The sequence below is a fragment of the Dermacentor variabilis genome, chromosome 2, assembly GCF_050947875.1.
Source record: "Dermacentor variabilis isolate Ectoservices chromosome 2, ASM5094787v1, whole genome shotgun sequence".
NCBI classification, from domain to species: Eukaryota; Metazoa; Arthropoda; class Arachnida; order Ixodida; family Ixodidae; genus Dermacentor; species Dermacentor variabilis.
Window position 1 is genome coordinate 107,093,304 of NC_134569.1, and position 72,089 is coordinate 107,165,392.

General features: G+C 44.7%; 2 protein-coding genes across 4 annotated transcripts; both read right to left on the reverse strand.

Moving 5' to 3' along the window:
- Positions 1-4,619: 4,619 nt before the first annotated feature.
- On the reverse strand, positions 4,620-27,798 carry LOC142570926 (uncharacterized). Of its 2 annotated transcripts, XM_075679225.1 has the most exons (10): positions 27,626-27,798; positions 25,935-26,008; positions 25,329-25,407; positions 24,879-24,935; positions 16,975-17,046; positions 15,642-15,707; positions 13,661-13,741; positions 12,020-12,159; positions 10,057-10,206; positions 4,620-4,707 (listed from the first exon to the last, which is right to left on the reverse strand). In XM_075679225.1, exons 1-10 carry the CDS (start codon positions 27,746-27,748, stop codon positions 4,620-4,622), a joined length of 930 nt encoding a protein of 309 aa, XP_075535340.1. In that variant the 5' UTR covers positions 27,749-27,798. The 2 variants fall into 2 exon arrangements, with proteins under 2 accessions (XP_075535340.1, XP_075535341.1); XM_075679226.1 differs by lacking the exon at positions 24,879-24,935.
- A 1,784-nt stretch (positions 27,799-29,582) lies between these two features.
- LOC142570927 (uncharacterized) lies at positions 29,583-49,903 on the reverse strand. Of its 2 annotated transcripts, none has more exons than XM_075679227.1 (11): positions 49,795-49,903; positions 47,674-47,831; positions 44,190-44,395; positions 39,721-39,841; positions 37,349-37,432; positions 36,818-36,840; positions 33,791-33,838; positions 31,392-31,458; positions 30,605-30,681; positions 30,373-30,455; positions 29,583-29,757 (listed from the first exon to the last, which is right to left on the reverse strand). In XM_075679227.1, exons 2-11 carry the CDS (start codon positions 47,813-47,815, stop codon positions 29,601-29,603), a joined length of 1,008 nt encoding a protein of 335 aa, XP_075535342.1. In that variant the 5' UTR covers positions 47,816-47,831; positions 49,795-49,903; the 3' UTR covers positions 29,583-29,600. The 2 variants fall into 2 exon arrangements, with proteins under 2 accessions (XP_075535342.1, XP_075535343.1); XM_075679228.1 differs by lacking the exon at positions 49,795-49,903 and adding an exon at positions 38,642-38,705 and having other exon boundaries at positions 47,674-47,743.
- Positions 49,904-72,089: the final 22,186 nt, after the last annotated feature.

Genomic DNA, 72,089 nt, shown 5'->3' on the forward strand with positions numbered 1-72,089 from the left:
CGTGAACATTATGAGACCAGGATAAATTGCTGGCGAAAACAGCGCCTACATACTTAAAGTTAGGTACCCTGCCTAAACGGGGACTATTGAAGGAACCGAAGAAGTTGTGTTGTTAGTAAATTACAATAAAACGCTTTGGATAAATTAATATTCATGTGCCCCATTTGAAACAAGGCGCAAGACATGACGAATGACTTGTGGCGAATGACGAATGACCTGAGAACCAGAAGGCTGGAAATTTTGACAAATAACCCGCGAAAGAGAGCCTCTTTGTCCGCCATATACTTGGAAACTAACATTAAAACAGTACAAATCACTTCGCAGTGATGCCATAAAATTTTACGAGATGCCATACATTCAGAAGTTAAAACATAGAATGCGCCAGGTATTACAGCACGAAACGGCCAAAACTTGACTTGGGATATGACTGCCAAGTGGAAGTCTTATTAGCGCTAAAAACAGTCATGAGCAGGGAAGGTCCAGAGAGCATGTCGTTTGCAAATGCTTGACGCAGATGAATGTTCGCACATCAGTCGCGTGTGATGGCACTGTAGGAGCAGATGGCAAAGTCATTGAGTGAAGTGATCATTAGTCATACATAAGGTGGAAAGTTAGCAAACTGACTATTCCCCCTTTGGCACTCGCAAGTCACCCAATTAGTTGAATCTAAATTCTGTTCAGCTTGGGTTGGGTGGTGTGCATAAAGCAACCTCTACTCGTCTGCTGAGGCTTTTTCAAAAAATTTAATTTTTTTCAGAACATTTCCAAAGCTGAGTGCGATATAAATGCACAAAGCTACACTTTCCGTCACGCTGTTTATCAATATTTTCCGAAAAGTAGTTAACTTTTGGAGCACCATACCACTATTGTGACAAGGCATGACAATTTGTTGGTATAAGAATGTTGATGCGCTTAGAAAAATAATCAAATGTGCAGAAATACCATTACCTCTGGCGCAGGATCTTCCGGTATGCTGCATTGAAAATAGAGAGAGAGAGAGAAAAACATTAAGACAATTGCACGTCCTGTACAAAGGTTGGCGCTCAAGTTTGAGCATACATATTCTAACGGATGCCCAAAAGCATTACCTGACAAACTTCCATGCTTTGTTATGGAATCTGCGATCACCCGTTTGTGGGCTAGTTGGTAAATGCGGGACGATGAAGATCGTTTTCTTGTCTACTCGTTTCTACCTAGGTTATTGTGGTAAAAATCACAGCTCATTTATCCTCTTTGCTATGTAAGCACACAGTTTCACGAGTTTTCCTTTTTTTTTTTTAATCCGCCACGTTGGCTTAGCGGCTATGGTGTTGCGCTGCTAAGCACGAGGTCGCGGGATGAAACCCCGGCCGCGGCGGCCGCCTTTCGATGGTGCCGTAATGCAAAGACTTCGTTTCCCGTGCATTAAGTATAAGTTAAATATCCCCTTATGGTAAAAATTAATCCGGAGTCCTCCACTACGGCGTGCCTCATAATCAAATCGTGGTTTTCGCACGTAAAACCCCAGAAGTCATTCATTCAGTTTTTTAGAGCACCTTGCATGTATCGGAATTACGAAGAGCCGGACGTAGTTTTATCCTATACTTCTTGCCTTACCGTGTTGATTCACTGTTCCTATTCCGTGGGAGAAGACTTTCTTAAGGTTATGACGGTGTTCCACCTATGACGTTTGATGTATTGATGGATGGATTGACGGATTGATTGCTGGACGCACGAGCGGGTTGATTGAATGGTTGGTTGATTGATTGTTGGACGCACGAGCGGGTTGATTGAATAGTTGGTTTATTGATTGTTGAGTTGATGGATGGATTTTGTAGGCAACCGCTATTAAGCGGGTGATACCACCAAACCATATTGCTGCGTCTATTGTCGGTACTCTACGTTTATTGCCTGTGCAAACCAACCATAAAATCTTGAAACATATTACTGCATCAAGAAAATTCTGTTCTTTTCATTTTGTTTTCCCAGTCTTAACAGCACTGATCTTCAAGGTGTTTTTTGCTATTCTACACTGCATATATATAAAAGATTCTGGGCTATCGTTAACACCCAAGGCCTCGGTCAATATTACTACGCTCTTCTCTCAACCTTGGATGAATGCGGCGATAGGGCGTAAACAAAATATACTCAAAATTTCTGCCCTATTCCCGCACGCTACGCATGAAAATTAATCAGATAATTTTCCCCCTTATCTCCAATTTATAGGACGTTCTTATCTGGCTTTGAACAATGGGGTACTGCTCCATTCAGTTATCACAATATGTTTCCTTTACCTGATTAAAGCGTCATTATAGCAGGCTCCCCGCAGCTGCAGAAGATGCTGGCAAAAGGGCAGCATGGTGTACTCTGTCTTTGATGTAATCTCTCTAGGCTCTCTGTAATCTCCAGGCTCACTGTACTTGGAGTTTGAACTTTGAGTTTATTCGTGCTCAAAACCTAAATACATAAATCTCTTATACATACGAGGGTACCAAAGTATTAATACCGAAAACGGGAGTATCTAACAATACGCCTTCTGTTCCAACAATACGCAGAGGCGACATGTTGGCACGACGCAGTACAAACGACGTAAATCGCTGCTGCGCAGCAGGAAACAGCCCCCTGGAAGAGTACCTCAACGAAATCCTAGGGTACTATACGTGCCGAAACCACGATGAGGCAGTCGTCAAGCTACCGCGCGGTGGGTGCCGTGGCAGATCATAACGTTGGCACTGTAATGAATACCGGCAGCGGCGTTGCAGGTGTCGCGCCTCGATGGTGCAGGAGATGAGATCGACGGAACGCGATCGGCATTTGCCAACGATCAATTAAATGTTTAGATAGCCCTAGATGGACGGTTGCAGTTCGTTACGCACATATCGATGTGCGCACCACGGCGTGGTACATGAACATAGCTGACGAACGGGAACAGTGAATTCCGCGCGCGCTATTAACGCCCGTGCCAGCAGCGGAAGGCAGACCGCTGTCCTGTCTCGTAGCCGCGCATGCGCCGTCGATGCCGTGACAGCACGACGGCGAAAACGCTCCTCGGACGTCTGTATAATTGCTATCGTAATAACAAGTTCCGTGAAAGCCACATGCAGTGCTGGGGCGTTAATAATCCACGACACGCTCCACCTTAGAAATGCTGAGCCCCCTTTTGCCTGCAGCAACCATTCAAATATTTAGCTTAATAAGTTTTAAGCGGGAACGAAGATGGGACTACACCAAAGGCAGACAAGCGCTTATTTGCAACTGAGTTGGAAACCTCGGCTTTGCGCATTAAACTCAAGTTGGAAGTAAACGCTTGGTCTGTGTTTATTTTCGTCCCGTCTTCGTTCGCGCTGTTAACTTATTAGACTATGCAATGCCAACTAGTCCGAACCGTCACCCTTCGAATATTTGGTTTGCAGCTCGAATGACCGGTTTAAGGACTCCAAAGGTCCGAAGGTCTGCGAATTTGACAGATTTGTACGGCAAATCTAGTAAACATGCAGCTTTGAAATTTCTTCAGCGTGTTTTTTGTCTGACGCATACTTTTCTCCTACAGTAAGCTTCCACCGGATGCGCTGAGTATTTCGCCACCAGCAAACTTTGGTCAATAAGAAAGACAGCAACGTGAATTTGACGGCACTTTCGATGAAGCCATCGGTTTATTCGTGCTTCACAGCTCATTGAGATAGACGGTAAGCGTTCTCTCTTAAACCAAAGATTAATCTTACTGCAATCGCAAAAAAAAGAACACTTTATGGAGGAAGCTTGCGCTACAAAAGATTCGTGTATTCAATCTTTTAGCACCTACAACCAGCAGAGCTAAGCAAATAGTGGGGGCACATACCTCGGAAATATTGTTCCAAAGGTTCTTACTGAAACTTTCGCGTCGTCTTATGTTTCACTAATTTCTCAACTCCTGAATGTTTAGAGGCCGCGAAATCAGAAAGGCTTGACAGTAACCATAAAAAAAATTAGGTGTTGAATCCCATGTACTTACTCTCCGAGTTCCAACCTCTGTAGTGTAGACCCTTGAAGAGCTCTGCAAATGGGACCAGGCGTAACCACGACGTTATCTTGCGCGCACGATCAGTAAAACTGTACAAAATTGTGAGCTTACCCAACTTGGCTTTTCCTGACGCCGCGTCGACAAACAAACAAACAAACAAACAAACAAACAAACAAACAAACAAACAAACAAACAAACAAACAAACAAACAAGGAATAAGAAGTTGTAAACAAGTTATAAGAAGGCATTTGTGAATTGTGCTCATGACAACAGAGAAACTTGATGAGAGCTTGTATTGTCACGTTAGTTTAACATTCACCTAACAACTTATTGCTCAAAACAGCAAAGATGCATGCAACTTCCGCTACTAAGACGAGCGTGCGGGCATGCATTTACTCCTTTCGGCTGACATACGTCTAATTATGGACTTTTTCAAAGATTCAAGCACGGCATACTTCTCTTCGTCGGAGCATTTTACTTTAAAACATTTAACAACCCGTTATATTTCGCACTGTTCTTAACAACTGCTTACCTTCTTCCTCTCCTAAAAAATAGAAAAAAAGAATTGCGAATGAGTATAACTATATAGTAGACACTACGTGACCTACACGACGTGACCTACACGACGTGACCATCCTTCTTACCGCCATTTGGGTCCCTTCTCAACCCTCTCAGCCTTCTCAGCCTTGTCAGACTTCTCAGACTTACGGCTTTCTTCTGTGTCCTCACTGCAAAATAATTAAAAAAGCACACAATAATTTATCAAGCCACTCGTCAGGACGTCGTTACGATATAGCAAGGGCTACTTGTACGTCCGCTCTGACCCGCCAAATACTTCGACGGATAAACAACAGAAGAAAGTCACATGCTCGAAATTCTGCGGCAGTGGGTACATCGATCCAGTATTCTCGTACAATATGCATAGTTGGCTGCAGACATTATACTTAAGATGAAGCTTTAGCTCAAGACAATGTCTGCAGAAAATTTCTCATGCCATAAATATGTAGGAATCAATATTACCGCTTAGCTTTCTTGTCAAACTCATATCAACTACTTGAAGGACAACTCCAATCCGTTACTTGTGTATTTACGTAGAATTTTTCACGAGGCACCTTCCTCACTTAAACTCTTTCTCCTTAAAAACATTTGCTCAAAGCTCGAGTACGCCGATTCCGTATTGCAGATTGGGTTTGACAGTTTTGTAAATATTTTGGGATCCGTCCAGAATCTCGGTGCCCGCTCAATTTATTCTAACTATGCACAAATATCTAGTGTGTCATATACTAAAACAATGCTGGGCCTCCAAACATCATCTTCTCGTTGGAAACTGTCCCGTAGATGTCTATTTAACAAGATATCTCATAACGCACAATTAAAACATTTATATCCATCCTATTTAACAAACAGAATTGATCCCCAGCAAAAAATGCACGCAAGTATACCATTCTCTCGTGTAAACTTAATCCGTGACTGTTTTGCTAGCTCAATATTTATTTATATTCTTAGCAGCCGCATTATTTAGTTTTTGTAGTGTTTATCTGTTACTCCTTGCCTTCTGTAACGCCTTAGAGCCTTGAAGGCTGTTCAAATAGATAAGCAAAAATAAATTTATAAATCTAAATATAGAGAAACAAAAAAATCCTTTCCTGCCCGGAATACACTGAACCAAAGTTCACGAGGTTTGTTGAATTTAAAGGTCTTGCGAATATTGGAAACAGATTAAATCTTCTAAAATTTCTGAATTGAGAAAAATAAATAAATAATATAAATAAATTATATAAATATAAATAAATAAATAAATAATAAAACCAAGTTTTCAACTCATTAACACAACAAATGAAAGCAGGCTACCATTACTCTGAAAACTGAACCAATTGGAACATCTCATACGGGAAAAAAATTGATGTGTTATACAAAGCTCTAAAGTATACCACTGTTTCGTGCGTATGGATTGCGCAAAACTCTCGTAAACACTAACGTATGCATGTAAGCTGTAAACTCTCAGATAAAATTTGTCCACTTTAGGCGCCCTAATGGATGCTCCTTTACTGAACTGCGATGTCTAGTTTGGCTGCAGGATTTGCAAACTTCGTGCCTCACTTTCTTTTATAGCTACCGATTTTAGGCAATCTTGGTAAAAAAAAAGTTCGGCGAAGCAATTTATGCGATAGCAACATGTTAGAATATTACACGAAGTAAGACTCGTAACTGTAGTGGCAGTATGAATTTGAAGTAAACGTAAGCTGACGAAGTAAAAACGAGCTGTTATGCTCGGGGTCCTGTGTTCGAATCATGCCATCGGACAATTTCGTCTATGTTCATTAATAAAAGCCAACATCTTTCTCAGCAAATTTATCACCTCCACATTTCCGTATAGGGTATGTTTCAAACCTCTTGTGTGGGCCGATCCCGGTGGTGGTGCGCAAGCGCGCCAATGAAATTACGTCATTTAAAGGCTTGAGCTCAGTTATTGTTGCGCACATTTAATATTGTAGTTTGAGAAGATTTAAGATGAAAGGCATGTGCTGCAGGTGCTTTATCTAATGACATTTGTTTGTGGGTTGCCATTCTCCTAATTCTGAGAAATAATGTAGTCAAGAACGTAAGACCTGGTGTGAGCAACTTCAGTGGTAGAATGGTGTGGTAATAAAAAACCGTATATGCCGCATGTAATATAGCAGGGCGTGGCATACAGCATACGTATACATAAATATACGCAGAACCTCACGGCGATGCCGACGATGAAGACGACGGCAAAAAATCGATAGGAGTGTCCATATAATTGCTATCGCAATAAAATAATCCACGCCAGTTGATTTGATCATAGGGCTGGCAAAATATATACCACCAATTTCTTTTTCTTCTATACGAACAATTAAAGAAAACGCATGGTGCATACAGCGTAATTTGGTCGGTTCAGGTAGGTGACCTTAAGAGGCGGACACACAATTAAATGAGATTCATTAAACAACTTTTTACATCATTCTCTTAAGGACACATGTTATATAGTTAGGAAGTTGAAACCAAGCTGTGCAGTGAAGCCATGTCGGTCCAGTGGAAATGCTAAAGCTTGCGCCACTCTCCAGATATCTGTCCTCAAAATCCGCTAAAATATGCAGTTGCCTTCCAGGTAAGATACTCCCGAACTGCTTGACGCGTGCCTTTGGGAGACTGGAATGGAACGCCAGTGTATTTCCCAGCGCCACTTCTCGCATATCGTATATCTCGGAATATCTGGGATATGTCCAAAAGATATCATAGTTCGGATACCTCGAATGTATGGCTAGTCTAACAACATTTTCCTTAATAAACACGACTTCACTAGTGCTGGGCTTCAGTTTCGCAATCGCAAAGGCAGCATTTGTTATAACGTGAATAACTACAAGGTTAATCACTGAATCTTTCTAATTAGCCAGCTTGACATTGTGATATCCGCATGCAGATAATTTGCGCTTCTTCGAAAAACGCACCTGAAAAGGCGTGTGACAGTGCTGTCTGTATGAGACCTGATAGAGGAAAATAAATATTGGGCATAAACCATCGACGACGATTGTCAATGTAAGGGAACAGCCGTACACTTCTGGAAAGCTATTCACTTCATTAAACAGATGAAGCACTCGAATGCGAATATTTGTTGCAGTGAGGATATTTATAAGTGTATCGTTTTGTTGGTTCATTGCGTGCGTTCATAGAGAACAAAGCCGTTTAATCAGCATATCTATAGCCTATCTATGTATAGCACATCTATAGATTAAAAAGCTTCTAAATCTTTAATGCCTCGAAGCTCCCTCGTGACAGCATGCGCGTCTCAAAAAGCTATGACACAGTTGGCGTTCGGCGACGCACACGCTCTGCAAATCAACAGGCGGTGTCGAAATCTACGTCTCGTAGGGTGGTGCCCTCTGAAATTAAATCGCGGATCTCAAAGGCTATGCTTCTGCAGGTTGAATGCGGCGGAAGCGATTTTGGGAGCCGGAAACACGACATAGACGTCGGGTTTCGGACACCACGTATTGGGCAAGACGACACGTTTGCATCGACGCCTTTGTATCGGTGGTTAAAGTCCGATTGTTGCCAACCACCACGACAACTGGCGAAAGAGAAAGGTAGTCTGTACATAATATAAGCCAACATGTAGTCTATGATATATACGAACCAGGACGTCTATGCATAATAAATACTTGCAGGGCAGCTTTTTTTTTTTTGTCAGACTATACAGAATTTTAAAAAAAAACACCTCCTCTGGCAGATAGCACCATTCTAGTCCTCGGGCTGGATTATCCGAAGAGGCGTACATTACTTGCAGGAGCAATCGAAATGCATCTTAGATTAATTAACGAACTTTTCCTAATTAGGTTTCATCTAATTAGTTTACAGTGCACATTGCAACTGAGGAATTTTAGCCGATGAGTGTGCAAGGCGTATCGACTGGAAACGAATTCTCGGGATGACATCAGTTTCTAGATATTCATTCCCGAAATGTGCGACAAAGTACCTTGGTGTTCGTCGCTCTTGTGCCTCAATGCAGAAAACGGCGCTTTATTTTAAAAAGAAAGGAAAGTTCAACATCAGCGAATTTTCACCGCTAGTTTGACGACGCATGTACGGAAACTGCTAGGATCGAGACGTCCTCATAATTCGTTCCGCGTGAATATACACACTGACAGTTCTGAAATTGGAATTTGTGACGTAATTATATTTAAAGCAGCATAATCAGTGAAATCTTGTTAACTATGTTCTTGAATGTTTCGATTTCTCGCGAGAAGTAACGTCCGCCTTTTGGAGAGAGAGAGAGAGAGATAAAACTTTATTATGTCCTTGATGGGTTTAAGGGGCGGCGGGGGTCGGGAGACTAACCCCCAATCCCCCCCTTCCTCAGACGGTGGCCAGTCCTTGCTTTCTGGCGGCGTCTTCGGCCATCCGGACGGCCCAGAGCTGCTCCTCTGGGTCCAAGCTGAGCAGAAATGTCTCCCACTGCTCGGCCGTACTAATGATGCGTGTGTTAGTGCGGGAGGTGTTGGTGGGTGAGGCTTTGGGGCATTGCCAGATAATGTGATCGAGGTCAGCGCGGGCCTTGCACGCTTTGCAGAGTGGGGAGTATGCATCGGGGTACATGCGGTTGTAAAGCACGGGGTTCGGAAAAGTTCGTGTCTGAAGGAGTCGCCAAGTGGTGGATTTTTGGAGCAATCCAGCTCGAGGACGTGAATGGTGCTACCAGCCACATGTGATTTCTATACGGTCTAAGAAGAAAAAAATCGAAGTCACCGCATCTCCCACATATGGTATCGGTTACTATAGCGACGCCTGCTTTGATGTTTACTGAAATGTATTCACTTCACTCCTTCTTCAATATATATGTAGCTGTACGCTCCTCGCTCCAACGCATGTTCTGGTTCTATATTTTGTTACATTCACTTCGTTCTACACGCTAGGCTGTTTTTGTTGCCCAGTTCTTCGCTTCTTTGCAGTCGACTTATTAAATTTTTTTGTCGTCGGCTTCCTTCGACTTCTTGCCTCTTGTTCTCCTTGCTGTATTCGGGCACCGCCTACCCAGGGGTACATATGCACATTCTGGGGGATTGGCGAATAATGTTCACGGACCCACGGGTGCGAGCCCAGTTGCACACATCGAATGACCCAAGTTGTTGTATACTCGGCATGACAGTAACCATGCAGCAGTCGCAAGGTGAGACAAGAATCAACAAAAGCCTCAGTAAAAAAAAAAGAAGAAAAAAAGACACCTGCTATATTGGAAGTGACATTGCGCTGTGCCCAAATACAAACGTGGGCCGTTCGGTCGTTCTGATTTCGTAGCTCATATAACTGCTGTCCGGACTGATAAAAAATTAAAAAAAAATACGTGAACTTTACAAGCGATGGGTGTCCGGTGCTGCACAATATATTGACGTCAATGCTTCGAAAGTTGGGCAGAATGTCGATTTTTTTTTCGTTTTTTTTTTTAAGTCGCACTAACGTGAGCCGGAGACCGATATGACTGCCTGGTTCGCGAGTTTCGTAAAACGAGTATTGCGGGACGAAAACAAAAATTAGGCTCATCAGCCGACTGATGCACATACGATGATGCGGACTTCCTTATGTCCGTGCCGGTCGTGTGCTCGTAGTCGGTTTTTTCACCACCTGCGGGGGCTTCTTGTTCGATTTTACAGCTTCTGTCGCTTTCCGGACCAACTTCGGGTGATTTATCAGGGCTCAGGCTTATTTCGGACCTGAAAAGTAGCAGTAGGCAAAACAAGTAATTTTTTTTTTGTCCTCGGGAGAGTCATTTTTGAACGAGGAAATAGAAAGCAAAATAAATATGAAATAACAATCTTAAGCCGCTTTCTTTGCAAACAGCTGAGAACAACAGTAGCAACCAATAAAGAGCCATGACATCTCCCACGGGAACTAATAACCTTGCCTAGCCTAACGTAACTTTGGCTAAACTAAACTAACATCGAACGAATTATCTTAATTAAAACAACTTTCTTGCATCCCTACCGAGAAGTACTGAGTGGTTGAGAACATAAGACTAAAAAGGAAAAAAAAAAAGAGAAACAAACTTTTTAAGTGGGGTTCGACGTCTTTTGGTTTTGTGTGCACAATGATCAAGGCGTAAATTTTTTCTTTGTTATTCCCACTTTGAAATTCAGCGTTGTTCGGTGAACATATACTGCCAAGATTATTTTGACCGGCTTTTGCTAGTGGATAATTCACTCCAAGCTATTTTCTTTTCGGTGCATATTTGGTTCACTAATTTCGTTGACGCATAAACGTTCTTTATAATTGCAGATCCTGCTCTACAACACAAATTGTAGTGAATACATTTAATACAAGAAATATGTTGCAACAGAACTGCTTGTTGGCCCAGTTGGTGCTTGCTAAGAGACATGTTTTTTGCCGCAAGTTAAAACACACACAAAAGGAAGACACATAAAGACAACACGGGCGGCCCATGTTATCTTTGTGTGTATCCCTTTTGTGTGTGTTTTAACTTGCGGCAAAAACATGTCTTTTAAGAGGAAGCTTTAGCTCGGGTGCTCCTATCTAAATACATGTAAAAGGAGAACTCGTTTTTCTCGGGAACCACCGTACCAAATTTGACAAGGTTTGTTGCATTTAAAAGGAACACTTGAACTCTAGTGACGGTTGGTTTCGAATTTTCGAGTTAGGTTGTCAACTTTTTGTTAAAAATTGGCAAAAATCGAAAATTGTCAGAAAGCGAAACTATCAAGTTTTCAACTCTGTAACTTAACAAGGAGAAATAATAATACTATTATCTGAATTGCATCTAATAGTACATCTAAAGCGGACAAAATTGATATGTTACATATGAATATAAAGAAATTTAGTAATAAAGAAATACCGCTTTTGCAGAACCCTTATAACCAACGTAACAAATTCACGTAAGATGTAAAATGACATATCGAATTTGTCCACTTTGAATGATCAACGGATGCCGTTTACAGAACCGCGATCTCTGTTCTTGCTACAGAGCTATGAATTTCTAAACTTCGTGCTTCTATTTGTTTCAGGAGGTCAAATATTTGGAATTTTTTTCAACAAAATTCAAGCACTAAATCGAAATTCCGCTTCCAACAGTCCCTAGAATTTAACTTTCTCTCTCAAATGCAACAAATTTCATTAATATCGGTCCAGGGGTTATCTCAGAAAAACGTTTTTGCGTTTTACATGTATTTGAATAGGCCGCGTCGGAGTTGGGCCCGAGCTAAAGCTTCCTCTTAACACAATACAAGAGTTTTCGAGAAATAGCCTAGCAAGGGCATAGTGCCACAGGGCGACATATAACCAAGCTTGGCGTAACCATGCAGAAATTGAGAGTGAGTGCACGCGGCATTCGAACGCATATATATATATATATATATATATACTTCTACGATGGTCACCGTGCTGCGATAGGTACGATCTTCACTCTTGCTGTAACTGCATCGCCTCACCTAACGTCACTGTGCAGCAGAGCGGCTCTGCATAAAGAAAACTGAGAAGCCTCTAATAGGTGGCAACGCGAAACGATGAACTCACGTGCTTGTGAGTGACTCGACCTCGGAGCCATCATAGGTGTAATTGTCCATGCGCAGGAAATACTTGGATATAAAGTGAGACAGTGTGCCCAGCAGGGTGAACATGTAGAGGCAGAAGGCCAGGGAGGTCCAGAAGGAGTTCTGCTCGCGCGAGGACAATCGAGACAGTGCACTGAGGCGCAAGAAGGTGGCAATTATTGCCGCACTGTCAACGCTATTCACCGCCGCATGCAGTTGCGCTGCCAACTTTTTTCCTAGGAAGGTGCAGTTGTTCCTGAATCTATAAGAGTTGTTCCTGAAGACAGAAAGCATCGGTATCTGGTAATAGGAAGCAGTACTATATAGTGCAGCAAGGTGTAAGACCGGGCTAGTTGGCAATCAGTGCCGATCAATCAGTCAATGCCACAGCGGACAAAGCGGACAGAGCACAGTAAGGCAGGACGGAGACAAGCACTGACTTGCAACTATATTTTCCAACGCGCGCGCGCGCGCACGCCACACCACACCACACGGGCACGCACGCACTCTCTTCCCTCAGCCCAGCAGCCCGATGCTCCAACTTTTGAACAATGGACTACAAATAAATAAATAAATAAATAAATAAATAAATAAATAAATAAATAAATAAATAAATAAATAAAAAGGAGAACTTTATTATGTGATTAGGTCGACCCAGCTTGGCGGGAGAACGGTTAGATAGATAGATAGATAGATAGATAGATAGATAGATAGATAGATAGATAGATAGATAGATAGATAGATAGATAGATAGATAGATAGATAGATAGATAGATAGATAGATAGATAGATAGATAGACCCCTTAAAGCCCGTGAAGTACCCTAGGAATGCGAACGCATTAAGACCAAAAAGGAGAGGCAATGTAGGGCTAAAGTGTAGATCTCTATACAACCTGCGCATTCTCCAAATTGGTTCTCTTAAGTATAGCAGCTGGTGGGGAAGATGTATAGGTGCACCGATTTCTAAATTTTCATAGATTTTCGTGTACGCGGAAACTGTTATAGCTGTATGAACTCGGTGAAGATTGCCTATAGTTATTTTTTTTCGTGACGGTAGACACTTGGTATTCTTGGCCGAATTATTGGCACTTTAAGGCGCAAGAAGCACAGAAATGCGGCTATGGATACGGTATGAGAAAAGAAAACTGATTTTCTTGCTTTCTTTACTTAAACCCACTTGAATTTCTCGATTTGGAGACGCGGACTACGCAAAGGCGGTGTAACTGGTGTCTTATATATTTTTGTAAGTTTATCGGGAGGCTTCTCCAACAGTCTGAACGGTGTTTTGTTAATGTTGGATGTCTACGACAGTAGATTGAGCACAAAAAGGAGAGCACTGAAATAATTCTGGTAGCCCGAAATAAATGTTTCAAATTCACGCCGGTTCTCACGTCCACTTTACATGCATTTATTACCTGTTCATTGATCAGAAAAAGTAACGAATCGAAGAGCAGAAAGTGTTTACTTCTCAGGGTAGTAACATTACATTGTTACGGTATAGTAAGGTTACGTATGGTAACGCTACAAACGAGGTCAAATGAAGTGGTCGAATGATCTAGCGGTAGCCTAAAACATTGGTTGCACGCTTTCGCAAGTATAGACATAGCAACCCAAGCAAACCTACGACGTTGCGAATGATTCCTTCGCATATGAAGCCAATTCCTTGTTCGTATCCATCGTAGGCAAGAAGGCAGTCCGGGTTAAACTACAAGAGAATGAAAAGAAGACAGCTTGGTCGGATGGCTCCGATTCTTTTGCACACCTTACAAGCAAAAAGAAATTAAGAAGTAAATGTTCTATTTGTCAAAAGGCCGCTTGGAACTTCAGTGTGGTCGACGACATATGAAGTAAAGCTTTAGCAACTACAAACAGGTTCTGTCATAGTTACGCTAAAATCAATCGCCAAATCATCACCATCATCATCATCATCATCATCATCATCATCATCATCATCATCATCATCATCATCATCATCATCATCATCAGCCTGGTTACGCCCACTGCCATCATCACCATCATCATTACTGTCATATAAAATTACAAAATGAGCATTATACTAAGGCTGCATCATCATCATTATGAAAAAAAGTGAGAAAAGAAAAGTGACATATGAAATTGAGACAATGTACCATTGACAGCCATTGACCCCAATGGCTATCATTGTAGCCATTGGGGTCACAGCGCTGGAAGACACGGGAAAGAGCGAGACAACGGGAAGAGCGCTGACTTTCAATGAAGTGTTTGTTACCAGGAAAACACCGGACTTCTAGGCTCGCACACCGAAAAGGCCCAATCACCGCAGATGAGAACCAGCCGTCTCCAGGAACGCAAATGAACTCGTAGTCGGAGCAATTCACGGGGAACTGATGCAGTTATCAGCGGCTCTCTCTATCAAAGCAGCTTAAACAACTTCTCGCGTAACTTTATCCACATTTATACACGACACCGAGAACTTCGTTAAGGTTTTACACCCACAATCACCGCAATGCACAGACACATGACCATCCCGGTATCCGTTCAATCTTTGGTTATGTTCTTGTAGGCTATAATTCAGGCATATCCCAGACTGCTCAATGCAAACTTCCCGCATGATAACGGAAGACGATACACATCATTCTTCGCGCAGGACACAAGAGGGGACCAATGATTCTTTTTATAAGCTGCGCGTTTTTTGGCGAACGAATCTGTGGCATTGAATAAGCTGAGCGATTTCTGCCGAGCGGAAAATGCTACATCTACGCTAACCTTTCGTCCAAGTTCCTTTAGTGCGTGTCTTACGTTATGCAAACACGGCACAACCACTTATTTCATATTGTCAGAACTGCTCATGTGCGAGCCATTTTGTTTCTTTAACTTCCTTAACGCACTTTCTGCTACTGAAACAAGACATGGTCAGGGTAACCTGCGTAAGATAGACGCTCTTCTTGTATGTCAAAGCTTCTAGACATTTCATATGGACATGATTTCCGGAGCGCGTTTCGAGGCACAGGTTAGCGATCGCTCCTCTTTTCACTAGCTTAGAATGAGATGAATGATGCGGAAGTAGCATCTTATTGTCATGAGGATAATATTGCCAACGAATATGATTCTCAAACAGCAGCAGCAGCAACAACAACAACAACAACAACAACAACAACAGCAACAAGCCCCAGTCCTGTATCTAACCAAATATATATATATATATATATATATATATATATATATATATATATATATATATATATATATATATATATATATATATATATCCTAACGAACCATACTCGTAAACGAACGAACGAACGAACGAAGACTGCCTGCCAACCTTGAAAACGAGCGAAAGAGGCAAAGAAAGCTATTCACTTTAAGCTGTACTCCCATGAATCCTAGCTAGGTACATACAGCCTCGAATTCAGAGTTGCCGTCTACATCAGTTTGTGAGACCTGTACAATGATCCATCCAGATAAAAGCTGCGTAGTTTGACCGAGCAGCAAATCATATTATCGTTGAACCCGCGCCCCATAATTTTTTGGTCGCCTTTGTGCGGCCTAGCAGGCTCGTTCCGTTAACAAGCGCGTCCCTTTAGCTATTCAGACAGTAATGTGAACGTTTCAAGCACTCTTACCTTTGACAAATTCGTTCGCATATTCAAGGCCCCACGTGCGAGGGATTTTATGTAGCCTTCGACCATCTGCGAGTGAGAGAAACGAATTCCTTATGTTTCAACTTGCTTCCTTTCTTGACCTAACCGATAATGTACCAGTGTCTCTCGCGCGCTTTGAATGAAAATTGGAATGAATTGTTTTTCAAGCGAAGCTCTTTAAAGCGCAAAGCTTTCTTTGCAGACCCTCTCGGACTTTTCTGACCGTAGCTGCTGGGTGCTGCTGCTGTCTCGCCGAATAGATCACGCTTGAGCAAAAAAAGAAAAAAAAAAGAAATATGAAAAACTGAGCTACGTGCCTGATGGAGGGATGAAGCCAATAAACATGTTCTCTCTCTCACTCCGTACGCCAGCACAGCATCCTATATAGCTCTAACCATGGACCACAATCGCACGTACACTTGCAACGGGCAAACCAGCTCTTGTACGACCGTCGCGTGTATGACATTTCGTGGCACAGGTGTGCGAGAGCACATTTACGCGCGCCTGCAGTTTCCTTTACGCCAAAGACGCAGGAACGAAATGGGCAAATTCACAGCATTTTATCCATCGCTTCTCGCAAATGCTTTGCTTCGCATAGATTCCAAGATACGCTTGGATCTACATAATTTTTCTTGAGACATGCACATGCAAATTTCATACATAATAGTCGAGATACTTTCAGAGAAAGAAAGAAAAGAGGGAGGGCAGGAAAGAGGCAATGAAAGCTTCGTTAAAGAAAGAATAAAAGGAAAAGCGAAGAAACGGCAGCAGGAGATTAACTGAAGAAGAAATTATAGGAAACCTATAGAGCGGCGCGACAAGCGAGGAAACTACACTCGCCAGATCATACTTCGTTAAAAAAGTGTACATTTGGAAGTCACCATAGATGTCAATCAACCATATATACTAAAGACGTATCCGAGAGATCACTTATTATAGGAGGAAGTTCTGCAAAACGGCATGAAAGGAGGAGAAATGCGCGAAAACAACATTGTGCGAAAGCCAATTCCAGTCCTGTATGGTGCGCGGGAAAAAAAAGGAATGCTTCAAAGCTTTACTCGAGAGGCACATTCGCGAACTTTTAAATGGTAATCTGTGCATGGAGACACGTAACTAATTCTTTTTGTATAGTCTTCGGGGGGGGGGGGGGAAGTAAAGTTTAGTTTCTGAATGAAACAACTTCAAGATAGACGAAGGCGTAAATACTTTCGTTTCATTCGTTGCGTGCCAAGAAGAGACGAGTGCAAGGCGTCGTAGCACGGGTTTGTTTATGATTTTGGTTCTCGCGTATAATGGTGTTTATCAGACCACTTACGTCGCCGACCTTATTCCAAAGTTTGTTCTTCATGTCGTCGTAGAATGCTCCGACTTCAGGAGGACCGGGGGTCTGAAAACACAGCAGGAGAAAGCACGAGAGTCAAGCTTCTTGGCAGCATGTCTTGTTGATAATCCAACTGACGTGCAAACGTGCACTGCAAACACGTACATGTGCACAAGATTGGCAACAATTTAGACGACACGAAGAATGGGATATGCCTTTTAATGCTGTATGATATAGCAGGTGTCTTATAGCCACCAGACACGCACAGCGTTTTAGGCATAACGTAAAAAAAATTACGTTGCGGCCCCGACATCGAGGTGTTGTTCAAGCCTTCCACGTGTCTGGGCCAACACACGTGTGACTGCAAGAGAAATGAGCCAGAAGAAAAAGGGAACGCGAAGGGCTCCATTTTTTGTTAGTCACAAGCATACGAAGTAAACGATAATGGAGCAATAAAATTATCATCATCATCACCATCATAATCATCGCCATCAGCCTATTTTTTTATCTCCACTGCAGGACGAAGGCTTCTTCCTGCGATCTATCTTGCGCTAGCTGATTCCAACTTGCGCCTGCGAATTTGCCAATTTCATCACCCCACCTAGTTTTCTGCCGTCCTCGACTGAGCTTCCCTTCCCTTGGCAGCCATTCTGTGACTCTAATGTTCCACCGGTTATCTACCCTACGCATACATGGCCTGCGCAGCTCCATTCCCCCCCCCCCCTCCCCTTAACGTCAACTAGAATATCGGCTATCTCCGTTTGCCCCTTGATCCACACTGCTTCCTTCGTGTCTCAACGTTACGTCGAACATTTTTCGTTCCATCGGTCTTTGCATGTTGTTCAACTTGTTCTCAAGTTTCTTTGTTAACCTCCAAGTTTCTGGACCATAAGTTCCGCACCGGTATAATGCAATGATTGTACACTTTTCTTTTCAACGGCAGTGGTAAGCTCCCAGTCAGGATTTCGTAATGCCTGCCGTGTGCGCTCCAACCCATTTTTATTCTTCTGTTAATGTCTTTCTCATGATCTGGGCGCTCTGTGAGTAACTGACCTAAGTAAACGTGCTCCTGCACAGACTCTAGAGGCTGACTGGCAATCATGAGTTCTTGTTCCCTTGCCAGGCTATTGAACATTATGTTTGTCTTCTGCCCCTTAATCTTAAACCCAACTCTTACACTTTCTCGGTTAAGGTCCTCAATCTTTTGTTGTTATTCGTCGCCAGTGTTGCTGAACAGGACAATGTCATCTGCAAACCGAAGGCTGCTGCGATATTCGACGTTGATCATGACTCCTATATAAGCCTTCCCAGTCTAATTCCTTGAATATTTCTAAGCATGCAGTGAGTAGCACTGGAGAGATTGTGTCCTCTCGCCTGATCCCTTTCTTGATAGGTAACTTTCTACTGTTCTTGTGGAAAACTAAGGTAGCTGTGGAATCTTTGTAGATATTTGGCAAGATATTCACGTGTGCCTCCCGTACTCCTTGATCACGCAATCGATGCCTCTGTGGCTACTGGTATCTCAACTGAATCAAATGCCTTTTTAGAAGATATATATGTTTAATGGAAATAAAGTAATTGAAATAAAATAATTGAAATAATCAGACAAAGGGAAATGAAAGAAAATGAAAAGATCAGCTGCCGCAGGTGGCCATCGAACCTGCGCCCTCCGTATTACGATTGCGGGCCATTAACGATTAAATTACTGCGGCGCTATCCTCTCGTCCACTTTCTCAGGGTGCTTGTGTACGGTACAAGGTTAACCCAGCGCTGGTCCCAGTCAAGGCGGCGGATGCGGAACATACTTTTAACTGCAGGCGTCACGTGATGCGTGGGCTTAGGAGCAACTAACTGAACAGCCTCGTGTGCTACCTCGCGGCGTCATGACTGCCAAGGTAGAGGCCAAATTCGAGAATATTAAATTAGCGCATTTATTTCGAATGGCCACGTGTCCAGACCACTGCACAAACTTTAAATCGGAACGACAGAAATCTTAACCTGATGAAAACTCGCACCCTAAGTCATGTGCTTTACCATTGCATCGCGCCCCTTCCCGTTTCCCCTTTATTGTCAACAAGGCTAGCGAGTGGGGAAAACACATCAAGTTAAAAATAATAACAATTTCTTCACCAACGACAGGGTTGTTAACTTATTTTCTCCCATCTGACTAAATTTTCTTGCGCCGTATGGAAAGGCAGTTTTTTTAAGAGAACGAAAGAAAAGGAAATCAGCCGGCTAAATTTATTAGCGATCTGCTAGTAATGCGCACGCGATTAGCTTATTAAAATTATGGCTCGTTAGAGTGTACACGTGCCATAACAAGTACAAAGTAGAAGAATCGAAATTTGGTCCAGTTGGTACTGGTTGAACGCGTTGAAGGGGCAGCGCAAGACGACGAAGACAAAAGGCAGGAAACACCCGGGACAGCGCTGAACTCACAACTAACTTTATTAGAAGGCATACGCTAACTTATGTACTACAACCCATACCCACGTGCTCTCCCATCGATGACGTCATTATCAGTGCGCAGGCAAAAAAGGCAAACTGCTGTAATCCAATGCTACACTGCGGGGCGGTTTAGAAATTCAAATTCCCTGTCATACAAATCTAACGATGGCATGCTTACACAGCGCGATCATTTTTTCTTGATAAAGTAGGCCTCAATAATGTCCCTTGTAGTCTGATTGCTATGGGCGGAAAGTATTGTGGTGTCTTCATAGACTGGGAGTGCATCCATGCTCAGAGCAATGCCGCGCGACATGTGAGTAGGCATTACTCATTAGCGAGCGACTATGCTCTGACAATCTAATGCCCAGGCATCGACCTGTTTCGCCAATATAGACGTGACCACAGGAGAATGGAAGCTCGTAAACAACTCCCATTCTACAGTGTACAGGCGGGGACGTGCGCTTAACAGTGCAGCCTTTCCCAGCATGAGCGGAGGAAGCCTGGGCCAACTTCGTATCAATCTTACCGCAAATTTTGATCATGTTGTTAGGGGCAGAAGAAAGAACCTTTACATCAAACCTGCCTGATACATTCCTGAGGCTATGTAATAGTTTATGAACATATGAGAAGAAACGGAGTTAACCGAGGGGCCCGATTTTCGTTAGTCATGCGAAGGTTGTGGGATCGTTCCCCACTTGCGGCAAGTTGGTTCTTCATCCACTTTCATTTCCATTAATTTATCTATTCTTTATTTCAATCATTAAGCACAAGTAATTTCCCCTATGTTGTCCTTGGTGTCACTGTTTGTTGGCTTTTTATGTACGTATGGAATTACAACTACTTTTTTCTTCTTGTCGCCTGGCTCTGGAGTATTCATTCTTGTGGGCGGTCCTAATTTTACACGCTTAACAAGCTTCTGCGCGGTCATGAGGATAGCATCCTCCCGAAAACCTGCCGCTCTCTAACGCTCCAGTTGTTTAAAAGAACTCTCAGAAGTCTGGTGAAAACACGATTTCGAAAGTGCGGAAAATAGATTCAGAAAAAGCAATACCATTTTTACCACCTTCGAATGTGCAGAGTTAACATTTAAGATTGGTTTTTCTGACCTTGGGCAATACATCCAGCACACATGCTTATCAGTTAGTTTAAGCCTCATATCTAAAAATTGTAGCTCGTTTTCATCTGGCACTTCATGAGTGAAATCTAACCCTGAGCCACATTTGTGAAACACTTGAAGTACATCATGAACCATTAGTTGGAAATTATAATTCTTCACAAAGACAAGAAAATCATCGTGTTTTCGTGTTTTCGTGTTTTCACGAAAATCGTGTTTCACAAAATCGTGTTTTCACCAGACATCTGAGAGTTGTTTCAAACAACTGGAGCGTTTGAGAGTGACAGGTTTTCGGCAGGATGCTATCCGCATGACCGTACAGAAGCTTGCTAAGCGTGTTAAGCGTGTAAAATTAGGAGCGCCCACAAGAATGAATAATCCTGAGCCCGCTGACAAGAAGAAAGAAGTAGTTGTAATTCATTATATGTACATAAACTATCACACAGCCTCCGGAATGTAGCCGGCAGGTTTCATGTAAAGGTTCTTTCTTCTGCCCCTAACAAGATGATCAAAATTTGCGGTAAGATTGATAGGAAGTTGGCTCAAGCTGCTTCCACTCACGCTGGGAAAGGCTGCACTGGAAAGCACACGCACACGCCTGTGCACTGTGGAATGGGAGTTCTTTACGAGCTTCCATTTACCTTCGGTCACGTCTATTACGGCCAAACAGGTCGATGCCAGAACATTAGATTGTCAGACCATAGGCGCTCGCTAACGGGTAATGCCTACTCACATGTCGCGCGGCATTGCTCTGAGCATGGGTGCACTCAAATCAATGAAGACACCACAATACTTTTCGAGCATAGCAATCAGACTGCAAGGGACATTATTGAGGCCTACTATATCAGGAATAAAAGATCGCGCTGTGTAAGCATGCCATCGTTAAATTTGTGTGACAGTGAATTTGAATTTCTAAACCGCCTCGTAGTGTAGCATTATATTACATGATTTTGCGTTTTTTACCTGCGCACTGATAATGACGCCATTGATGGGAGAGCACGTGGGTATGGGTTGTAGTACATAAGTTTGTGTGCGCTTTCTAATAAAGTTAGTTGTGAGTTCAGCGCTGTCGTGTGTGTTTCCAGCTTTTCGTCTTCGTCGTCTTGCGCTGCCCCTTAAAGGTGTTCAACAAAAGTATAAAGAAAACTAGATAACACGAAGTTATCGCTTCGTCAGGTCATCGAACGGATCTGGGTTATTCAAGAGAAATTTCTGCGTCTGCTTCGTCTTGTTGGGCATGACTTGTGGATGGTGAACCGGAGCAGAAGCACGAAGGAAAAGAGACGTGACTTCATTCGGCATGTCTCCATTGAGTATGACTTCATCGGGTTACAAACTTTTGGCCATTTTAGAGCGTAAGCTGTTATGGTATCCATCCGTTTTGATTGGCGGTGTTATCCGTCGCCGACGCCGGTGTTCATCGCAGTTATCGCCAAGATTGAGTAAAGAATACTCAGTTTCCACCGTGATCGTACCCGGGCCCTCTGCGGGGGAGTTAGCTACTCTGCGCCATGCCATGCGCCATGCCATGCGCCATGCCACTGCGCCATGCCAGCGCTTGCTAGCTGCTGTGGAAACATGCCCTACACAGGCGTCCAAGCGCGCAAGGAGTCGCGTTATGTGTGATGCGCGTCGCGTAGCGTCGATACGTGCACACTTTGCATTGCAGTTGGATACTATTAAGGCCTTGGATACTATTAAGGCCCAAAGACTTGAAAAATTATAGACCGATCAGCTTACTGTCCGTTGCCTACAAAGTATTTACTAAGGTAACCGCAAATAGAATCAGGAACACCTTAGACTTCTGTCAACCAAAGGACCAGGCAGGATTCCGTAAAGGCTACTCAACAATAGACCATATTCACACTGTCAATCAAGTGATAGAGAAATGTGCAGAATATAACCAACCCTTATATATAGCTTTCATTGATTACGAGAAAGCGTTTGATTCAGTCGAAACCTCAGCAGTCATGGAGGCATTACGGAATCAGGGTGTAGATGAGCCATATTTAAAAATACTGGAAGATATCTATAGCGGCTCCACAGCCACCGTAGTCCTCCACAAAGAAAGCAACAAAATCCCTATAAAGAAAGGCGTCAGACAGGGAGATATGACATCTCCACTGCTATTCACAGCATGTTTACAAGAGGTATTCAGAGGCCTGGAGTGGGAAGAATTGGGGATAAAAGTTGATGGAGAATACCTTAGCAACTTGCGATTCGCTGATGATATTGCCTTGCTTAGTAACTCAGGAGACCAATTGCAATGCATGCTCACTGACCTGGAGAGGCAAAGCAGAAGGGTGGTCTGAAAATTAATCTGCAGAGAACTAAAGTATTGTTTAACAGTCTCGGAAGAGAACAGCAGTTTACGATAGGTAGCGAAGCACTGGAAGTGGTAAGGGAATACATCTACTTAGGGCAGGTAGCGACCACGGATCCGGATCATGAGACTGAAATAACCAGAAGAATAAGAATGGGCTGGGGTGCGTTTGGCAGGCATTCTCAAATCATGAACAGCAGGTTGCCACTATCCCTCAAAAGGAAAGTGTATAACAGCTGTGTGTTACCAGTACTCACATATGGGGCAGAAACCTGGAGGCTTACGAAAAGGGTTCTGCTGAAATTGAGGACGACGCAACGAGCTATGGAAAGAAGAATGATGGGTGTAACGTTAAGGGATAAGAAAAGAGCAGATTGGGTGAGGCAACAAACGCGGGTAAACGACATCTTAGTTGAAATCAAGAAAAAGAAATGGGCATGGGCAGGACATGTAATGAGGAGGGAAGATAACCGATGGTCATTAAGGGTTACGGACTGGATTCCAAAGGAAGGGAAGCGTAGCAGAGGGCGGCAGAAAGTTAGGTGGGCGGATGAAATTAAGACGTTTGCAGGGACAACATGGCCACAATTAGTACATGACCGGGGTAGTTGGAGAAGTATGGGAGAGGCCTTTGCCCTGCAGTGGGCGTAACTAGGATGATGATGATGATGATGATGATGATGATGATGATGATGATGATGACTATTAAGGCGAAAACCTTAGATGGCTCATGGCACGAAAAATCCGATGTCCGCCGTTATGCCGTCACGCGTTATTGTACCAAAATTCATGTCACTATAATTCTCAAGGAGTCGAACCTTTGGTCCACCAAAGGTTGAGGGTTCGACCCGATACTTGTCGTGCTAAGGCGAATTTAATTAAGACACGGCCTTTGGTGCGAGTCGACCCCTCGGCGTTCGGTTGGAACGAAATTTAATGGCGACAAAATTGATGGTGTCATCATTTATGGTCGAACCCACGGTCCTTGGTGTAAATAAGACGAAGTTAATTAAGGCATAGTTAATTATTATATAGTTAAACACTAAAATCCACGACCTTTGGAATCATCCTCATGACCTTTGGTGCTAATTAAGGCGAATTTAATTACGATAGATTAAATGGAGACACTCGAACCCACGACCTCTTGTGGGAGAAAACAAGTAATAGGAAGTAACAACGCCTTCGAACGAGAAGTCATGATTGTCTCGTGAGCGCGCAGGCTTTCGCCATCTTCCTCTTTAGCGTATGCTAATGTGACTGTCAACTTTCGCACCAGGTGGCACGCCATGTAGCGGTTGCATCACTTCGTGCCACTTGTCACGCGATGCGAGATGCGCGCCCGTAGCGTCGATACGTGCAAACTTTGCAGATCAGTTGCGTTGTATTCGACATTTATCAGTTACATCGTATCGGGTCAGGTGTCGAGGAATGTTACCTGTGTGCCGCGTAGTCTCGATGCCTGTGTTTATACCCCTCAGAACACGCGATGGCGCCTCCGAGCAAAGTACGGAATGGTGCCGAAGAAGCGAATCGTAGAGCGGCGCGCGCGGCTGCAAACAGGCAACGTCGGGCTCAGCAGACCGCTGTGCAAACAGCAGCACAAGCCGCAGCTCGCCATCGACGCTGGGCGGACAGTTCAGTTCGCACTCGTGAAAACGACGCAAAGAGACAGAGTCCAACACAGCCGCTCCTCCAGCTTACGCTGTGACTGTGCTGCGTGTGCTACGCAGGCCTGGGACTCTTAGGGGCGGTCCGCCGTTGAGCGCGTCGCGCAAGCCACCCCGGCACCTTAAAAATATGCTCCTTCATTTTTTTTCGTCTAGTAAGCAAGTGTAAAGTACAAGGCAAAGCGCTTTCATTTGTACGCACTACGATTCAGCGTTTATCTATACGCTACACAGCGGCATATAGTTTTGCGACATCGGGTATATGCTATATAGGGTGTACAGTTTTGCCGGGTATATTACACGCACCTCAAGAGCTGTCTCAGCTCAGATGGTTTACTTTACGTACCGGGAATATGAGGCGGGGATCGACGGTTATCGATATCATCAGGTGGTGCAGGTTATCCTGGTGAGAAAACGTGCAGATATAACCAGAGATGTAAACAATGAAAAAAAAAACGTCCGCGTAAATTGAATGTAACGCTTGTATATGCGCATACAAGTTCGTCGAATAAATAATTAGCAGGTGAAAGTATCCACTCGTCTTTGTCTATTTACTGTGGCCTCGTTTTCGTGCGCCAGCAGAGTTTTACCGGTATACCAACACATGTCTGCTACCAGCAATGCTGCGCTCACTAATCGAGACTGGGTACTGAGAATGAACACGCTTCGAAGGTCAGAAATTACGGTCACGATTGCGTATCATGCTTTCAGGTAATAACGGCAAGTTAATATGGGGTAAAAATCGTGGAATCTGGGGTAGGGTGAGGTTAGGAGGAGGTGCCGTTGGCTAACTCACCATGTATTCGCTGTACCCATCAACGGCCAGCTTATAGTCGCCCCCTATGACGTCGAAAACCCTGCCTGTCCTGCATTTCCTGCGAAGCGAGTGCAAAACTTAACTTTGCAGCGCAAAAAGAGAGCGCACCAACCTTATCACAGAGTTTTAGACTAAGAAATGCAAGAGGCCGGTGTTTCACTTGCGTACGCTGGCCGCTTGGATCCTTTGGTTCCAAGCTTCAGTCTGGATTCTTGGACTTTAGCTTCTTCTGCATGCGCGAGGTCACTTGCGTCTCCTAATCTAAAGCGCTTTATTGACAAGATTTGTTGCACATGACGCATTTGCGACTAGTTACTTTGATGACAACGTCTGCGAAAAACGTAACGACCAGCCGTGTATACTTTTCGACCAGACATAAGGACGAGTATAGCGTAATTTTGACAACCTGGAGTTCTTCAACGTGCGCCTAAACTTAAGTGCGCGAGTGCTTTTGCGTTTCGCCTCCATTGAAATGCGGCCGCCGCGGTCCGGATAAAATCCACGGCTTCGAGCTTATATACTCGCGCGACGCCGCAGCCACTAAAGCTTCTGCGCTGGTCGTTAAGGACTGTTTCGTGCACTCACTGTAAAGTCGTCCCTGCCAGAAAGCTGCCGAACCAGCGGCCCCTGGCTTTCCTTGGCCAGAACATGTCGAACGTCTGCAGAGGAACGAGTCATAAACGGGGGGTTCGGTCTAGAAAAATACAGGGAAGGACATGTCGTGCGTTTTTCCTACGAAACTAATATCGAAACTCCGTCGTTTTTTTGTTACGGTTACGAGCCTAAGGTCGCGTTCTCGCGATATGTAGGCTACGGGTACAGTAGACCGGGTGTTTCTACAAAGACTTTTAAGTATTATTTAAAAAAAGCCGTACTGAAGTAAAAGGGCGGTTCCTTCGGGGAAGTGCCGTCAGCGGTGGCGACCACGGGGTGATGGATGATACGTGGTAATTAGTCGCGAAACAGTGAAGATATAGCAATTAACTTTCGAACTTATAATTTCTGGGGCCCCATCGTAATTAGGAAATTGCGGCAAACTCTCTGCACAAGCCGTATCAACGGTTGGATCTAGAGAAACGAGATTATCCGCGGAACTGTGACCATGCAGCTGGCCGCCCGCGCCCTGCGGCTCAGCGTTGTCGCAGATCGTTGGCTGCCCGCCGATGGGTGACGTAGGCAGGTGACGTAGGCTTCGAGGGGCGCGGCTTTGCGCTCGCTGCAGCTTCCCGGTTTTGGTTTCGCGCGCTCTTGCAGCCGAAATTCGACGTGCCACAGTTCCGCGGGTAAATCGCATTTTTCCAGATCCAGAAGTTGATGTGGCTTTTATACGGAGAGTTTGCTTCACTTTGGCAAGTGTACGATGAACCAGCTCAAACTAAAAGAGTAAAAGTTATTTGATGAAGTTTTGTTAATTAGCGATTAATTACCGCGTATACATCACTCGTCACCCGTGGTCCGCGCCGCTGATGGCACGACTCCGAAGAAACCGTTCCTTGATTTCAAAAGTACCATTTTTAAACATCACCTAAAGTATTCGTAGAAACATCTGGTACTGTCTCTTTTCGTTGCGAACGTCCTATACGGCGGTCACCAAACCAGCCGCAGTAAATGCGATGGCTACTTCGGCATGGTGAAACAAGTTGTGGCGATAACAGGTCAATGTATCACAGGTCACAGAACCTGCAACGCGATTGGATGGTGCAACACCACTATTTATTAAAACGCAGAATTCATTAATCATCATTCATAATATTTCACAGGATCCAAAAGAGCACGAAATAAAGGTAGTTTGCGTAGAACAACGTCAATAAAGAGAACAAGACTTAAAAGTTAAATTCGACTACCTGAGGCTCTTTAGTGTGCAAATAAATCTGATAAAAACGAGCGTTCATTATTTCCGCTCTCCAGTTGCCGGCATCCGCGACCGGCAATCGAACCCTCGACCTCGCACTCAACAGCAGGACGCCATATAGCCTCGAAGCCACCACGGCGAATCGTTTGATGTTCCAAAAGGCGTCATTCTCACAAGGGGGCTTGAACGACACCCGAGACTCCCTCTTTACTGACCACATTTAAGTCATTGGCGAATAGTACCGTGAGTACATGTGCGTAAGGTGACGTCACACACCTCCGGCATCGCGTAAGTTTTGGCGGTTCGTTGACGAGTGCTTGCTCAGCAGCCTCGATCATGGCGGGGCAAACGGCCGCGCACGAATTAGGCGTGTTAGTGACATTCACATTTAAAAAAAAAACGTGTGTGGGGGCGATGGACTCACGTCGTCGAGCACCATGACGTCGACGATCCTGCCCGGCCAGGAGATGACGATGTTCTCGTACGGCCGGCAGGCGAAGTTCGTGATGCTGAGCGACACGAGCATGATGGTGTTGGTGACCAGCATGAGCGCCGCGCACACCGGGAATGAGAGAACGATGGCGCTGCAACGCCGACGCGCGCGCGCTCACCATTCGCTCGGTCGAGAGCACGGACGGAGCCGCTCGAGTCGGAGCCGTCGGGTACAGCCGGCACTGGCCACGCGGTGTAGGCGTTCACTTGCGTCCACTCATGGGGCCGCGATCTTGCAGTGATGCCGTTTTCCCGATGCCGTTACCTTCCCTCGCTTTTTCGCGTTTCGTCAATGGTCGGAGCGACTCTCCGGCCTCACCGCGCCCGCGCTATCGATGCGGCCGCGAGCGGTGGATGATAAGATCGGCGTAGAAGCAAGCGTAAAAGGCATTGCACACGCAAAATAATCGCGGCCCCAAGGCGAGATGACGTAACAAATTCTATCCCAGCGCTACGCTTTCTCGCTCTTTGTCAGACGGCGCTCCGATCCCGTTTATCAACGGGGATCGGCACGGCAGTCGACAGTGGAGGTCCAAGAAGTTTTCAGGAATAGGGAAGTTAGGTAGTCGTAATACGGGCGTTGGAGGTGCCGCGATTGGTTTAACTTACAAATGATACAACTCCTAAACGGTTGTTATCATTTTTATTTGCGTAAAACCCATAATAGAACCTTCCCTTATTATGTGAATCGTGCAGTGTTAACCAGGAGGTTGTTGAAATTAGGGATCTCTTTGTGCTTTTTGATAGTGCATTAAGCTTCCACGCCCGCTCTGAGCACGCAGCATCCCGAGGCCTATACGCACGCGTGATTCTGTCTGCAGACTTTGAAGAGAATTCCGTACCCCATTTTCCTTCCTGAAATGTCCACACCATTTCGCCTCCCTTTACTTGAACACGCCTCAGTAATGTGGAATGGCACAAGCGATTCAAATAGCGTAATAATTGAGCGTGAGCAGAACAGGTTCACGAGTTTACACATAGAAACATTTTTTTCAGTCCTTGCGCACCAACAACTTTTTAAGTTTCAATAAGACGTAGTCCTAGCGGCGTCCTCTTGTTATACAAAATCAGTCATTCAATTAATACAAGTTCGGATTCACTAGCTTCTATTTCATTGCGCGTTCCGCAGAAGACTACCAGCGAACGCAGACCCTTCCGCGTTCTTGACCCTTTCGGCAGACACTTGCCACTCCACAGAATGCAAACTCTATGCAACTGTAATTTTCTCCGTCTTAATGTCTTTCAAAAGTTGTTGTCTTCTTTCTGTCCCAAGCTTCGCACTGTCTCTTGAACCTTACTTCCAGCTGCACCCCACTCCGGTGTTCTCATATAGTTTCTCTGTCCTTCCGTATGTGTACTCCGTGTCTCAATTGTGTGTTAGTACCGTATTGTTGCCCATTTTGTAGCTGTGTGTCTCAATATTTTTCTTCTTTTCCTTTTAATTGTTTTATCCTATAGCGTTTGGTTGTAGTTGTCTTACATTTCTACCTTTTTTGTTTTTGTTTCTCTATGCACCACTACCTAGGCCTCAGTGTTGTTCTTGGGCCCGTAAAGAAATTAGTGCCACTATTGTTATTAATATTAATATTATTTTTATGGTTGTTGTTGTCGCAGCCGCTGCTGCTGCTGTGATATGCATTGAGCAACGTACGACACTGTTTACAGAACACTGCTGGAATACTGATGCCCTAATGCTGCAGAGAACGGGGGGGGGGGGGGGGGGGGTATTCTGTAAGAGTCCACCATAGTGGACTGTACATTTCCGCTGCTGCTGATTGGATGCAGCTGTAGGAGCGAGGAGGAGACGAGCGGCCCTAGCCAATCAGCAGCGGCCGAAATGAAGTTTTTCTTCTTTTTCTTTTTTTCTTACAGAATACCCTCCGCCACCCTCAGCTCGAGACAGGCACTCACAAGAGCATGGCGGTGCCGGCGTAGTTGGAAGCGTCTGTTCTCTTGGTGGGTGGAATGTCCTCGTTGTAGTGGAACATGCCCATGACGAATGAACCGGTGTAGAGCAAAAACAGGAACAAGAAGCTGCCCAGTACCAGGAAGATGTACCAGTGGCTGCGAATGATGCAGCACTTTTAGAGTCTGTATTCACCCGATCGAAAAGCGATCGCCTCGTTTGGAGCTGACGTGGCTCTTTAGGTAATATCCTTTAATGTGGTATTCAGTGTAATAGCGTGAAGCCATAACTTTGCGTATGGGTGAGGTTAGCTAGCCTATGCAAGCTGTCTCACCTGCGGCAGTGCAGTGAGATAAAAAAAATCTGTGCCCGAACATATTCGGGAGAGTGCAGCATGCAATTACTTATATTTATTTTGCAATTATCTTTCCAATTGCTTATTTTCCCCCCGATCACACGCGAGAAGCATGTGAACTGTGTTGTTCGCGGCACTCTGAAGCTTCTACATAAAATATCGTATTGCACACGTGTCAATTATCCAGCAATGTCGGATCGTGATACGAGATGAAATACAAAACATAAGTGCTCACTCGATATTCCAATCCAACAATCTCGCATGATGATACGAGAAGAAATATAAAGCGTACGGGTTCATACGGGATTATTAAATATGTGGCGTATGAAATCTCTTTCTTCTTTTTCTTCTTTTTATCTAGAGAACGTGGCAAGTTTTCCCATTCTTTTCGTCCATTTTAACGCCCCCTTTAACTGACCTCTTGTGTTGCAGTGTGGCGAGGACTCCTAGCTGGTCTGTCTTTACGAGTGAACCGGAAAGGTTGACGAATGAGCGTAGACTCTGTAAAAGAAAAAAAGAAGAAAAAAAAGGTGGGGGGTAATCAATAAAGAATATAGCCGACGAGGACGGTACGTCGACAAGGGAGGCAGAAAGTGCGAGATTGTCATCACAGCGATGATGATCAACGCACGTTGCTTTCTCTCTCCTACCTTCTCAGTGTCTGCGACGACGGCTTGACAGAACCTTGCTATGCGGTCCGAGCCATTCTTCGCAAGTAGGCGACATTCTGAAATCAATCAATCAATCAATCAATCAATCAATCAATCAATCAATCAATCAATCAATCAATCAATCAATCAATCAATCAATCAATCAATCAATCAATCAATCAATCGACGTGACCTGCTATGATCACCCAGCAAGTAGTATTCAGCGCAATCAGTATACGCAAATGCCATTTCAGTTACGGTACGTGTCCTGTCTCCATATGGAGCCGCAAGATGCCTTTGAATTTTCCGACTATAGCGACGAGAGAAAATCCTTGAACATGGCTCTGAATGTTAACGTAACCCCCTGGTAATCAAAAATAATGTTGTAAGTCGCTTTAGTTTGGAGTGTACTAATGCAAATTAGAGGTAATTTAAGAGGTGCGCTACCAGGTTAGACGAGAACTTCGACGAGTAGTTCTGTATCACTGGCAGTTACCTCATATTCATTCTCTCTTCAGAGGGCTCTGAACTCAACAATAACTGTCGAATCTGCTTGGAAACGAGTATCTCAAGTCTTTTCATGATCTAGCCCATCAATCATTTTTTTTTATGAGAGTGGCTTCAAATGAAATAAATATTGAATAAAAGTCCCAATTTGCTTCCGGAAAGATTTCGCCGCATTTCCAGCAAAAACATACTGTATAATTCTGGATGCTTGAAGAACACTCAATCATAATTTTGACTGAAGGAATAATAATACGACCGCGCGTGATCGAAGCTGCCTCACCGGTGAGCGAGTCGTTGTACGTCTTGGTCACGCTGGTGGCGATCAATTGAGCCATGGCATCCTGTGCCTGCATCGTGAAAAAAAAAAAATCCAAGTCCGTAACGATGCCAAGCGAGTCATTTACAACGACGGCACACTTACAGCGGATTCAAGTAAATAGGCCTGTTGCTCCCAAATGTGGGATTTTCGTAGAACTGGCCCGACATCTTTCAATAACACTTCAGTTTCAATTTCAATAAATGCTCGCCATCAGCGCCGCGGGCAGTACAGAAGCGAGTTGTTGGGAACTTCACTGCGGAAACTCGGAGCAAAACGCGACGTAACAGAGAGATGGAAGCTCTGCGTGGTCCGTACTCCTCCGGCTCAGTTCAACGCCGATTTTACAGCCGAAGGACCGACTTACGCTCAGCCCGCGTGGGCCTTCCGCACATCCTTCCGCACGCGTGCGGACGTGCGGAAGACGTGCGCATGTCGCACGCAGGTGCACGAATCTCGGTCTACACAGAGTCCGCACGAGCAGTGTAAAACCGAGCTTCGTACAAATGCGTGCACAACAGGTGCAGTTTAGCGCGCTTCCGCACGCGTGCGGAAGGCGTGCGGAAGGCCCACGCGGACTGAGTGTCGCAACCGTTCTCGCGCTGCGGCGGGCTTGCGGTCAAATGTCAATGAACAGCCATCAACGCCAACCCGCGTCGCAGTCCCGAAATACCTTGCTCCAAAACGCAGTGGAAAATTGCAAACAAGAGTTACGTCGCGTATACCTTACTCAGACAACTTCCTTACGCAGTTTTGTTCTTCTTTTTGTACTCAATAATTCATAATTTTCGTTTCGCACGTCATGTTTTACCGGTTCCGCGTTAAAGGTACGTCAGCTAGGAGTTTGTACGGCTCCGGCTGTCAAAGTTTGACGCCTTGATCGTTCGATGCTGCCTGCAGGCGTACGAGGCACCAGTATATCCTAGCGTGGGAATCCCGAGGACACCGCATGAACAGAGCGTCGCTGAGGAATCATCGCTACGAAGAGCCGGCAAGCAGACCACTGTATAACAATTCTGAAAGATGTTGTGCAAGGAGTGCATTGTCGGACGATCCCTTTCCGCGTTACTGCCGCTTTCACGTGACGTCTACAGTACACGGCGCGTTGTATTATTTGAGCAGCTTTGCTCAACCAGCCAATCAGCGCGCACAGAAAGTGCTAGCTCCCAAAGGGACCAGCCGACAATACGACGCCAGCTTCGCTGTCTGATATGTCAGTTGCTCAGATTGGCATACATTATTATTATTATTATTATTATTATTATTATTATTATTATTATTATTATTATTATTATTATTATTATTATTGTTGTTGTTGTTGTTGTTGTTGTTGTTATTGTTGTTCGTTTTAATTTATTCTAATTAAGCTGAACGAAAGATGCAGCGCAACGCGCATTGACAGAAACAGGGGAAGAGCCAGAGACGGACTTTTGCAACTCCTCGTCTGTCCATTTGGTAGCCCTTTCTATCTTCTTCAATCAAGAATTGACAGACCGCCAGTTTCTGCGTCAAACTCACAATTTTAGTCTTCCAAGGGGACGCAGACTGGGTTGAAAGCAAGTCAGAGCGGTATGATGATGCTACAGAAAATAAGCGGCGCGCTAACGTATACGCGGACAAAGATCACATACCGCAGGACGGCCGCCAACTTCCGCACGCGTTTAGAACAATCGCCTAAAGTTCGCGCCTTGTTATTGTTATTCTTTTTTTCCAGAACGTGCACTACGATCACGTGACTTGCCTGCGCGTTAAAAAAAGCGAATTCTTGTTCTGAATAAGCAGTGCTCGAGGTTGGCGCCCGTTCTCTCATATGCGCTCTTTCTCCTCGTCCGTTTATGCGCGGTTTATTATTATTTTTTTATTTCCAGAAGTATATGACACATCCAGGTTTTAGAATGATGTGGTGCTGCGTTTCTTTATATGAAAAAGAATTGAATCCTCGGTTCAAAGGAAAAATGTTACGAATTGGCGGCAAGCATTACGAGACGGGAAACAGTACCATTTTGTTAATTCTGACAGAACGATGCACATCGTACTTTCAAACCACACACACACACACACACACACACACACACACACACACACACACACACACACACACACACACACACACACTGTACCAGTTTGCGTCCATCCCTTTGAAATGGTCCTGTGCTATGTTGCCCTGCATCATTCTCGAGCATAATGAACACCCAACTGTACAAGGCACAAACCTTGTTAAGCTTAATTAATTTAAATTTGAAGAGCTTGTACGACTACGACACGCGGGCTACGAGAACAAGTCTCGGGTTGTTTTAATCACTGCCTGGTGATCCCTTGAATATAGTGACGGCACAATGAGCACTATGAAACGCTTTCATCACCGCTTCTTTTGTCTGCAGTCTTCCGTGCTCCAACACGCTCTCGGCAACCTAGAAAGAAAACAACAACTGCACTGCCGTTGTTTCCGGAATAAACCAATGTGTATGCGAAACAGAAGGTATACACAAAGCAACGCAAGATGGCAAAACCCGAAAACGGTGGACCAGCAATAAGAGTAGACTCTGACAAAATGATTGCAGGAACATTTTTCAACAAAATAAGAAGTTTTTAAGTAATTTAAATATACGTCATCTTAAATAAGGTGCCTAAGTAATTACTTTACCGCACATACACTGCGATTGACGAATTGTAGCCTGTAAGCTTGTGCAGTATATCCTTTTCGAACTGGTTCTGCAGATAGACCACTTTCGAGACATCCGCCTTCAAAGCTGTGGTAAAACTTCACTTTTGTTCCAATGACTTGTTAAACAAAACGTTGTTTCACGCAATGAAGTATAAAAATAACTGTAACGCCAACGTGCAACGGTGCCCGCTTTGGGAGTGAATTTCTCGAGACTGGCCTCGTCCTCAGAATTCGTTCCTAGTGGAATTGTGTAGCCTTTCGAGCCCGTTGGCTTCAATTCGTAAATTGTAGTATGTGCTCCAATCAAAGTTATCGATGAAAAAACTTCAACAGTAGAACTTTGTTAATTTGCCAGCTACGAATTCTCTTTTGTCGTGCGACTAATGTATAACCTTCTTCGAGTAACGCAGCTCAGCGACTAGAATTGGCTAATCTCATGCAGGTATCTCAAACATTCCATTACCCGCCGTGGTTGCTCAGTGGCTATATGGTCTTGGGCTGCTGAGTACGAGGTCGCGGGATTGAATCCCGGCCACGGCGGCCGCATTTCGGTGGGGGCGAAATGCGAAAGCACCCATGTACTTAGATTTAGGTGCACGTTAAAGAACCCCAGGCGGTCAAAATTTCCGGAGTCCACCACTACGGCGTGCCTCATAATCAGAAAGTGGTCTTGGCACGTAAAACCCCATATTTTTTTTAAACATTCCGTTCTCCTAAGACTAAAGAAAGCAACCGGTATAAGAACATGAAGCATGCCCCTCAACTCTTATCTCTGACCTGTTATTTATGCGCCGTACAGGTTGTGAAGATATGCCGAATGCTTGGCAAGGTGGCATAGAAGGACCGGTTCGGCAGCACGGCAGATTACTTAACGCGCTCAAGCTTTGTGCGGCGAGGGTATGGATCATTTTTCTAAACGGAGTTCCAACGAGTGAAGCACATACAGATATTACACGCCGTCAGCGCGTGTTCCAATCGCAAACACCGCGAATATATAATTTATAGCAGACATATTAGATGAGATCACTGCTATAGTAAACGTTGAGCGTTGGAACAATATACTACCACCAAAATCAGCTCATACATGGTGCCCCCGACACTTTCAAGTATTCGGACTTTCGTTCATGAAAACAGACGTCACGGCTTGCCTGTCAGTCAACCATCACTTATCTGTGCAACAGATACCGATGGGGTCGAATCCCGACCACGGCGGCGGCATTCCGACGGGAATGCGGCTTCTATTTAGTCGCGCGTTAAAGAACCCCAGATGGTCTAAATTCCCGAAGTCCTCGTATACTACGGCATGTCTCATAGTCAGAGTGTGGTTTTGGCGTATTAATTAACCCCCATAATTTAATTATTTTATTGAGATACCGATGGCAGGTTAATATTTTGTTGTAGCTGACCAGGTATATATTCGGGGGTTAATAGAGAAAAACCTTAAATCAGTGTACATTTGCTTTTTCAGGACTATTTTCATTCATTTCGTGAAATAAGTTTCATTATTGCACAAGAAAATGATGACCAAACTTGCCTTTTCTTCGATATCGCGTGGCAACTTCAGCTCTAGCACATTGGTAAGCCGTTAAGGATTTCAATGTGTCCTCTCAGCCTTCGTGCCGTGATGGCGAAATTAAAAGCTCGAAACTTGCTATGTACAGAATCTTTAGCTTATTTAGATGGCAACGTAATTCACCGTCATGTAGAGCCCGCTGTATCCAACGAGTGTTCCTACACGTCGTTCCTTTATGCTTTAATATGGCTTGCCCTTGCCCGAAATCTGTTCAATACTTTGAAAATGCTTTACAATATCCGGTGTAGTTCACCTTTACCGGTAAGCGATAGACCAGAGATCCAAGTAGGCGTCGTAAAATCCATGACGTCACACTGCGAAATGCTGCCGGGACGGCGTCGCTACTCGTATTTTGTTCTTTTTTTATTTTTTGAAGTATTCTGTAGCCCACTTTCGCGGTCGAAGTAGCCGACTTACTATTGCAGAGGAGTTATTTACTAATACAGCTTAAAATCTTACTATTCCCAGTTAGTGTCCTATCAATTTGCATCTGGGGAGAAGGCTTCGTTGGAAAAACAACTTCCTCTGGTCTTTCTTTCTTAAGTGTTTTTTCTCTCGTTCACGCTGCGCTTACAAAAATGGACACACACCGCTTGGCCCATGCAGGCCACCAAGTTGTTTTAAAGTGGTCTGTGTGGCCTGAGCCCAGCAACGGCGTCAACAACACTGGAAGTGGTGACGTCGGTGGGTTTGTCATACCACGTATTGAACAGCTGGTATTCCGTTGCCGAAGGTTCATAACACACAGGACGACGCTGCCCATAACAGTAATTTTCAGGGGATGTCACTAAAGGACAATGATTATTTGTGGCTTGGTGTTGAGATTAACGGTTTGTAATGTTTTTACTTTGTTGAAGGACACAATAAAGAACGAAATAGTAGGTACTCGTATTTTTTTGCTCCTTTACGATAAATGGCGAATGATAAGATTTCACGTTGCAGCAACTGCGAACTAAGCTTGTGCTTTATAGGGAGGAAAGGCCCTCAGTAGGCGTAAGCAACGGTTTTTTTTTTCTGCTCTCCCTAGATTTATGTAGCGCCAATGTGTACTGGCGAGTTAAACGCAGCAAATCAAATCAACTGGCGTTATACGCGTAGTCCATGAAAAAGAATTTCTATGCATGCGTAAAAGGGAAAATTAAGACTCCTTACCGGTGGGATGTTGTCGCTGATGTCTGTAATGAAAGACAAAAAAAGTAAAAGTGAAAATGGACAATGTTATATACACATAGCTTAGATAGGCAACGCAAGAGACCAAGACAGACGCGCGCAAAGCGATCACGTACGTACTCTTTTTCAAGCGAGAGCTTTTCTCCAGACGCAGGCCGGAGGACAACTTCCACATACCCCGCATGCTGACGTGGGCGCAGCGTTTTCTTTAATTCTTTAAAATTCGTGCCTCCTACAATGTCAGCTTTCAAGACATTATACCTATGTAGGGTGTATATACACAATATCAAAATTATCATTCTACTGATAACGTGCAATATAAAATACCGTGTAACACTAATGCACTAACGATAAATTTTTTCAATCAACAATATCAACTAGGCGCAAATGGACACCGGCATGCACAAACAAACACACATTATGCGCGCATTAAACGCAATCAATTGAGGCTTGCGTCACTACTTGCACGTGCTCCCTACACGCACGTGCATGTTCAGGGAGCTCACCGCTTACCCGCTTTCATGACACCGCCTGCCGACATCGTGGTAGCTGCTTTAATCTCAGGGAGAATGTGGGCCTTCAGGTACGAGCTGAAGTCTGCAAGGAAGACGGCTGCGCTCATTCACGTTATCACGGTGGCGCGTTCGATCTGGGGCGCGACCTTGTAATAACTGTTCGGAAAGCGAAGCCTCTCGCTTGCGTTGGCGGATGATTGGTCAGAATCGCGTTCTTGATGGCGACATCGCGACTCTGGCAAACCGCTCGCGAAGAGCTAGCAAACGGTTAGCCTTACCGACCGTTCGCAACAAGGTCGTGCATTTAGATTTGCGCTGCGCACCAGAGCGCCAACTCAATGCGCAGAGAGGGACAAATCGTCACCCAGCCCGTTTGAGTTACTCAGGTATGCTATCAATGATTTTCCTTCAATCCTGTATGCATTTCCTTAATTCTCTCTATCTACCCAGTACCGCTGCCTATATGACTCTAATGGATTCGGTCGTATCAGTTTCTTCCCTGCGTCTTTTTTTTTCACCAGTACTATAAACGTACGAGTATTGTCTGTCTCTAAACGTGTCTTGCTTATCTCGACTGCTGACCGGTTGATACTTCCGTCTACTTTAAATCCAAGCGCTTCTAGAAGTTGTACGTTACGTATTGGTCTCGCTGAATGAATCCTTTCGCATTCCATTGGGATGTCACGTGCTGATTGTTCTCCGGATTTTTGCTGCAAATACAAGCGCCCAATCTAACCGCAAATTTTTGCTCCGATATGTTGCTCTCCGTATAGGCAAACAGCTCGAGCCTCCAGAGCAAGGCACTTCTTTTTGTATTTTCATACAGACTCTCCCTTCTAATTTCTTTCTTCTAGTTATTGTAAACTCTATTATCGTTTTTTTTTTCATTCGTTGCGTTCAATTCGCTGTCTCCATTTCACTCACTTTCTGATTATTCCTGCAGAGGCAGCAGCTCGTCTGCAGCGTCCGCGTTTGAGCGGCATCATTCGGCTACACTGAGGCCGCGTTACGTTCGCGCGTTATTACTCTTGCCGCCAAAGCGATATGCACAGCGCACGCTTATAGGTGGCGCCCAAACACACGCCTCCACGACGGTTCCGACTGGGCAATAATATACAGATCTCAGAGGACATACTTTTGTCGGCTGCATGCGCCGGAAGGTATTGCAGGAACCGGAAACACGTCTTGGGGTCCTATGCTTTGGGCATCACCTACTTGCACGCACCACACCGTTGCGTTGTGTACACTGGAAAGTACGAGACGCTGTGCGACTCCAAGGCTGCCCACTCACCCTCCATAGTGCGATAGAGCTCGTTCAGGTAATTTACGTTCGCAGCCTGTTGTTTTTTCGCCACCTGTGAGAGGACGTCCTGGTTATGTACAACCGGCATTAACAATACTCGGGCCATGCGTGCAGCAGAGGTGAGCATCAATACGGGAGCTGGACTCGCTGCGAGTACGTTTATTGAAAGGAAATAAACGCCAGCAACATGGCAGTGGCAGGTAAACCACCGGTGCAAAGTTAAGAAAGGGACTTTGTCGTTTGGTAAATTAAAGCGCTTGCAATTAACAAGCGATTTCTTTCGGTTACCTCGTTCAACGTGACAATGTCACTAACGAGACAAGGGAATAACAAGTCACGAAATGGACATGTGGAGCATTGTAATCCTTGAGAACAAACGTAATACAACAGCACCGGCCATAGTTCTAAATGTATGCAAACATATTGAGAGTGGTCACACAGTCAAAGAACTGATTTGCCTAAATAGAGACAAGAATTATATGGGCTGCCTAAAAGTGAGGCTTCCCACTGGACAAGAAGTTATTCAGCAGAAGTTATCTGCCTAGTATGTTCGCTCAGGCTCGGGTGCCTCTGCGCAACAATCCAGGCTCTATTGCAGCATAATCATTAGGAGCATCCTCCAGTTGAATCGGTATTTCTCTTACAAAACTCCCATAGGTGTTGTTATGTCTTAGATTCGAACGGTAACGATTAGTCGACAATTTCTAATAGAGAATTCACAAATCGCATATATACGAATAGAATAGCAAAGACTAATCGATTTGTGGTCCAACATTACGAATATTCGCACACGCCTAATAAAGAGCAATTCTTTACGTATACCGTAAAATAACCCTATTGATAATAGTTGAACGACAATGCGAGGCCATGACCTCATAGTATACCTTCTTTCGTCAGAATTTGTAGCGAATACGGACTTACATCTCATAAATTGCCGTTGAAGGCACAGGCAACAAAACGCATGGAGCGAAAGTGCCTGTCATTCTGGGGATTATGGTGGTTAACGTTTACACACTTCGTGCACTTCCGCGAAATGAATTTTCGCAAGAGGCAAACGTCCTGCTTACGGTGGCCATCGACTTCAAGAAATTTTCCACTGCACCGACGTATACTGTGAACTGCTTGTTGTGTCGAAGTGAGGACTGCCTCAACTCGAATATACTGGCGAGCATCAGCATGGCACCCAATCTGAAACAGGTAAACAAAGGCGCTGCGTGTCAATTTAGTATGATGCCAAAAGCACTCTGCACTTTTTCGAATGCAGAAACCAACTTGCACAATGACATTGCGCCCTTACGCTATTGTAAAATGCGAAACACATTACCTAAAGAAACTGCATATACCAGCAGCTCATACAAAGAAAGCTCATACAGCATAGATTTATAAGGGTCTTCTTACAGCCTCGTCGGAATTCCTAGGAGTGTAGTTCTCCCTCTCCCGAAATGCATCCAAGACTCAGCAAACGCTTTCCTATATCCGGTGCAATTCATCAGCCAGACCCCAGTCTTATCACACGCTTCACTATATCCAAGTTCAGTATTTATATAGTCCAACGAGTGTTCCTACCATGATGCTCCTTTACGTTACTATACGGTTTACCCTTGCACGAAATCGCTCCAAGACTTTGCACACGCTTCGCTATATCCGGTGCAATTCATTTGCTAGGCCCGAGTCTTATCAAACGCTTCACTATGTCCGGGCTTAGTACTTATACGTGTACACCATCCGTTATCTTGGACGTGTGTACTTATACGCTGCGCCGGCTGCACTAAACCGGCTCCGCTCTATGCAATACGCCTGTGCCTCCTCGATACCGATCCCATCGCCACACGTTGCCGCCGCTTGAAAACCGTCGTTGAGCTTCCCTGCACAGCTTCACGTAAAGTGCCACTCCTCTCCGCACAAGCTGCGGAGTGACATTCACCGGCAGCAACAGCGACAACAGCCTGGTCCGGGCGGTTACGCTTAGCTACACTTTTAAGAACAATAATGTGCCGATAACTCGGAAGTTTACACCTGCTTCTGCTATACATGTATCTATGCTGGACAGTTAGCGTACTCCTCGTTTACCTCTCTTAAACTTGCAGGACGCACGTACTCTAATGGACGCTTATCGGGCCTCCAAAGCAATAATCGTCGCCTAACTTCCGCGCCTTCCGTTTCTTTAGCACTGCCTTCACGCTCGTGTCAGCGTGACATAGTGCAGAGCGTCGGGTAGATTGTTGACGATCATTGCTAGCTGACCAGATAAGCTCCAGAGGGTGAAAATCTCTTCTTTTTTTTTTCAGAGCCTAGGGTAGCAGTCAGTAGTGGGCTACGTACAAGCTCTGCTGCGAGGCGGTCAATATTCGAAACCGATGAAGCCTCTCTCCATAACATGTCGCCAGCGCCTTTTGTGTATACAGAAGTCTTGTTATTTCTACCGCGTCTTTGCACCGAAGAAAGAAAGTACAGGGCAGATAGAGTTCGGAACATATAGAGGAGTGGGTGTGGTATGGTGACTTGGTACACTACCTCATGAAATCGGCGCAAGAAAATTTGCTAGTTACGACGATTATCCAAGATTCGCGCCTCCTTTTAGTCGCCGAAAATGGAAAAGTCGAATATTAAGAAAAATATGTAAATACATTATCCAGCTTTACTTGCCAAAATCACGATATTGACACGTGTACTTATTTATTATTTTCTCGAGGATTGCATGTCACCCACTAACAATCGCTCCGTGCAAGACGCGCCTGCATGATTGGAACTTACTGGAATGTTGTCGATGGTTCTATCCCTGGCCTGTTGTCGCCGAAGCTTGTGTAATCTGATCGTATGCGCGACGCGAATTGTGTAGTTACTTTCTGGAAGACTTGTGGGCATCAGCGATTACCCTGCAGGATCCTTCGATGACTCACGTATAAGAGCCGAAGTGCTTGCACTGGCAGAGCAGGTTTCGACGATCGCCGACAGTGTTCGCCGTTATCGTTGTGCCGTAAAGAAATTAAACAATAGGGGACACATTTGGCGAGAACTGGAACTGGAAGCAGGAAACGCTTCACGCCTACTGTTCGCCCCATCCGTTAGCTGACGCGACCATCGGAAATGAACTTACAATGTTTTGTTTTTTATTCTTTCTCGCTAAAACTAAAAAGCTTCGCGTATAAATGAACTTTGCGACTTACTTTTCTTGCGTCACCTAGCAACAAGCTAACGGCATGCCAGACGCGCCAGATGCGTGCATCATGCTCCGGGCACGCCATCGAAGCGAGCGAGGCCGGCTGCGCATGTGAAGTTCGCTTGTTCGGCGACGCGTCTTTCTCTCTTTTTATTTATTTATCTTTTCTTTAAGTAGCCTGTTTCGTTGGGCTCCCGGCGTATTGTTGCGTTCCTTCTGCACTTCGACACGGCGCCACTTGGACTCCGCCAAGGTGAGAAATTTTGTTTGACACTCTGCGACGCATTTCGAACAATTTATACTTACGGTATACGGAACCGAGACTTGGGACGCAGTCTGCGAAAAACAGCTCGACCGACCCGGCGCACTTTAGTGACTCATACTTGGAGACGTTTGCGACGCTTTCTATGAGCCCCAACATTATTTTAACTTATTTCGGTAGGTTCGGCGCCCGCTCGCTGCCCCCGGCATTGCGACGCAGTTAGCGAAAAGCAGCTCGGCCATGTGACGCAGTTAGTTTCGCGTGCACTGAATGTTACTGGAACACGCTCGTCAAGCTCTCCCTGACCTACATATTATTGTAATTGTTGTCATTACTTTTTGGGACACTTTTGATGCACGCTCGCCGTGCCTGGCGTTGTGGCGCAGTGAGCAAAAGGTAGCTCAGCTGTGGTGACAAAGTTAGTTTCGCGTGTACTGAACCTTAAAAGGGACAAGTCTGTAACGCTTTTTATGCCCAGCAGCATATTTCTTTCGGTACTCACGCTTGTCGAAAATGCAACGTGTGACTGCCAATGGTTATAACACAGGAGTGGGTTGCTTGCGATGGCAGAACGTGCAAGAGATAACGCCGAGGAGCTGAAAAACCAAGAACTTGAAAATTCTGCCCTCTGAACTACTGAAAACAGGCTTTGCACCCATGCATTTGTCTCGAGTGCGAGGAGGAGGCATTGTGCGTGCGTCTAGCACGGTGTGGCTGAGAGCCTGTGTTGTGGCCAGCTCTTTGTACGTAGTGCAATGCTGGGCAGTGTCCAAGATACATGTATCTTAGATACTATCTTAGATACTCTTTGAGCGTACTTTATGTCTATCATGATATGTCTGGAAAGACGTGTAGCAGTTGTCACCTAATCTTGCGCAATCTGATTTTATACGCGACGCGAATTGCGTAGTGCTTTTTGGAAGACGCGCGAGCTTCAGTGATTGCTCTGGAATGTTCGATGACTCATTTAAAAAAAAAGCCGACGCTCTTGACCGGCAGATCAGATTTCGGTGATCGCCGACCGTGTTCGCTGCTTTGGTTGTGCTTTGAGTGTAACTTGCTTTTGTTGTCACAGGTTCGCCGAGTAAATAGTTTCATCATTCACAATTTTGCGACTGTTTTCTTCATCGTCACTACAACGTGACAATATTATCATGAGGCACGCCATAGTGGGGGACTCAGGAATAATTTTGACTACCTGGGGTTCTTCAACATGCACCCAATGCACGGTAAACGGGCGTTTTTGCATTTCGCATCCATCGAAATGCGGCCGGCATAATTCCCGCGCTCTCGAGCATAGCAGCTCCAACACGCACTACACTACCACTACACACACACACAAAAAAAAAAAAGACACTACACCACCATGGCAGGTCAGCAAAAAATTGCCATGGCGATCAATATGGAGTTCGGCGTCTACATTAACAATTTATTGACTGACTTTCTCTTCCAAACCTGAAGACAAACCTAAATTTCAAATAATGTTCACTAAGCAAATCGGGAATGGTAATCGGGCTACCGCAAGGTCACTGCAGACAACAAAACGTTGGTTTCAGAAGGGTGGGCATGGCACTAGTATGTCAATTATTCTTGGCGCATGTATAGTAAGTTATGTTATGCCAGCGCCATCATCATGCCCGCGTAAGCCTCTCCTAGCAATCTTGAATTACTCCAGTCATGTGCCAGCTGACAACATCTTATGCCATAGAATTTCCTAATTTCGTCCCACCATCCAGTTCTCTACCGTCCCCGACTTCCCTTCTCTTGGCATTCCTTCTGTAAATAGACCACCGCTTTATTTCACGTCCTGTGCAATTTCATTTCTTCTTCAATGTCAATTAGCATATCGGCTACCCAACTGTTTGCTGTCTAATCCATGCCACTGTCTTCCTGTATTTTATGTATTTTAATCTAGCGCTCATCATTCTTCCATGAGTATGTGCCATCAGCTTAGGCTAAACTGCCAACAGGATAACATGAAAGTGGACACATATTAGCAGCGATTACCTCATATTGCGGTACTCAAAGCTGCACAGTCGGTTTCCATGTGTGGAGTCTCGTCGCTAGCTAGCTGAATACGTAACCTGTCTCGGTCACGTTTCGATTTTACTCACAGAATGCAAGCCAGTACAATGATGTAGGCAGCCGTGTACACTTGTAGTATGCAGCGCATGTTCTCGTTTAGGTCCTGCGTTCGATCCCCTCCACACATACGGCGTCGGCGCATCTGTGGGTAGAGCACACTGCCTAGGATTCCAGCGGCGAAGAATGCCATGCCCAAAGCGTAGAGCAGCGCCACTTGTGGCTCGTGGCGCACGTACTGTTGGTGGAAAGGGAACAAAGAAGCGCAAAAAAAAATTGCTCTCTAGATTGCCTTTCGTTTCAAAACTGAAATATTGAAACAAAAGAAGTTTCTGAGCATTCATCCTAGGTGCCTTCCATGGAACGGTCATTTTCCTCTGCGAGAACCGTTGATTTGATGAGGCTAACTATAACCAGCTTACGGGACACCGGCGCCGATTCAGTTAGGTGTATCTCAATGCATCTTGGCGTTACGGTGCGATGAGTTGGGCGTACGTATGCTGTGTGTGATACAATGTTGGATGCGGAAGTTTGAAATGATCAACGATCATGACAGCTGGCGACAGATGCGGTGAGGTAGCTCCATTCTTGGGCTGTCTTCCGAAAAAAAAAAATGAACGAAAGTAAAGCTTCGTTTGGCAGCTTGGTACCTGTGCCTTGAAGTTGTGGACCATTTGCGATGATATGCAAGGAGGCGGTAAAAGCAAATCATGAGTTAGTTGAGCATTTGTCAAACAAGTTATGTGAAGAAATAAACGGGGCGATATCTATTTTCGATCACACGTGCGGCCGATCAAACCAAATCTTGATAATAGCAGATGTGTATGCTGCACGAAAATACTTGAATGCGATAATACGCACGTGCTGCTTTTGAATGCCTACGAATGCGGACAATTCAATGTACACTCTTGTTTCACAGCAAATATTCAAGATAAAGCAATCTATCTGTTATAACGTCTTATAGTTTCTAGCGGGGTGCCTCGAATGTGCGAATTGTTGTTCCACAAGCAATGCATCAAAGTTACATGAATTATGGCATCGCGTTGAAGTGCATAACTTGTAAATGCGTCAGCATAGTATAGAGGTTGTCCCAGCTAACCTTAGCTAATCTGTTCAACAAGAAAAAAAGATAAAAAAAGCACGGTACAAGATACGATTCTGAGATCTATGTTTTTCTGTCGTCATGCCTCCGACGATGAAACACCGGAGGTCTTATAATTGTATCTTGAACGGTGTTTTCTCAATCTTTGTTTTTTTTTTGTCGTTGAGCAGCTTGGCTAAAGTTAGCCGGGAAACATTGTACATAATGAAACTATACTTGAATGACAGGCATTGCAAGCATATTTTAACGAGAAGTTACGGTGTGACGATGCTCGCGGCATTCTGTACAATGCGGCATTCTGTGTACAGACGCAATATGCACCTAAAGTAGGCAAGGCTGTTCTCTGAAATCATAAAAAAAGGGGGCAGAAAAAAAAAAGAAGCCTTTTACGTTCAGAGTGAATAATGCAGGTACAGCGCAACAATTTTATGGGAAGGAAAAACGAAGAGACAGGAAAGAGCGCTGACTTTCAACTAAGTTTATTGAAGAAATTCCGGCCACTTTTATACAAGCGAAGAACCGTATCTTCGCATCTCCTTCCCATAAAATTGTTGCGCTGTACCTACGTTATTCAGTATGAACCAATTCGCTTAAATCAAGCTGCTGCTGTTACATTCAGCGTTCCCTTCATATTTCCAAGTATTATTTTTTCTTTCTTTTTTAACATATTTTAACGGTAAGACTCTCGACGTCATGTTTTTTTATCGGATGAAATCCGCGAACGAAAATGAAAAAAAAAGCGGATTTGCTGCGTTAAAGAGCAACTAACCATTTTTGGACGTTGCGACCCCAACTTACCAGATCCATCGATTCAATGAAATCGGCAGCACTGACTTTCTTAAGGAACGCTGCGGAGCCAAAAGAAAGAAAAGAAGAAAAAGAAACGAAGGTTGCTACTCAAGGAATTTTTCATTATTGATATAGGTCCAACTCTGACCTGGAATAAAGTTTTTTTCTCCTCTCTCTTTCATGATTCTCACGAGCTAATAAAAATGCGACAGTAGAACAAATTTAAGCTGAACATTTATGTCTTGCTCTGCTCAGGGCAGTCTATTTTTCCTGGGTTCGCTCAGGCCGCTAAAGCGAATGTTTAATGACGCACGCGTAATATAAGCGTATGCGCTACAGACTTAAAGATGAAACATTCAAACTGAAACGTACATACATAAAAATATGTATGTGATATCCCCATTAATTGTGCGCGGATAATTCAAAAAAATATGTTTACGGGGTGATCATTTTTTTAAGTTTCGCGTAATCTTTAAAAATCGCATGTGGCAAATAGCATTATTCTTGTCCTTGAGCAGGATTATTCGAAGAGGCTGACATTATTACTAACACGAGCAACTGAAACATGTACTCAACTAATTAATATATATTCAGTAATGAGCGTCCTAATTAATCAATGGGCGTCCCAATTGCTTTACGGCGCAAATTGCCATTTGCGCATTATAGTGGGTGAGTTTGTAAGCCGTACACACTTGGAATGGAATTTCAGGAATCACGATAATTACATTTTGGAGATATGCGCGCGCACATGCATGAGTGCAGTTGCAGACAATGTTGATTTAAAGGGACACTAAAGTGAAAAATGATTTCTTCTGCATCAATAAATTACCGTTCTACAACACCAAAAACACCCCTCTTGCAACGATAAGACGTTTGGTAAGCCAGAAAAAGCGCTAGAACGAAATACGGGTGGCGACACCTACTTAAGTTCCCGCACCTGGGGGCTGTGACGTCTTGGATTTTGATGGCATCTTCTAGGGCCTACTAATTATATATAGCGGTACAGATTGGCTACATTGTGTTCTAAGGAACAAAATATTAAACATGGCAAGTTTCGGGAACCTTTATTCCGCCAACACGGCCCAAATGCGAAAACATACATTGGAATCCATCACGTCACGCTGATGTACCGGAGCTGCGGTTCCGACGCGAAATTCAAATACTGATACTTGGACCTTCATTTTCTCATCTAATAATCAAACAATTTTTTTGTAATGACTGTCTGCAGGGTTCTCAAACAGTGCTTCGTTAGTATAAACTGATTTATTGTTTCGCTTTAGTGTCCCTTTAAATTTGTGAAAACGTGGAGACATTTCTTTCCCCGCGTTTTCTTTTTTTCGATTACGCTTCTGGCATTTTAGTATACATATAGCATGTCTCCGTCAGTCACAAATTTCGAGAGATGCAGCAAAAAAAAAAAAAAGTAATCCGGGCCTCCTGTATAAGATAACGCTTTCTTTCGCTCGAATCTATTCATTTCTATCCATCCGTTCACGTCCGGCCTATTTCGGCGACAAGTTGGGTGAGCGCCGCCGCTTGGACCAGTGACGAAACGCGAAAAGGAATAGCATTCGACTCGGAATCGTCACGTTAACTACGGCCTTGCGTCTGTTCTGGGAACTCACAGGCGTCGATGGGATCCGTTAGGATGAACTGTAGAAGCCAGTTGATCACGCTGTACCAGCCGGTGAGCACGGACTCGTCCACAGACTGGCCCAGAAAGTTCTTGTCGCTCGAGTGCGCGTCCTTGGGGCTCTTTCGACTCATCTGCGTTGAGTGGTGCCTGCGAAAGAGGTGTGGCGTCGCACGTGATCGGTGTGTACCTGCTTTTGTTGTCTCCTGCCAGCAACTTCGTAGATCTTGCATTTTAAAGGGGTTGAGACACCAAATTTTGAGGCTATAGAAAGCCTGTTGTAGGCTGCCTCTGTACGCGAGGACACCCGCAACGAGGCACTGGACGCTGCAAACATTTCAAAATAATTTTAATTCAGCTCCAAAAAGTCATTAAAAGCTCCTTCTCGTGGTCGAGACCCATCGCTGGCGCGGCTGTTATGACGTGACAGCGGAGGAACGAAAATATTGACGTCATAGACACTACCACAAAAACGTGACGTATGATGAGTAGTGATCAAATGCCGATTACGGAGCCTGCTGGACCGTGCGACCAAGCATAGCCTCCACTATGACCGAGCTACAGGCATACATAAATCTTTTCTTAATGCAAAGAAGGGGTAAGGCGTGCAGACGCGGACACAAGAGGAGAGAAGTGGGCAAAACGAACACCGCACGGCGGCCCGCTAACGGCAAGCGGCGTGCGGCGAGTTGCCGTGCCGGTAACGTGGACGGGGCCTTTACACATTGATTGTAACACTAGCCGGCTGGCTCCGAAAAGGACCAGGATATGTGGCGTTCGTGTTGTCCACTTCTCTCGTGTCCGTGTCAGAACGCCTTACCTCTTCTTTGCATTATGAACCCTTACCAACTAGCCCCAGCTTTCTGTCATTCCAAAAATCCTTTCTCTATGCTACAGGCTTCTAGAACTCTGTAACCGAGCTAACCCCGCCCCCTGCCTAACCGAGACATGCACAGTGCTGTAGCGGAGAGCAGTTGACGTAGCATCTGCGGGTCGCATAGTTCAGCACCTCGGAGCGGTCTCTCCCGTCCGGTACGGCAACTCGCCGCACGCCGTTTGCGGGCCGCCGTACGACGGCGATCTTGCTCGCGAACGGCGAGATTTCCTTGCCGTAGAGAGGATGGGTTTCGGGACCCATTTGTGCAGCTGCCGCACGGCGAAGCGGCCAATGAGCGACCGAGGAATGGTCACTCTGGCACCGACGGCAGCCTCACCGCCGATATCGTCGCTATGCCTTTTCCGGTTCACAGCTAAAGCTGACGGCGCTTCGGAATGAATCAGCGACTCTCACAAACCGCAATGCTTTCTTACCGTTGTTGTCGCTCTTCGCAATAATTATTATAATCGCGACATGCACTTCGAATCGCCAGTTGTTTACCTTGCCGGCAGAGCACGCGTATGCGCGAGCAGACGATGCAGCACAGTTTTACGTCACTATTTCTTGTGATCCACGTGACGAAGCCGAGTTGCGTTTCCACTCCTACGACGTCATAGCATCGCCCGGAGCCCATAAACCGAAACCGAAATCGCTCGGTATAATAATGCTCTTATTAAATTATTAGTCAGGTATACATGAATCTCGCGGTGTGTATCATTCTTCCTGTAGCAGCACGCAACGCTTGAATGAAGAACGCACGAACGAAAATTTTCGTGTCTCCGTCCCTTTAACGGTTTCCACCATTTCCCCGCTCGCTATCGCCAAGAAAGGCTTCAAACAGGATGAGGCGATAAAAGAGGTAAAGGGCTCGTCACCAGGCTTGGAGATTGCAAAGAAATGAGCCTGCGGCGTGTCTCAACTACAGCTCTGACTATGTTCGTTGTCATTTACTTTGCAATGTTAAATATATAACATCTGTTTGCAGAGAGAAAACAAGGTTATCCATGGGAGCGCCACAGTTCTTTTTTTTGTTTTGCTTGCGGTAGGCGTTCAGGCTATCTAATCACAATATTGACCACACACATATCACAGAGGATCCGCCGTTGAGATATAGCATTGAGAAAGATTATCCCAACATTTTCTTTTTAACCCGGCTGTCTCTCCGATCCCTTGTGCGTTATCTCGATATATGTTGGTGGAAATCATTTGATGTATAATTACGAAGGGAAGACTCACTGGTGGTGCTCCACACTTGCGTAAAAAGGTCTATAGGCTGCAAGACGTCGGCAGGTCACCGAAAAAAAAAGGCGTTCGACCGAATCTGCGAACAGGAATCAAGGCAGGTGACGAGGCGCGTGCCTTGGCAATCTTCTTCTACATCTTCCTCTATAGATGCAGAACCCTATGTGTTAATGCCACTCGTCAACTCAGGATGGATAAAAAAAATTGCTGTAGCAAAAAAAGAGAGAAAAAAAACACGCATTTAATATATAATAAATAAATAAACAAATAAATAAATAAATAAATAAATAAATAAATACTACTTGCAACGGGTCAGTTTACGATCAAAAGAAACAAAATATGGAAAGTACAAATCAACAAGTCATCATCATCATCATAAGCCTGGTTACGCCCACTGCAGGGCAAAGGCCTCTCCCATACTTCTCCAACTACCCCGGTCATGTCCTAATTGTGGCCATGTTGTCCCTGCAAACTTCTTAATCTCATCCGCCCACCTAACTTTCTGCCACCCCCTGCTACGCTTGCTTCCCTTCCCTTTGAATCCATTCCGTAACCCTTAATGACCATCGGTTATCTTCCCTCCTCATTACATGTCCGGCCCATGCCCATTTCTTTTTCTTGATTTCAACTAAGATGCCATTTACCCGCGTTTGTTCCCTCACCCAATCTGCTCTTTTCTTATCCCATAAAGTTACACCCATCTTTCTTCTTTCCATAGCTCGTTGCGTCGTCCTCAATTTCAGCAGAACCCTTTTCGTAAGCCTCCAGGTTTCTGCCCCATACGTGAGTACTGGTAAGGCACAGCTGTTATACACTTTTCTCTTGAGGGATAGTGGCAACCTGCTGTTCATGATTTGAGAATGCCTGCCAAACGCCCCCCAGCCCATTCTTATTCTTCTGGTTATGTCAGTCTCATGATCCGGATCCGTGGTCACTACCTGCCCTAAGTAGATGTATTCCCTTACCACTTCCAGTGCCTCGCTACCTGTCGTAAACTGCTGTTCCCTTCCGAGACTGTTAAAGATTACTTTAGTTTTCTGCAGATTAATTTTCAGACCAACCCTTCTGCTTTGCCCCTACAGGTCAGTGAGCATGCACTGCAATTGGTCTCCTGTGTTACTAAGCAAGGCAATATCAGCGAATCTCAAGTTGCTAAGGTATTCTCCATCAACTTTTATCCCCAATTCTTCCCACTCCAGGTCTCTGAATACCTCCTGTAAACATGCTGTGAATAGCACTGGAAAGATCGTATCTCCCTGTCTGACGCCTTTCCTTATTGGGATTTTGTTGCTTTCTTTATGGAGGACTACGGTGGCTGTGGAGCCGTTATAGATATCTTCTAGTATTTTTACATATGGCTCATCTACACCCTGGTTCCGTAATGCCTCCATGACTGCTGAGGTTTCGACTGAATCAAACGCTTTTTCGTAATCAATGAATGCTATATATAAGGGTTGGTTATATTCTGCACATTTCTCTATCACCTGATTGATAGTGTGAATATGGTCTATTGTTGAGTAGCCTTTACGAAATTCTGTCTGGTCCTTTGGTTGACAGAATTCTAAGGTGTTCCTGATTCTATTTGCGATTACCTTAGTAAATACCTTGTAGGCAATGGACAGTAAGCTGATCGGTCTATAATTTTTCAAGTCTTTGGCGTTCCCTTTCCTATGGATTAGAATTATGTTAGCGTTCTTCCAAGATTCCAGTACGTTCGAGGTCATGAGACATTGTGTATATAGGGTGGCCAGTCTTTCTAGGACAATGTTCCCACCATCCTTCAACAAATCTGCTGTTACCTGATCCTCCCCAGCTGCCTTCCCCCTTGGCATAGCACCCAAAGCGTTCTTTACTTCTTCCGGCGTTACTTGTGGGATTTCAAGTTCCTCTAGACCATTCTCTCTCACATTATCGTCGTGGGTGCTACTGGTACTGTATAAATCTCTATAGAACTCCTCAGCCACTTGAACTATCTCATCCATATTAGTAACGATATTGCCGGCTTTGTCCCTTAACGCATACATCTGATTCCTGCCTATTCCTAGTTTCTTCTTCACTGCTTTTAGGCTTCCTCCGTTCCTGAGAGCCTGTTCAATTCTATGCATATTATAGTTCCTTATGTCAGCTGTCTTGCGCTTGTTGATTAACTTCGAAAGTTCTGCCAGTTCTATTCTAGCTGTAGGGTTAGAGGCTTTCATACATCGGCGTTTCTTGATCAGATATTTCGTCTCCTGCGATAGCGTGCTGGTCTCCTGTATAACGGAGTTACCACCGACTTCTATTGCGCACTCCATAATGATGCCCATAAGATTGTCGTTCATTAATCAACAATCAACAAGTATGAAGGAATAACTCGGAACTTAGATAAGCATACAAAAACCGAATTATTTATGCTAAACACATTCGTGTGAGTGTTTGTATGCGTTTTATTTTTTACAGCTAATTCATTCTTTAAATTAATGAGCGCGCCCGGTCGGCCTTTGTGTTCATATTTCATGTTTTTCCTATTCAATATGTGTTCTCGGTCTGCGACTGTGATGTGTATTTCTTCCCTCGTTTGTCTTCTCTTTTTGCGCTGTTTCAAAAATGAACTTAGCCGACTCGGCCAATTCTTCACCATATTACACATAGCATTAGAAAAAAAAATCGCGTTACAGTGTGGGCATTTATTTATCTCTATTTTTAACTCCTCTCTCCTTCTTTTACGTTTAATCGGTCTAATTCTCTTTACCCTCTTCATCAGCACAAAGCAGTCGTCCACTATTTACACTGGCTAAGCCAACTATCTCATTTATTTCTTCTTCTTCCTCGTTTTCTGAGGGTGCGACAGAATGATTGGCGAATGACAGCCGTATCCTGTAAGTCCTTACCCCTTCTTACCGCGTGCGCGCGCGTTTCGGCATAGTCGGAGCGTTAAAGAAACTGCGCTTGTCCGAATTTCGGTACATCTCAATCAATCAATCAATCAATCAATCAATCAATCAATCAATCAATCAATCAATCAATCAATCAATCAATCAATCAATCAATCAATCAATCAATTAGTCGATCAATCAATCAATCAATCAATCAATCAATTAGTCGATCAATCAATCAATCAATCAATCAATCAATCAATTAGTCGATCAATAAATAAATCAAATTATAGAAAACTTGGCGAGTTGGATTACTTTCGTGGTGTAGCAGGGCAAGGGAACAGAAGGAGTCGGGAATTTATTACAGCTGTCCTCATTAAACACAATGATCAGCGTACACGTGGAATAGCTCAAGAATTTCATATTCGTAAGCACGCGCAGGTGTGCGTATACGTCAGGCCTTCTTTTTCCGTAACAAAATATGAATGTGCGCATTTCTGCATCATACTTAATCGCGTGCGTTTGGTCTAGTCTCTTGTCAAGGTTATTACTTATTGAATCTTTTTCCCTCTCTCTTCCTTTCTAGTTTTGATGCTGTTTGCGTTGTAAAAATGCGCCTCGCCTCGATAGTTGCGTTGTCCCTTTTCATTGCTGTCTGTGTCTATTGTTGCGCTGCTAAGCCATGCTCACTAATAATGTGCCCAATGCTACTATTGGTTGGTATCCGTTCTTACGAAGTGTCCTAGCGCAGGAGACCTAGTGAATACGGGCTCAGTAGTTGACGCACAAAAAAAATTTGTTGTTCATTAAATGAACCTGCAACTTAAAAACAAAAAAAAACTCCCTGACTTGTTGCTGGTCGCAACCGTCTGATGGAACGACTGCCCTGCGTGTAGTATTAAAAGTCAAAGGTTAAGTTTTTTTCAAGCCAGAATGAAGTAACTTTTTCCCTTCTTGTGCTAGGAGACAGCACCAACCGAAAAAAGCTCTATTTGGAGCTATTCACACAAGCGTCATACGAGAAAGATCTTAGATTCCGCTCCCACACGTAAAGAAACAAGAAAAAAAAGGAAGAGGGTATACGTATGGCATACAAAACTTTTAGGCTTGGTCTTGAACCTCGTTATCGTCAGTTAGAAACTACTTTAAATTGGAAATCTGAGCGCGGGCACGCCTTTTCTTTGTTTTAAGATCCTTTATCGCACGCCGTGTACAGCAGCTTATTTTTTTTATCATATTTATTTTCTCGAATGATGCAGAACATTAGGGATGTCTTTGTGTGCTCGCGCGACATCCGTTTCCGTCGTCCTCGCGTCCTCGTCCGAGCAGCTAGCTTTCGGGTGCCGGGTGTTCACTTTCCAAGCTCTCCTGGTTCTTTTTATTACTTCATTATTTAACATTATTTCGGGTTCAATTTCAGAGTCTGGCGACTTTGCAGACAGCCGGAGGAGGGCCCGGAGACGAAACTTCGGTCATTTCAGTAGTCTCGGCTTGTGCTGCTGCGAGGCCCGGCGAGGGCGCGTTCTATAAAGTTCGTCCAAGTTTGAAGCACTATACAGAACTTCGCGTATCCCGTCTCGAGGGCGTGTGGCGCTCCGTTGGGACGGGACAAGGGAAATGTTCGCCGAGCGTCTGCATTGGCGTCTCCTCTCCCCGCGCCTGCGCTTTGTGAGGATGTCTCGGCGTCGAGAAAATTGCATCCCAGAGACGAGCGCAGGCTGTATGGAAAGCCCGCGCGTCTCAGTTCACCGCCAAAGAGGAGGGGGGAGGGGGGGGGGGCGGCGTATAAAGAGCTCGCACGCAAGTTATTTACGTTGTTGCTTCTTTTCTTCTTTCTTCATTTTCTTTGTATTTGTTGTTTTCTTGCTCCTCTGCGTAGGAAACGGAACGCAGCCACACCGTTTTTTTTTTCTCGATCCGAGAGCGGCGCACGTAAACATACGAAGAGCTTCTGTGACCCACATAATCCAGCTCGACTTGAAGGCTTCCTGACAAAGTTTATCGCGGACTTCGTTCACACAAATAATTAAATTATTAACAGAATGCGTTGCCTTTTCCCAGGATGACGCATTTCTCTCATTTTCTTCGAGCCGTATTATTTTAAACTTTCGAAGTTTAAGCCTGGACGTCGAAGATGTATATGTGCCCGAAAAAAGCAGTTGAAGCAGTTGAAGTTGTACGTGCACACCATTTAATGAGTGGTGGTATAATTTATGGACTTGTCACGAGAGACCCAAAACGGGCGCCTAATGTCTCAAAAATTGTGTTTCGGTTAAGATTCCCCGAGGCGCGGCTTTCAGCCAGTGAGAGCAATAAAGGGATGTAACCAAGTTTAAACTAGCTCGTTAGTATATAGGACTTCCTTCGGAAATAATCAGCGCGTTCTATCGTCCAATGTAGCTCTCACTTTCATTCCGTTTGATGTACAAATCAATACAAGTTTTTATTGCGAGATATTATAGCAGTTATTTCGATTTACGGTTATACTTGAGGAGTACGTGAAACCTTTCATGAAGTCTGGCGTGTTATAAAACAAGTATGTATGAGTATTTTAAGCACAGTCAGTTCCATCGGTATAATGTGTGTGAATGAATGAGTCAACATGGCAAAAAATACGTTATCTTGCGTTACTGCCCAGGGCAGATGCAGCTAAAGTTGTTTATATGTCCGCTTGTAAAACCGTCGACAACGGGGCAGCCGTTAGAACAAATATTATCGCTGCCCTATATAAGGGAGAGCAGCCTTCGGAGAGTCGTGGACGATGTATTTTGTCTGACCAGCAGCAGTAAACGTTCATCGCGCTTCCTTTCATTGTATTACCTATATTACTACGTTACATTGCTGCCTGTCTTCAGTCTTCATAAACCTAGAATGGACAACAATTCATTGACCAACATTTGCCCCGACATAGAACATAGAAACTTTTGCCCCTTCCTGTTAATGTTGCATGTCTCAGCACAGCTCTTAACTGCCATAAAAGTTGAACCTCTTATGTTCCGACTCATTTCTTTCATTTCTTTATTGCCCTATATAAACCTTGGTTGTGCTACGTCTTACTGAGTTGCAAAAAGGACCATAATGACAGAACGGAAGTATTAAGAAATTCCATCCGCAAACAGTGAATTAGAAGGAGGCGTAGGGGAAATCACAATATTAAAATGCCTGGAAACAAAGAAATGATAAAGTTAAAAGGGGGAGGGGGCAGTGAAATAGCATTGGTGATGGTGGGTGTCTTTCGTGGAATGCGAACTCAATACTTGGAAGTAGCAGACTCTACAAGTGGAAATGCGCGGTTGACAAATTAGGAACGCGTCCCCTGGGAGAGGTAAGGGAAGTCAAGGAAACGTGCACACGTCACCGTACCGCCTTGGGACCGTGGCGTCGTGCGTCTGCTTTGTACAAAGCCACAAATGTGCTGCGGCATTTGTTGAAAAGACCCAGCCTATAGGGCCGCTTGTGATTTACTGAACGACCAACCATTGATTGTGTGTGCAGCAATGCAAAGTGTGAGCTTCTCTCTTCCTTCTCATCTTTCGATTGCCTTTCCTCAGTGCAGGGTAGCCTACCGGGCTCAGCCTTGTTAAGCTCCCTTTCTTTCCTTCAAGAATTATCTCCCTCTCCCTTACCTAAGGGCAGACAGTCCTCCGCATCTTCGTAATAAAACACACTTCGGTAATTAGTATACGTTGTGAGGAAGCCAACTAGAACGACGCGGATATGAATAAAAAGGAGAGAAAGCAGAAGCAGAAGAACAGCATAAACAGCAAAAATCAAACCAAATTTAAGGTGAAAAGCCCCTTCCAGGAACTTGGCATTTTTGGCACATGCATAAGAACTGTAACAGGAACAAGAACTAGAATAAGAATGAATAGAAAAATAAATAAATACATAAATAAATAAATTATGTCAACCAAACAATAACAATATCCAGAAAGGTGATGCCCCTAGTCGAGGGCGACCGCATGCTATATAGTGTTACGTGCGGCCTGCAGAGGTACGGACCTACAAAATCCTCCCAGCCCACCGCAGCTGCTGGGCTGGCGATGTTACGGTCGACCGGCGGGGGCTGGCGATCTTTGGGGAAGAGACCGTCGGAAAGGCGCCACCATGTTTACTGCGGCGACTCGTTTTGTAAGCACCACAATACGCTGCGTCCCCAAGCGAGCGGCGCCGGGATGTATACACGCAGTCGGTGGACCATGCATTGTTAGTGGATTCGTCGTCACCGTCACGGCTTGTTTGAAGCGGTGGAACTCCGGGAAGAAGTTTAGTGGCGCCGTCTCACGGTTCTTAGAAGTCGTCATTCAATGGACAGACGCGGCGAGCACTGTCTGCGGAGTCAACGCTGGGATCAAGAGACGCATGCTCGGGGCAGAGCCCTTGTCTGCAAGTACCCTCTCACCTTGGTGTGGTCAGTGAAACCTGTGCGGAAGTGAGTGTGTAAACCCTCCCCCTCAAAGGCGGGCCGGCTACAATGACTTTGGACGCTCCGAATTGGTCGACAGTGAACGGCCGTTTTCCCTCACCTAGGGACCTATGGAGGACAGAGTGTTTATAAGCAGCCGTGGCGTGGCTTCTGGGTGTGCATTCCTCTTTCAGTCATGATGAACTAGACTGATGAACTGCAACTTTTTTATGTAGATACTGTAAATAAATCCCATATTCCTCGCTCTCGATGAGAACAAGTCTTTCCCTTCAACAACGTCCTCAGCGTGGATAAGTTGGACGACGGCAGGGGCCAGCTACCATCTCATTTATGCCCGACTCCAACCATTACAATAGGCGCCGGAGAACGTAATATGCCTGCGTGCATCATTATTGCATACGGAAAGGATTCCTCCACCATCCCTCGGCGCCACGTAACGCGTATACTCGCGCTGTGCTTGGCAACACCCACAAAAAAAAAATGAACAGGGCTTTGCGGTACTGCCAGATTGCAAGGGAGCATTTGTTTGCGAGTGTGTTGGTGCGCCTCAAACAAAAAACGAAAGAAACACGATAGTCGGAACAAACCGGGTTTTTCAACGCTCTTCTTTTTTCGTTTTCATTACCGCGACACACGTGCAATGCATCTTGAAGAAACGGGAAACTCTAAGCGGGATCTGCTCTAAGTCACGTCTACAATTCCGTCAAAAAACGAAAGGACACCTAAGGGAAAAATCTGAATTTTGTGCGACAACAAAAAGAAAATGAAAAAAGAAAGGAATGCCAGGGAGTGAGAGAGAAGGGATGTTTTAAAACAATATGAAAAACATAAAAACAACATGAAAAACGTAAACATCGGTCCGTGCGGGGGCAAGAGATAGAAGGAACTTACATATATACATACGTTTTTCGCTCGTGTTATACCTTCGCGTAACAGCACGTGCGGCATTATTCCATCTTGTTTCTCAAAGAGTTCCTGCCTACTGCGATTGTTCGCAGGTGGGGGAGGTGGGGGGCTTGCTTCCTTTATTCGCCGCATGTTCCTTTCGAGCAGCCGCTTCAGATCAAACGTCTTTGTTCCCGAAATCCTCTACGATGTTTTCCGTTCTGAGGAAAAAAAAAAAAACTGAACTGCGGGGTTGGAGACGTCGAGAGCGAAGAAGAAAAATATACAGACGGAACAAAAGTGCGCATTCTCTTCGTGTTTTTATCTTGGTTCACCCTCACGATTTGCGCTAGCTGCAACCAGCGAAGGAGCTCATGTTTATTCCCCAACCAAGGAAACGCGTGCGTCAGCGGACGCCGAGAAAGTGCCGGAAACGAAGCGTTTATGGAAACCGAAGGGTACTGCACGGCGTCCGTTCCAAGAGGGTGTTCCGAGCGTTGGCTCCACGACGCGACGTTTAACTCGTTTAAACGTCTAACTGTTTTCTTTTTAAATTTAAGCTCAAACATCGCAAGTTTCATTTAACGTTGTTCTACTTGATGGCCTTTAAATCAACGACGGCATATTTTTCTTTTTTTTTTCTGGCGCAGCGTTACGGTGACACCAAAGGGTATAGTGCTCACTTTGATGGCTTTGTGAGTCCGGAGATTGTAGGCATAAACGTTCGACGTCATAAAACGAGAGCAAAGGAAAAGTGAAGCCCCCATCAGGGAAAGCCGGCTTGCTTGCTTCGCGGTGACAAAAGTAACAGATTCGATTTTCACATAAGCTCTGTAAAGTGCTATGCCTCGATGAGTCACCCTCTCCGTTTACTTTTTGAGAGATGAAGCAGGCGCATATCGCCCAAGTATTTTCACCGACGTCATCTAGATCGCCATACTGTAGAACAGCCACCGCAGTGAAAAGTTGCGCGTTTATCTACGTAGATCCACTTATCTGCGGCAGCACAACGGAAACTGTGAACAGAACTACAAAATGGCGTACGCGACATCATGTGAAGGCTCCCTATAGCAACCGAGCTTTCGTATCTTGGTGCTCATAGTGTGTTAGTCAGTTAATCAAAAATAATTAGGTTTTATTTGTCAAAACCACTACGTCATTATGAAACACGCCGTAGTAGGAGACTATGGATTCCACAGGAACGCTTGATCCGCTTATCCAAAAATTTCTTACAGAATCCAACACAATGCCCTGCTAAATTCTATCTATTCTCTTTTTTGTACTTTTAGATTAACTATTATTCATTCGATCTAACATTACTGATTTTATTTTAACAGATAGTTTTACGTTATACAGCGCTAAGGCCATAGATATTCGGAAATTCTTTCGTTATAAATTGAAATAATCCATCCATTTCTTGGCCGATTCCCCATAGTAGGCAGTAGCCCCATACATGATAGGAAGAAGAAAATACCTTTCCGTTGAGGTATTTCATTGAAACCACAAATCGTGCTGCATTCGAAAAATTGAAGTAACGATTACAAGACTACGGTGCCCAGTGCCCCCACTGAAGTTTTACCTCCACAGGTCTGGTCTGGCTATGTCGCCTTTGTTCCCTTGATGCAATGACAGTGAATCTCTGTAACACTTCTTTTTGATATGCCGCCGTTTCGTTATTCAACGGAAAAGATATTTAGGAGAACCGTTCCGGAAGCTTGGCTTGAATTTGACTTTTCCTGTAATTATTTCCTTGGGGGCTACCGTACTAGGTTACACCCACAGAGACGTTTGTGGAGCCCTCTGCAACTTTCTGCGTGAGACAAAAAGAATTACGCGCTAGAATTCTTCTTAATACTGATTATGCGGGCAAGATTATTTTTATGTAACACTTAGATAATTGATTATTCATATCTGTAACAGTAGACACCTTAAACCTAATTTCCAAGATATTTATATAATTTCACCCTAATTAAAAGATTAATCAGTTTCTTCAAATCCCGATTCATGGCCGATCCACCAGAGTGGGTTGCGCCATTTCACTGGGGAACACGAACAAGAGGTATACGCGCTGATGGTGCAACGTAAGCTGAATCAAGAATTGAACCGAATAATAACTTATTCTAGAGCAATACGCCGACGACAGCCGAGGGTAACGAAGACCGCGGATTGTGATTAAAGTTACGCAACGCTGGCGTAACATGAATACGAAGAGTGAATGAGCCTAGCGGGGTCATATTGAACTGATTCCAATGCGTCGTTGAAGTATGCTTGGCGTGGATTCAAGACATGCGGTGCGTGCGTGTTCCAACTCCGATAGAACGTGTGAGTAGCATTCGATTAATTTTGCGTGAGGAGGGGTTTGGCGGTGGTTACGTTTTAGAAACGCCAACTTTTTGTTAGAAGCCAGGACAGATCGTTATACACGCAGCAACTCCTTAATACATTTACTAATTTATTAGTTCGAGGGACATGCCAATAATTTCCTAATCGGACACGAGGGCCCCGACAAAGAGGCAGTGCTTTGAGGTGATAAAGCTTTTTCGTCGAACATGAGAGCAGCGAGGAAGATGGTGTTAATGAAAGCGAGAGGATAAGGAAGCCGGCGTGAGAGGAAAGCCATCGTGTCTGCTGTACATTCAGCATCACTTCAGGCAGCGACGGTACTGAGCTCAAGCAAGCGAGGCCGACGACGAAAATAGGAAGCAGCTCGAGCGTACGCCTTGTTTTAGAAATGGGTCAGACGGTTATTTCTGTAATAAAATACTGCGAGTTACGTAGCTGAGCTTCCTGCAATATGAGCGGCGGTACGCCTTTCGAGACACCCATCCGCCCGTGATGGCGAGGGTGAAAACCACTCTCAGCGCTGGAGGCAATGTGCGGTGCAAAGCTTAGAAAACACCCATGCAGAGGAGCCAGTACATGACAAGAGACCAGATCGAATCAGGAAATGAAGCTGAAAGGAGCTTGTTCTTCTTACGTTCGCAGCGTAATCCTGTTAACGGATGTCGGTAAGATAATGAAGGTAATTACGCCATGTGACCGAGTCCCTGCGTTAGCTCTGGCATGTACTTTCTCCCTGTTAGTGCGGACGATGTGCCCTAAGGCCCTCATCGTCCACCGCCACACTTCATCCACTATTGCACGAAGGTTAGGCACAACCACTTGGGACTCACCCTTCTTTCGCTGTTTCGATGGGCAGTTGCAAGAGCGGAGGACCACGTTGTTTATTTTGATCGTATGGAGATGACGCGATTTTTTACGTTGCAGTGTACTCTTCTCTTGAATATAGGTTGCAACCGTGGCACTTTTTTCCTCGTTCCTGATTTAAAAAAAAAAAGTCAGCCGACGTTTTTTGCACGCCAATCAGTTCTTTAGAAAAAGAAGGCTTTTCTGATACATTCCGAGCAATATAACTGGGCCTGTACCCACTCGCACACGGACTCCTGCAACGGCATCTGCGCCTTTGCACGTGTTACAGAAATATAAAAGTAACGAGAATAAATTGGCGCTCGCACGTTGTCAGGTTTGACAACTTTACCACAAATTGAAAAAATGACTGCCAGTTTCTTTGGGAGCTGTTTATCTGTAATTCCTTATTTTTCTTTCCCAATTCTTTATTTCTCAAAAATATTTGATTGATATATTATGCGCTAGTAGGAAATTGCGTTATGTTTGCTGTGGGCTTCGATCAAGACAAAGACGAAAAGTACTTAGAAAGTAGCAATGAAACATAACAAAACGAGAAACGCGCCACTATCACGTCTTCCGAGCGGGAAAATTGGTTTTCGTGGCGACCCAGCTCAGTATTTTCTAGGTCAATAAAGCTAGTATTGCTGCTCCTGCAAGAGTGTTATAAAGCGCAACACCGCTCAGATAATAAAGAAAGAAAGAAAGAAGAGAAAAAAGAGGTCGACTAGACAAGTACAAACATTGATAAATCCCTTAAATGTACGTCTCTGGGAGGTACCGCCTATTTGTGATGTGCGAGAGAACCTAGAAATTATATTTGATGACATCTACCCAAATAATGCAAAACATCTCCCTTATAATATATTAAACGGCTTATTACAGGATCGTTTATTGAGTTTATCTATAAGTACGGTCATTGCGACAGACGCCTCACAGTGTGAAGAAAAATCTGGAATTGGCATTTTCTCTCCCTCTCTAAACTGGTCATTTGCAATCAGGATTCCGGACTTTTATTCCGTATTTTTGGCTGAATTTCTGGCTGTAGTCCTAGCCTTACGCAAACTAAATCTGTCAACATCGGCGGTAGTAATTATAACAGATTCTTTATCCTTATGTTCCTCGCTCACAGCAAATGGTGTCACTAACCTTTTACGTACATTTCATTTTCTAGTGCCTGCCCACATAAATTTAATTAGATTGCTTTGGGTGCCTGGACATAAAGGATTAGTCATGAACGAAATGGCTGACAGTCTCGCGAGAGCGGCCCTCAGTGGCCCTGTATTACCATTACTTCCTACAATAGCTTACCTGACGACTACTAGATTCAGGAGATATACAATTACTCAAGACTTCTTGAACCCAGCTGTAGCAAATTTTTCAGAATATCGACACCTCCTATTCCCTTGGCCTAAAAATTCCTTTCACACCAGAAAAACTGAAGTCATCTTTACCCAATTACGTTGTCGAATACCAAAATTAAACTTCTATCGTCACAGGGCTGGTCTGGTGCCCTCCCCTCTGTGCCCAGTCTGTGGAGAAGGTGAAACAATAGATAATTTTTTCATATTCTGCCGCCGTTTCACTTCTTTAAGAAAAAATCTAGAATCAAGATTTACACAGCTTGGTTTGAGCTTTTCAATTATAAATATCCTTTCTCTAGGAGCCTCCTCTCTTGGACAGTGCCACAGGGATATTTGCTCAACCGTGGAGGATTTTATAATTGCTACAAAGAGATTATCTTGAATTCTTAAACATTTTATTTTTGTTCATTTCCTCCAGTTAGCTTTACCATTTTCAGTTTTTTAATAAAGATAGCCTAATTTCATCCAAATCTTGGCCAATCCCCCACAGTGGGTGTGCGCCATCGCATAAGGAATACCATACCATACCATACCAAATGCGTCATATAGCTTCAGCACGCCTTGCGTGCTGGGCGTTTGCAGCTATGATGCAACAGCACATGCAGTGCTTACTCGGTGGCTTCTTCACATTGTAAATGAGACGACGATGACCTCTTCTCTCTGCGATAATGTAAATTACAACGTATGGAAGGTTACCTTTTTTCCTGTATGGAGGGACTTCACGTTTACTTATTTTTTATTTATTTAAGAAAGCCGAATAAGGAGTTTACGAAGTGTAGGTGGTGTGATGAAACTCACTGTGCTGCAGCCTTACTCTGACCTCGAGTGCTGAAAATTAAGCCCGCATGTTGCTACAAACTGCCAGATAAGCCCATAATGTAATATAAAAGCTTTGCTAATATGGGGGCGGGTTTTATTGCGGTGTCAGCTCAACGACACGAGCTTGAGACACTCATGTGATTCATCATTCACGATAAGTGAAACACAATGTTCTCAACCTGCGTGACAAAATTACGAATCATCAATGGTGGTGCAGGACCCGATTTTTCTACAACGCGCACATTTTTGGCGCCCCATAGGTTTACCATAGTTGGCGTCTATGTATCGCATTCCAATTGCAACGGAGGCTTGACCAGTGGCAATAAGGACAGTGGGCTTTGAAAACACTTCTCTTAAGCTGCATATTTTCTGACACAGGCGGTGAATCATTCAATATGTACGCAGTTTGCGCGCTAGAACACCTAGTGTCATCAATCCCTCTTTTTATGTTTCCTCGCTAACCTATTTTCCTTAAAGTTCGCTTTCTTTATTGTCCCAACGTCAGATCTTAAGAGCAGGAGCATTCCCACTTGCATGCGTGGACGTACCGCGTGTATGTACACGTCCACGTGACAGCGTCAGTGGTGAAACGCTCCTCATTAGCAATCGTGCAGCAGGATCTTGTGAGGGATTTTCGAACAATCGCAGCAGGATTGAGAGAAGCCGTACCGAAGGGGAACCTTGCAGGGACCGAGTAGACCTTGTGTGAATATGAGTGAGAGACATGAACAGCGTGTGATAAAATCCCAAAACCTGTAATTAATTAGCAAAGTTACGGTGAACCCCGTTAGGTTGGTAGCACCGTTGCATCTGGCGGAGTGCCTTCTCGGAGTTTCTAATGGTGTTAGTACAAACTTCCTCATACTTGAACGATCTCCGTTAATAATACTGCACCAGCTAAAGAATGCATTTAGATATAATTGCGATGCTCCAGGGATTCGCTCTCAGCCAGTGCTGTTCTTGATGTGTGCCTACTAAAAATGTGCATAGATCTGGCAGTCCTCACTTTCTTAACTCTTCGCCTTGATTATGCGTTTTCTGAGCCGGCCTTTCTTACCGCCTTCATTTCACTTAATTAAATTCGTCGTCTTGCTCTTCCTCTACCAGTTTTCTTACCGTTGCTCTTATTTTTACTTTACTTGCTTCTAAAGTTCACTGGCTGCTCAAGTTCTGCGCCACGGGTGCCCGTGCCAGTCTCCCAACTTTTGCGAGAGATGGCTTTGTCTCATCTAAGCAGTTGAATGAAGACAGCGAGGAGAGGCCGCAAAGCAGGGTTCCTCCTGCTGGGTTGGCACTGACGTTCGTATAGCTGTGGATCGACGAAAGGTTGGTCTTACCACGTCCTAGGCCCACTCTAGTCGTGAGGACGGTGCCCTCGAAGCCCAAAGCTTGAGCGCTGGGTTTGACCCGCGACGGTCCCTCAGCACGCCACCATTCGATTAGCCGAACGCGCGCAGCTCAGACTTACAGCCACTAGCCTTTCCCATCTTCCTCTCGTTCGAGTTGCGTACGCTAGAGCCTCAAGCGTAATCAAATAACTGCAGGCCGACTAGACGAACGTGTCATACCTTACGCTTCGGTGTAAAAGCTGAATGTGTGCACAAAAGGGGAAAATAAGGACGCTCAAATAAATGTGAATGCCAGTGACACTAGCGGTCTGTGTGAGGCGTTGTCCTGTGAGAAGTGAATTATGTGCGCATTTCTTAAAAACGCAGTCGTCGAAATTAAAGTAAGCTTTCTTTTTACAAGTGAATATCTTTTTTTGGCTGCTATCCCTAGAGTGCTGTCTTTCTGTGCAATTTCGCTGAGTAAGACCCTGAAATTCAGTCTATGATATAGCAGGAATTGACCCATGCAATGTGACAGTGAATGCAGTGGTGGCAGTTGAACTCATCGAGCTCAGAGACCTATGTGCGGAGCTTTTAATGATGATAATGAACAAGTCAGAGACGGAATGACATGGTCAAAATGTTTAAAAGAGAGAGAGAAAAAAATGAAAAAGAAATCAGGCGGAGGACGAGAAGATGGGTGACAAAAAACAACAAAGAAAATGCATGCCGAAAAAAAAAAGAAATAAAAACGCCCCAATGTCCGGCGTCTGGCTTAATTTCTGGCGGCTGGTTGTCTTTCTTGCAATCTTGCGCTTCTGTCATTTTGTCTGTTTTCCTGTTGTTCATCAGTCTAGTTGTCCAAGTCGGCCGGTACGGCCAATCATGGTTTTGTCTTACGTAAAATAATGTTCTCTTTGGCGATCAGGTGATGTTACGTTCACTGATATTTATTCGGCGTGCCTTAACCAATTTAATTCTGATTGATTGTTCCGGTAATGCGAATAGAGGTATATATTCCCCGCCCTATTTTACCCAAATATTCACATGACGAACAACTCGGTAGATACCTGTGTGTGCTATGAGTGTGTTTTAGATCTGCACCATATGTGCCAGCGCCACGTCGCAAACAGAGGGCGTGGTTGGGTGGTTCTTTTAAGAGAACGAAATAAAAGTTATGTGCATAAATTTAAAGTTGTGGTTTGTGCGTTGCGATAAACATAAACATCGCATGACATTATAGGATGAAAATAAACTCATTTTTTACGCTTCACATTTAGTTGTATGTCATTTCATTGCTTTGTCGCCTAAATATTTACTTCGCATGGATTCCAACGCGTGCATTCGATTTGCAAAATCTCTTTAGGCGACACAGTATTCACGCTGGCGGACACCGCGCCTGCGTGATACCAAATAACGGCTTAACAACTTATTTGCCCGTATATTGCTAATTAATGGTAATCATTAATATTAATGTCACTTGTTTTACAGATCACGTATTTGCAGATTTCAAGGCAATCAGTGATGAAGGCATGCTTCTTTAGCAAGAATCAACAGTTTGAACACCTTTGAAAGCGAACATTCGGCTAAGCACACTGACATTACAAGAAAGCTTCTTTTTTTTTTCAGAGAGTCATTTCACCCATCTCAGGAAAGAACTGTGCGTAAGACTACCATGAATTGTGGCAAATATCGGGGACGAATACAGCGATACAGGGGATATTTTCAGAATTACTACGAACTCGACATGGCTGCAGCACAGCGAGTCCCTTTCCGAAGTTTAAATCTAGGCCCCGAGGTCATTAGTTAGGATTTTGTTAAAACTGGGTCTTTATTGTCTTGCTTTTATTACTTCGCTAAAGCTGCTTGCATAGAGAGCACTATTTTCAACGAGTTCTTCCTTTTTGGCGCTGGTGTCCTTTTATAGCGAAGATGTTCACCTCTAGGCCCCATATGCGTCCCCCGCATGCGTTCCCAGAGGGGAGTACCCTGGGCGGCTTGCGTCCATATCGTGGACAGGAACGTGTACGCAGCCGACAATCTGGAGCAGACGAAGAAAGAGTGCGGCGACGGCGTCTGTGCACGCGGCCTGCACTTCTGTGGTATCACGCGCATCAAAGGCCCCGCAGAGACCTAACACACAAAACAGCATGCCATGCCGCCGCCGCCGCGCGAATCCAGAATGCCACCGCTACCTTTGGAATACATCAAGATTGCCTACAGCCCACAAGCTGGCCTTGAACTCGCCAAATCGTCACTCATCGCAGTCACTCACGCAGTCGGAAGATCCAGCTGAATATTGCAAAAAGAATTCCACGACAACGTGCGAGCAGAAATGCAAAAAGAAGAAAACCTCAGCACTGCATGTACAGCAAACAAGAACTACGCTCAAAACATAACCAAGGTCACTAACATACAGCAACATTTTCAACGTAAAAGCCATCTCCCGTCTACCCGAAGATGTCAGCAAGGGTGTTGCCTGGTACATGCAGTGCGGAACTGATGGATGGAATTCGAGTGCCAGCACGCTATACAGTCCTCAACGCCCGCATGCTAGGACAGTCAACGGCGGTGGTCATCTATTTTGACGGCCCACACGTCCCCTACTTCATCTAGGCCCCATATGCGTCCCCCGCATGCGTTCCCAGAGGGGAGTACCCTGGGCGGCTTGCGTCCATATCGTGGACAGGAACGTGTACGCAGCCGACAATCTGGAGCAGACGAAGAAAGAGTGCGGCGAAGGCGTCTGTGCACGCGGCCTGCACTTCTGTGGTGGTCACAACGTCCCGTAGTGCACCGGGAGCTGACATAGTGACACCACTGATGCTCCGGAACCTGGCCGCCAGCGAGCAGCAGCGCCTGCTCGTAAGGTTCCTCGACTGCTTCAACGACATCTGGCGGTCAAGACGTGTGCTGGAGTCATGGCGCACAGCCATCGTGGCCCCCGCCCTGAAGGCCAGAAGGCCGGCTGGGGAACTCTCTTACTATCGGCTTACCGGCCGGTATGAGGAGATGTAGGAAGAGAGTAGGAAAATCTGATGGAGGCAACCGCTCTGGTACGACATGACTGGGTGGCCCGTGCCCGTGGCTTCCTCGCGGACCAACAGACTGGCTTCCGGCGTCACCGGTGCAGTGGAGACTCCACCGCGGATGTGGTCTCCTCACTGGAGGAGGCCGCTATCAGAATGGCACGGAAACGACGTCATCGTTTGACATGGTGGCCCCCGGTTTGTTCACTTCATTCGCAACGGGTAGCCCATTCTGGGGAGAGGGTTTGCCCTCTTCTCGGCAAGTGAACATGAAGACAAGCATGCCGCACTCTAGGCGTGTCGGTGGCATTGAGAAACATTTAAAATCGAAGAAATGTAACGAATGAACATTTCTGTCCCCTTAGGCTCTCGTTTGCCTACGGAAGCTCACCTCGCGAGACCACTGAAACACTCACTTCGCGTTCACACTCACACGGGCGTGTAAGAACGCTTCTACCCTATGTCCCAGCTAACGTTAGCGAAGGTGTTCAACGTAAGAAAAAAGATTTAATAAACATGGTGCTGGATTCGACTAAAGGACTTACAAGTGTTCAGTCGTCAGTGTTCCAACCATGTTTCTTAATTTTTTTTTTCGTTGAACAGCTTGGCTAATCTTAGTAGGACTTATCCTTAGTAGGAATTATAAATCTTATCCACCTACTAACGCGCCCCCCCCCCCCCCCTGCCATCAGAGCTGTTCCCGAAGAGCAGATGACCGCCAAGTGTAGCACATTTCATTAGCGAAGAGGGATAGTCAATGGCTAAAAGCACTTACGAACGAAACTATTTGCGAATTCGGACCCAGTTTATAGCGTTTCTGCACGAAAGCAGTTTATCTAAAACAACATCGGTGATGCCTGTAGCGTAGAAGCATTAGCTCGTGAAGGGCACCTATTCACGTTAAAACAAAAATAAGACCCTGAGGTGAAACATTGCTGACGAGGCAAGCGACTTTGTTCACGGTGCCATAGTGTAACGTTAGCATATGTGTCGCCGTGCGTAGCATAAAGCCGTCACATTGTCAGACTTTTGGTGAAACTACGAATTTTGTTAACTCCGACGCCCGAAGCAGTGCTGCCGTATGTACAACTTCTCCTGCTGACGGGAAGCTAGGCGCAGAGCACGCTTTACAGGCAAAAAAACGCCTCGAATGGGATGGATTAGTATATATTGCAAAAGCTGCGCAAACGTTGCCTGGACTCGTTTGCAGGTTTATATTTTCACAAAATTGTCTACAAATAATTAAAAAGAATTATGGCACGTAAACCAAGATAGAACTTATCAGCGCTGGAATTTTGTTACCAGAGGTTGTGGTGGGCGCAACTTCTTTTTGGTGCTGTGTCTGTTATCGTGCTTGTTTAGATTCAGTTGATATTTTTACGCGACCTTATATAGTTATGTATATAGCGGCGCCTTCGATGCACGGTGCCTTCGTGTGTGCATGTGCGTTCGTGTGGACTGTGCGGGCATGCGTGCAAACGTGCGCACATGCATGCACGCCCACAGACGTACAGAAAAAGCAGTACAATTTCGTTTCTAGGAACTGCGATAAAAGCGCAGTCGGCTTCGTCGCTCTGAATATATTTGACCGGCTTTGACAATGCACTCACGCTCTGCCTGTGCTAAAGATAGCCAATTTTACACCATCGTCTCGTGTGGCTTCAAGTTTCCAGTAATGACATGTTTTTGCCAAACAAGCCAGACTCAAAAATAAAAAAAAAAGCCGTGTTTTAAAAATAAGACATCAGTAAACTTCGTGCCCCTCTTTTACGTATCCGGTTTCCTTTGTCCCTCGTTCCCATCGGTTACTCTGCTTCCGGAATACGGAGGCTATCACGTTGCTTGAGCGAACTATTCTCCCTCAGGCAAATGATACGCCGTCTTCATTCTCTTTGCGCATGGCTCAACGTTGCTGAGTCGGCGCTGCGTTGGTATTTTTACTTTTAAAGAGGGCGTCTCAAATTCACTCGTTCCTCGAATCTCGCACAGCTTAGCTTTCGTTTCATTCCGAGACAGAAGAACGGAGAGTGTGTATTATTACCCCCTTCAACGACCTAAGCGATTTAGTTTCATACAAACAATGTCGCGTTAGAAAACACCGCAGTTATTCCTTGGCAGCCAGAGCTACAGATTGAGTTTGTGTGCAATCAGAGAGCAGCAGTTAGAGGGAGAGAGCGAGGGGGAGGGAATCTTGGTTGTCTATTCTGGGTTTGAAAAGTGCGCTGTATCTCTTTACGGCAAGTAAATTTCAGTCCCGTTGCTTCACATAATCCCTTTCGTGTTAGACTTTTCAGAAACACCAGCTAGTGGTTCGTTTTTGTAAACCCCAGGTGGTTAAAACTGATCCGCAATCCCCCACTACGGCGTGCCATATAATCAGATTGTGGTTTTGGCACGTAAAACTCCAGAATTGAAAGCTGGTGCCTAAAAGTTAGTGCCGGGCTTACTTTTTATGACGTTTCAAGTTTCATAGCATCAATTTTTGCGAAAGATTCTAACGAAGGACCTCTCTTGTCGAGTTCTACACCGTCGTACGCTTCCAAGTTTGTCACATGCACATTGCAGTGTCAGCCGTTATGATGTGATCCGCAGTCGTGGAGCACATCTTCGAATGATTGTCTTTTTTCGAAACTCTTGTTCCAACTTTTCGAAAGATCGTCACAAGCAGAAGAGATGACGTGTCGGGATCAAACGTTGCAGGAAGAAAAGTGAACATTATGTGAATACTAGTGGGTATCCTAAAGAGTCTTTTCCGAAACTACTAATTATTGAATTTTCACAATTAAGTGTTGTGTAGGAACCTGGGGCCTTCTCAAAGTTTGCAGTGGCCTTTATTTAATGTACAGCAGATTTGAGAGATATCTACAACGCTTCCAGCATCCGCTTAAGTTTGCGTCTAGAAACCACGGCGAGCCTTTAAGGGTCCGCTCTCATCTAACGATGTCCTCAATGTACGGCTGCTTTTAAATATCTGCTAAAGTTTGCTCAATAACTGGCTACTGGGAGCGCACCGAACGTAGAACAGATGCTGTAATGATAAAAGGAGAAATTGCGACTCGAGACTACTTTAGCGTGGCGTCAAATGCATCTGAAGGCTTTCGATATGGCGTGCAAATGGATCATTTTTTTTTTTAGAGAATATCAGGCCCAAAAGTTTGTGTGAGCGAGGAACAAAGGCCGTGCCAAAGAAAATGGCCACGAACCACAGTGTTTCTCGCACTCTTGATATTACTTCTTGTGCGTTTCGTCTCACGTGTTGCACAAGAACGCACCCGCCTTAACGTAGAGTTAGAAGTGTCTTCTTCCTTATGTAAGGTTAAGGAACAATACCAAAGAAAAAGGAGACACTGTTTCAGACTGCCGGAGAGTCTACTTTCATTTCTGCCATGGAAGAACCGGGCAATAAATAACCCTACCATAGAAGTGGGCGAAGATGTGCACGTCCTGTTCCATATTGATATATATATTCGCTTGTCTCGCAGCAGCCCCAGGAACAAGGAGGCACAGCATGCTGGTGAGAAACAGCAGAAAATAGTTCGTTCTGAGTTGTCGAGTGGGCTATAGCAAGATGCATGAACTGAGAACTCTCCAAAGCAGCCGTCAAAAAAGGAAAAAAGGTAATAAAGCATGATTTACGGGTAGCTGGTTAAGGAAAAGTTTTTCGGCGCGGCAGATCGCAAAAAGACATGGCTGAATGCTCTGCACTACCTGGTGCTCACGTTTTTTAATGGAACATTTAAGTGAGTAGTGAAGATCTGGCACTTTTGTTGGTGTGGTTTTACATTTTCCATAGAATGCGTAAGAGTCGTGCCTGGTTCGGTTGAAAACAGCATGGCAGAATCCTCTCGGGGCCTACCCAATGCCTCATCTGGCTTCATTACAAGCGAAGTCTATCTGCAGCCGTACGGAGTCTCAGGAAAATAAGTAGCAGGGCTGGCTAAGCTAAAGCATAAGCCGGTGAACCGCAGAGTGAGACTTTTCCGGTGTTCTGGCCGATCGTCGGTTCAATCGACCTACGGAGTGCTTGCCTGCGAAGCCACAGTTCCCATGACGCAAAATCTGGTTCCTTCCGGTGACTCCACGCGGGACATGAAGGTGATAGCTCGAAATCTTTCGTGGTTCCATTCATGATTAAAATACGGCCGAAATGCCGTATAAAGGGCAGACGTTTAGATTTCGTCTCTCTTAAAAACTGAGAAATTAATATTTTTTCTGAGTAATAAACAGTACAGTTCATTCATAAACAATATTTCCCGAAGAGCAGAAATTTGTACGCCTAACCTGCGTCGCCGGAAACTCCACGTATACAGTTAGGTGCTCCGATGCTATGTCTGAGTGGACAGAACTAGCTCCTGCAGCTTTCTGACACAAAATAGTGAGTGTCATTTTTCAATGTT

Coding starts and splice junctions, on each gene's coding strand:
- LOC142570927 (XM_075679227.1), bottom strand. CDS start 47,815: ATGAGTCGAAAGAGCCCCAAGGACGCGCACTCGAGCGACAAGAACTTT. Junction 44,396..47,673: donor AACGGATCCCATCGACGCCT/GTGAGTTCCCAG, acceptor TTCCACCAACAG/TACGTGCGCCACGAGCCACA. Junction 29,758..30,372: donor GCCACACTGCAACACAAGAG/GTCAGTTAAAGG, acceptor CATCATTCGCAG/CCACTGGTACATCTTCCTGG.
- LOC142570926 (XM_075679225.1), bottom strand. CDS start 27,748: ATGCTGGTCACCAACACCATCATGCTCGTGTCGCTCAGCATCACGAAC. Junction 26,009..27,625: donor ACGTCATGGTGCTCGACGAC/GTGAGTCCATCG, acceptor GTTCCTCTGCAG/ACGTTCGACATGTTCTGGCC. Junction 13,742..15,641: donor TGCGAACGAATTTGTCAAAG/GTAAGAGTGCTT, acceptor ATTCTCTTGTAG/TTTAACCCGGACTGCCTTCT.